Source organism: Notechis scutatus, chromosome 1 (assembly GCF_049901735.1).
Source record: "Notechis scutatus isolate UNSWTSFEM ecotype Mainland chromosome 1, rNotScu1.2, whole genome shotgun sequence".
NCBI lineage: Eukaryota > Metazoa > Chordata > Lepidosauria > Squamata > Elapidae > Notechis > Notechis scutatus.
Window position 1 is genome coordinate 42,343,952 of NC_142009.1, and position 60,948 is coordinate 42,404,899.

A 60,948-nucleotide genomic window follows, 5' to 3' on the forward strand; every position below is an offset into this window, starting at 1 on the left:
TGCTAGGTTTATAGATCTTTGTTTTAAATAGGAGGTCAAATGGAGGGGGCATCTTAATATTCCATCTATTTTTCCCACAAGAAGCTTGTGGGGTAGGTTGATCTGAGTCATCTGATGAGCCTTTATGATTGTTGGTAGACTGAAATCAGTTCTAGTAACTAATATAAAATTCTAGAAATGTAAGAAACGTGTTTTTAATTGCTTTCTATTCTTTTTTTCTATTTTCTTTTCTTTTTTCTTTTCTTTCATTTGTGTGTGTGTTGTTGGTTTGTTTTAATTGTAAAATTAATAAAATTTATATAAAAAAAGAAACTCTGATTTATTTGGAAATCACGATTAAATGAATGAAGCCTGAATGAATAAATGTGTATAATATTGTACTATCTCGCTTGTAAAAAAAAAATAGAAATAAATGTTCATCACTCAATTTTTGGGCATGTAATAAGAGCTTTCAGCTTCAGTTAATATTAGTACTACTTATTTATTTAGAGTAATTAAGCCCTAATAAGGTGCAAATAAGGTCACAAAATGTGTTCACAAGGCCCTGAGATACTGCAACTGGCATAAATACATGCCAGTTGCGAAGTATCCAAATTTTGATCCTGTGATCATGGGGATGCTGCAGTGGTCATAAGTGTGAAAAATGTTACATTTCAGTGCTATTGTAACGATCACTAAATAAATGATTGTAAGTCAAGGACTATCTGTGCAATTCCAGTGCTCTGGGAAGAGCGCTTTAGTGTGTATTCCTGCACTAACAAAGACTTTTGACTCTTAAGGAATTACACGCATAAGTGACCACCATCAATGTTGTCTTTTTTTATAGGTGGTCCACAACATACAACCATTTAACTGTTTTGAAGTTACAATGACACTGAAAAATGTTACTTGCAACCCATTGTCACTTTTAAATTCCTCACAGCATTCCTACTGTTGCATGATTACAATTTAGCCACTTGGCAACCAGCACATATTTATGACAGTTGCAAAGTCCTGGGTCATGCAATTGCCATTTGTGATCTTCCCAGCTGGCTTAAAGGGGAGGATGTCAGATTCACTTAATGACCACATCAATCAATTACCAACCTGTTCTGACCCAAACCTTGTTCCAAGGAAACAAACATGAAACAGAGGTAACAGCAAAACCTTTTAATGATTCTTTATGAATTCCGTTCCTTCACGGTTAAAAAGCTGTTTCAAACTAATTGTCTCTGATAAGAACGAGCCTTGCCAAGGTTGTGCAAGGCTGCCAAGAATACTAAAGTTACTAAGAAATATTTCAAACACAAAGAGTCTCCAAATACCAACCAAGATACTCCGAACGTTCACAAGGCTTGAGTGCAAAAACTTATTTGCTTCCTGCAAAGAAGTCGTTTCTCAGCTGGCTTTTATCTCTTAAGGGAGGGGCAGCCTTACTCCCGAGTTACCCCTGCTGCTGCAGCTGCTCTTTTCCTTCCAGTAGCCCTGCGTGCATGTGCACTGGGCACAGGCTCCTCAGGAACCTCTTCATCACTGCTGCCAGCTTCCACAATCTCTGAAGGCAGCATTCCACTCCCTGATGGTCCTGGCCCCATCCCTGCATCACACACAGGCCCCTCATCCGAGTCCTCGCTCTCGGAGACCTCAGCCATCTGCACCTGCTGCCAGCAAACCACAACACAACCATGGCAAAAAGAATTCGGATGAGATTCATTTAAGAACCATCTTGCTTAGCAACAGGAATTCTGGCCCCAATTGTGGTCGAATTGATGTGTATGGGTAAGTTGAAGACTACCCATATACATCAATCTATATTGTGTGTTTGGGTTTCGTGGCAATACAGGGCATGAAGTATTGGAATGTGGAGTTATACAGCACAATCCAGGTTTTATATAGTTCCTACTTCAATTTAGCTGATGTTGTGCAATTGTGGTTGGTGCTCTGGAGGCCTTAAAGAAAGTTCCAAGACTGCCCATTCTTCTAGGTTTAATTATTGCTTTAACAGCAGTTTGTGGTTTCATATCCCAGTAGGACATGTGGCAAATGTCATAGTAAAATATAGACATAAGGTCTTCCATGAACGAAGTCTTCCATCTGATTTTTGAAACCTTCCAGTTGTAGTCTTTAACAGTTGTGAAGGGGGCATGCGCCCGCTCACATTTTTGGCGAACCGGTTGTTAAAGTACATGCAGCCCACCTCTGCCCAGATGGAAAGATAAACCATTTAGCAAATACTCTTTTTGAATATTGACAGAACATAGAAAGGACACTGCCTATGTTACTATATTACTATATTTTGCATTACATTTGAGCAATCTGAGACTTTGGAAATTGATATGGAAATATTTCAGACAGTGAGTAGAGCTCCTTTGGTGTCTGCATTTCTCCCACTGGCGATTCAAAACTATTAACCATCACTTTTGTGTGTATGTTGTTTGTTACAATTAGACATGATTAAATGCCATTGGCCAAAGAATGCTGCACTGCATGGATCTGATATTTTACTTCCAGGTGGTCTATTGTTCAAGTTTATCACCAAGACGTGTTTTTTTGCAAACAAATTTTATTTACAAAAGTAGATGTATTAATTTGCACTGGCATGTCAGCCATCCAACAATATATAAACTTCTCTTGATCGCTCTGAAAACATAAAAAGGGAATGGAAAAATGTGTTAGATGTAAGTTTGTGAACTTGAAAGCAAAGCTGTATCTTTGCTATGTATCTTTCATTGCATCTCAAATACCACATTGGTACTGTGTTTGGTGTCTCAGATAAGTCAATCTTGTGTAATTGCTTTCACAAAGTCATTGCCTGTGGATTTCCCAGCAAAAGAGGCGCAAGCCTCAGCAGTGCACGAACTGGCATCTTCAGTGGTTTGAATTTCAAGAGGAGCTCAGAAAAATTTGTACTACCTAGAAAATATTTTGAGAGAAAACAATTTTCCAGTTGTAAGAACATACATACAAAAATGCTGCGTTTAGAAACAAAAACAGGTAGTCCTCGACCTACAACAGTTTGTTTAGTGATCGAAGTTATAACGGTACTGAAAAAAGTGACATATGACTGTTTTTCACATGGCCTTTGCTGCACCCCATGATCACATGATAAAAATTCAGACGCTTGGCAACTGACTCATATTTATGATGGTTGCAGTTTCCTGGAATCATGCAATCACCATTTGCAACTTTCTGACAAGCTAAGTCACTGACAAGGCCAGATTCACTTAACAACCGTGTTACTTAATAACTGTGGTGATTCACTTTAAGGATTGTGCAGAAAAGGTCATAAAATGGCGCAAAACACAGGCACCCAATAGGCACATTTTGACAGAGTTCAAATAGATCTGACTATGACTTAATACATTTAGTGTACGGATAATCACATCACCATGCTTTAAAAATTATGCTTTATGCCTTCTCTAGCCTATTGGGTTTTATTCATCCAACAATATTAAATGGTGACAACGAATCTAGCCTTCATCTGGTAAATTCATTCTCTCTCTTGCAAGAGGTGAGGTATGCTTCAGAATGCAATGAAATTCTACAATAGTTATTTAATCAGGGGTGGGATTCAAATTTCTTAACAACCAATTCTGTGGGCGCAGCCTAATTTGTGGGTGTGGATTGGTGGTCATGTGACTGGGTAGACATGGCTTGTATGTAAATATTATAAATATTTATGTAAATATTGAATTTTTTATTAAAAAAGAGCAACTTTTACCCAAAATCAGGCAAAGCAGGCAGGCAGATTGAGTTGCTCACAGAATCACAGATTCACTCAGAGATCTATCTTTCTGCCATCTGCTGAGTGTCACATAAATTTTCTTGCAAGCAAACTCACAAAATTAACTCACAACACACCAACTTTGTAAATATTGAATTTTTTATTTTAAAAAAAGAGCAACTTTTACCCAAAATCAGGCAAAGCAGGCAGGCAGATTGAGTTGCTCACAGAATCACAGATTCACTTAGAGATCTATCTTTCTGCCATCTGCTACCTGAGTCTACACTGAAAAATAGAAACTTCAGTCCTAAGGAAGGTTCAGCTCTGCTTTTAGATTAGCTAGAAAGCAAGAAATCCAACTATTTCCTGCTTTCTAGCTAATCTAAATCTCCCAGCACAGCAGAAGAGCTGATGGTCGGAGGGGGGGGGGGAGGAAAAATAGCAACTTACCAAACTGCAGGCAAGTTTGATGGTGCGCATGCCAGCTAAGGAGGGAGTGGGTGGGGAGGGGAGGGGCCAGCCAGTGGCGCTATTTGCCAGTTCTCCGAACTGTGCAGAATCATAACAACTGTTTCTATAGAACTCTTTGGACCAGGTAGAATTTACCAGAAATGCTAAGACCTTCATCTGAAAGCTGAGACAGCCACTGAGCTAAAGGGATAGAAAGTCTAAAGTAATACAAATCAGTAGAATTGGAAACTGTTCCAAATAATATGAGTTTCCTTAGTGTTAAAATATTTTTAAAAGAACCAAAATGGCAAATTTACCTTCCAAGCCTCCAGCTAACAGTTGTCCTGGAATTGGGACTGAATGATATGTAAGGAAACACGCCAACATACTTAATTGAGATTCATCAATAAGTTGTCCATTTAAATAGGAATGTAAACAAATATCACCGCCAGCTGAAATACACACAAGGGAGATATTTTAAGGGATAAAAATGGAATCTGCACCAAATACTGGAAAATAGAGTTGTGTTCAAAATTCTAGCAAACCAGCTAACTCTGTGATATTTCATACCATTCACTATCATTTTCTCTTTCTTCTCTCAATTATCAGTTAAAAAGTATTAATTATGGATTCCACATCATTAATAGAGGAGCACCTCTTATTTTTTTCCAAAGTGTGTTTTTTCCTTTGGCTAATCTTGGAACTGCCTTGTACTACTGATACTTCCCTCATATGCCTATGCCTCCATCTTTACTATAAACCAATAGAAAACTGAGTTTGTTATTATCACGTTAATTTTCTTCATTTCTAGGATAAAAGTCAAAATTAAGGTAGAAACCATTTTCATTTTAAAGAACTTATTGTAGCCTTCTACCAAAATAAATAATGAAAGCTTTACCTTGCAGCCACTGATCCAAGGTATTATCTATAGAACATTTCATCACAGGTAAAAATTCTGAATTCATGAAAAGACCTGCATGTGGATTTTTCCTTATTCTTTCCTGATGACTTCTGGAATTAAAAAACTCTAGAACCAATTTTATCTGCCACAAATCAAATGTCTCAGACATTTCCTTTTTTTCTAATCTTCTCACGGCCTAGCACAAAAGGAAATGAAGATGGAATTAAATTAATACAGTAGGGGCAAAGGAGTTACGTGTAAGATAATCATCAGAAGGTAATAATGTTTTGCTGAATTTGATTTTCCTCAGATATATGTTTGTTATATATAATAATGGAAACTTGCTGAATTCTAGAAGGCATAAAAATAAAGTGTGACAATAAACGTAGATTGCAAATGCACTTAATGTTTGTTTTCTTTAAACTAGAAAATAAACATATGCATGAATAAGAATACATGCTGAGGAGGAAAAAATACCTGGTCAATTGCTATATAAGCTGGCAACATCTCTGGATTCTCCTGAGTAACACACTCGTACAGAATCGATGAAAAGAGGTCAAAAACTTTCTGTTTCTGAAACAAGAAAAACGTATTTTACAAAGCATGTCAACTAGTTTTAAACATTTGTGCTTTTTTCTAATTAGTCCAATTCAAAAACATATTTGGAGACCTTTCCAAAATTTCTGCACAACAGAAAAGTATTTTATGTTTTATACTGTACATAGAACACAGCATTCAGTTCAATTATTTTCCATCTATAGACTTGAATTATGTGTTCTTCTTGGATCCCAATATCAGAAAGCTGAAATTAAATGCAAAATAATGAGTCCCTTATTCATTTATTTAAAATGCAATGTGTGTATAGATATTAACTATTTCATCATGGTTGTGAACTATTTTAGGAGAAACCAATTCCCTTGTCATTTTCACAGCTTCGGTGATGAAGTCATTGGTGACTTGGCAATCACATAGATCAGGAGTGTCAAACTCGCATCATCACAGCGTTGTTAAGTGATGCATCACGACTTTTTTCCCCTTTACTAAACCAGACATGGGCGTGGCCAACGGGTGGTGCATCTGGCCCGCAGGCCGTGAGTTTAACAGCCCTGACATAGACATTCTCCATTATGTCCCTAACCTGGTCTTTTAAGTCTTCCAATTATGCTCTCATCACCATTGTAATTAAATCTATTCACTTTACTGCTGATCATCCTCGTTACTCCCTATGTCTTTGACTACAGTTCCCATAATTTCTGGTCAGCATATCCTCTGGCTGCCAATTATGAAAACTGTGGCCCAATACAGCTGGGAAATCCAGGTTGGATAAGGATGATCTATGTCATTAGATACTTCAGAATTTTTGACCAATATAACCAGTTCCCTTACACACCCTCCCCCATTTTCCCAGCTAGGTTTACACCTGACAACGTACTTGCCCCATAGCTGCAGCTGGCTTGCAAAAATACTCTGCAAATGAAAGCAGCGCTGGATCAGATGTGAAAGCAGAAATAGCTTCTGGCTAAAAATAAAACGATATTTGAAATTAGAAGATTTCCCTTTTTTGGTTGCAAACTATACTTTATGAGAAAGTACATTTTACACCCGCCGCACCATCAGTGTCTTGGTAAGAACTTCTTGAAAAATACTCATGCTTTCATCTCCACATGTTTAAACTAGTAGAGTACACTCTGTGTGGTGCTACAGTCAGTACAGATTACAGTGATCTGGCTGCTGATGCCCAAGATGCACTTTGACAACATAGCACCTCTTTTTAAGCCATTGCATTAGTAATCTATAAACTTCCAAGCCCAATTCAGAATAGTAGTTATTACATATAAAGGTCTACATAGTACTATGTTGGACATGATATATTCAAAATTATTATTCCTGTCCCATGAGATCATGAGACACTACTTAGAGTCTAACCTTTCAAGAGCAGGGCTCAGGGGTGGGGTTTTCCTGTGGCAGTTCCAATCCTCCATAATTCTCACCATCAGAGTTATCTCTGCCCTCCCACTCAAGCATTCCACTTCTGTTCTCTAGGTGCAATTCAAGGTGCTGATTATTAAACCCTATATGACTCACTCAGGCCCTTGGGATCATAGAGATAACCTCTAACAAATTAACAGAGTTGGAAGGGACCTTGTAGGTCATCTAGTCTAACCCCGCCGCCAAGCAAATGCTACCCTCTTTACCAGTGAAAAGGTAATGCCTGCCGAAGGTCCCCTCTGGTTTTTGAGTTTTAGGCTATTTTGTCTTTCCTGTTCTGCTCTTTTACTTATTTGTTTATTTGTAGTGATAAATTCAACATAAATTCAACCTTGTCAGCGATTCCAAAGCCATCCTGGAATAAAAAGACTTTTAGAATTCACCTGAACTCAATACTGGGAAAAACAATTGGCAACATACTGTTCCTACGGAAACTGTATGAATGGGTCATGATTTCAGTAGAATTGAATTTGACTGAAAGGGGGGAGGGGAGGGAGAAACACACATTCTCTAGGAATATTGCTAAAGGACAAAATAAAGCTGACATTTTGTACTGCTTTAGAGATAAGACAAAAATTTAAGCCAGATAATGTATTTGGAGGGACAGACTTTGAAGATGGAAATCAGAACAGATCACTGAGGTCCTACGTGTTTAGTCAAAAAATCATTACAAAATTTGGCCATTTTGCCAATAATTAAGGATTTGGGGTTATGGATTGCTAATTCCTGCTGTGACTGTACATTACTCAGAACAGTTATTAGTTTAAACTGATCTAGACAGATACAAATAATAAAGTTACATAATAAAAACAGGGATGTGACACAGGGCAATAGAAATTTCTGCTTGGATGCCAGGGCACAATACAAGCATTCCTCAGAAATACTGCAGATTTGGATCCAGACCACCACAATAAAGCAAGTATCACAATAAAGCAAGTCACACAATCTTCAGGTTTCCCAATGCATGTCAAAGTTACGTTTGCACTATATTGTGGTTTGCTAGGTGTGCAATAGCATTATGACTACATACCTTAATTAAAAAATTAAAATTATTACTAAAAATGCTAATCATCATTTCAGCCTTCAGCAAGGAATCTTTTTGCTAGTACAGGCTCTTGTAAAACAAATCTGCAAATATCAATATCTTCCAAAGAGCAATAAAACAAGGCATGCCTGTACTTTGCAGATACTATTAATCTTCTGGCAACTGCCTTTCTTTCTACCATATCTCTGAATTCATTTTCCATTTCCAACATCTTTTTGTTAATAAATTCTTTCAAAATGGAAAACGTGTCATCTAGCGCAGGGATCCCCAACCTTTTCGACGCCGCGGCCCGGTTCCGACATCAGCTGGGCACCGCGGCCCGGTACAAGCGTCAACTGGGCGCCGCCATCTTTTATGACGAAAAGGCGCTTCCGGTGACGTCACCGAGGCAGCTGTTTCATAAAAGATGGCGGCGCAGCGCTTCTGGTGAGCTTTTTCGGTAGAAATGGCTTTCTACCCGGAAAGCTCACCGAGCGCTGGCGCCGCCATCTTTTATGACGAAACAGCGCTTCCGGTGAGCTTTCACCCGGAAAAGCTCACCAGAAGCGCTTTTTACCAAAAAAGATGGCGGCGCCCAGCAACCAGCGGCCCGGTAAGGCTTGTTCCGCGTTCGGTACCGTCCGCGGACCGGCGGTTGGGGACCCCTGATCTAGCGTTATCGCTGGTATGATTAGATGGCAGCGCATTGCATGATAATTTCAAACCAGGAAAAGAGCTACCTTTACTGCATAGGCATCTGCCTTTCGGTGAGTTACAGTCTGTGCCAGTAAGCTTCGCCAGCCCATGGGATCTTCTTTGTATGAAAGCTGCCCAGCTCTCAGTTTTACATAGAGGACACCATCCCTTGAAAGAATTGATCTGGGAGGGGAAAAGAGGGAACTATTGCGTTGAACTATTTTATTTATCCTTTTTGTACAAACAGTGCAAGAAGGTATGCCCTATAATTTAAGAATGGGTGGTACAGTACAAATATTTCTGTATACTAAGTATACTTCAATATAATACTAAATACTTCAGTATACTAAATACTTCAGTATATACAATAAAAGTCGGCTAGGGCAGCAGGGACCATGAAGCACAGAGGGCCAACAAGGCATACAAGGGAGAAGATAGTGGCTGGAGGGAATTAAAGTGCCCCTGTGGTCCTAAGCGTACACACTAAGTGCCTGAACTCTTATCATGTGACTGCGAGGGTGTCACAATAGTTGTAACTTTAAGGAACAACAATAAGTCTTGAGGGAATGGCAATAAGTTGAGTACTATCTGTAGCGTGCTTAAAAAGCAAACAGCTGTACTCCCCAAAGGTGCTTTTTCAAGAGGCACTTTCTGATTGACTGGATGACTGAGAATCTCCATAGACAAACAGCCATTTATATTTGGGTGCCAACATTTCCCCAGAGCCAGTAAAATTGCAAGACAGCATGCAACTATTCAGAATATTCACCATGACACTTACTTTAAATGATGAACCCCTTTGCTTAAATCAATCAGCAGTTCCCAATATCGGGGACCTTTTACTCTGATCTGGAAGCATAACAAATTGAAATTATAGGTATTGATAAGATTACAAAAAAAACTTCAAGTTCCTTATTTTAGAGGAAGTCCCCATACTTTCTAAAGAATCCCTCCTCCTGGCAAAGTCAAGGGAGTCTGATATAATGACGTATTGTCCTTGAAGAAAATATCTTCTTCTTAAACATGCATTCTCAGAAATGCTGGGGGGGGGGGGGGGTTAGGAGCTACAGCTACATCTCAATCACTTTGCAAAACAGACTTGTCTTGCATACCTGCTTCAGTAAATGAAGTTCAGGGAGAAGGGTAGGTGCCATAAGTTCCTCAGATGTTTGTTCATACCACTGAGTTCCCTTTGAAATACAAAATCAATTAGTCAAAAATTATGATACGTAGAAGTAGAAAACATTCACAAACCCCATAAGCTTAGATGGAATGTATAGAGCCCCCATCTCAAATTACTACTTTTCTCATTACAGGCATGAAAGATGTTTCTCTAAATAGCATGAGATGGAACAATCAGGTTTCAAGAAAGCAGACGGATTACATGGAAAAATCTTCTAATTTTAAGATTTCCTGTCATGGGATATTTCTGCCATATAAGATTCTAGGGACAATGCTTTAATCTGTCCTCAGTACTACAAAATAACGAGCTGATCCTGCAGATATCCTCTATTCTTCAGAATCATATCCTTCATTTCATGTATTTATCTTACCAAATTATGTATGGAGTGTGGCTGTTCCTTTAAGTCAACCTTTCTTAACAAGATCTGGAGGACCCTAGAATACCACAAGAGATCAGAAGTGATCCTTTGAGAGATTCTGACTGGGAAAAAAGTCCCATTTTTAAAACTTTGCACTTTGACAATTATTATTGGATGATTACATCCACTACTTAACGATCACATTAATGTACTGTAAACTGTAGATATTTTTTTTATGCAGGATTTCCGTCAGATCTGGAAATTATTTCAAAGGTTATTCCAGGGTAAAAAGATTGAGCAGTCTGCTCCCTGGGATTAAGTTTTAGTGATGGATAGTGATTTAAATTGTACCAGCTACATAACAATTTTTGATAGTCTAATGTTTTACATTACATCAACAAGATATGTAATAACTGTAATGTTTTACAAAGATATTACATAACTTGGATTATTTATAGAAACATCCTTTTTCGTTTTGAGAAAGTTTTGATTTCCCAACTCAAAACAGCAATTGTGAATTACCATCCTTTCAAAGAATAGCTAGATAGCTTGGCTTTCTCCAGGTCAGCCAGCACTGTGCAGTAATTTCACCTGCCCTAACAAGTGTGAGCAACTGTGGAAGAGTTATCTTTCTCCACCCGCAATTCAGAGAATAAGACTTTTTTTTCTCCATGTGTCACAAAAGTTATATACCTGATAGGTAACCTCCAGCAAAGCATAGCAAGGGGTATCTGTATCTACATCCACAGGGACAAGGAGTCTGGGTTCAGCTGCCAGGACATATAGATGCCTCAGGGCTTGAAGGTGATACCTGTGCAGAAAAGAAATAATCTAGGCTTTGTCTCTTTCTGTACGAATCCATCCATCTCTCATTAATAGCCAAAGATCCATTTAAATGTCCTTTCCCTCCTATTTTTGGAGCGATGTGGTCTTGAGTCTGTGAATCATCTTTTTCAGAGTGATCCAAATTTCATAGTTATTGAGAAAAGGATTATGCTCTGGAGAGCCTTGAGAAGTTATCAAAGATAAATTCAGAATTAAAACTTCTGAAATTAGAATTTGTAGATTTGTATGGGTACAGGGCAGGCATATATGCACACCATAAACATTTCTGAGTTGTAACTTTTTTTTTTCTATGAGGGAACTAGAGAGATCGAGAACACATTTGTTCCTTAGCCAGAGGGCAATTGTGCTGGCATGGAGACTGATAGGTATTAGACCTTCAGTTTCATTTAACTGAAATAAAATATATGCTTCATTCAATTACCTAGAAAGATTCATTTTTAAAAACCTATAAAGCTTTTCACAAAACTGTTGTGGTTTTAGTGCATTAGTATTTATAGACTGCAGAGGCTGGGTATTTACCCAGAGTCATCTTGTGATAAGATGTGTAGACAGACAGACAGACAAATTTAATTAAATTTTAGAGTTGGTGAATATCATTGGCCAGTCTGGCACACAGAAGTTCAATGGGACTATTCCGACAGTAGAACTTTAATGTCATCAGTTTAGATTCTGTCTCTCTTTGCATGTTGCATATGGGAAAAAATAAAAAATAAGTTGTTTCTAGTTCCATGATGTTTTACAGCTTTTACAGCTTTGTCCTCTTCCTTCCACAATCTGTCCCAGGTCTTCTTTACACATTATGAAAATTATTCTGTTTATTATACAATATTAAATAAATATGGAATTCGGCAGCCAATAAATTTAAATAAATAATTGAAGACCTAGCAGAGATATCAAAATGTTAGGCTTTCTCTAGACCTTTGCAATTACTACATTAAAATTTCAACATTGCTTTGTTTTTAACAAGTTTGTATGCACTAGACATTACAAGTTGAAACCCTGTTTGCCAAATGACAAACGTATCACACCAAACCACTTGAGATTTTAAATGTATTTCCCAATCAGGTCCCTTTACCTGTTATCAGTACTGTGAACTGGGAAATGAGGGTAGAGTGCACAAAGAAGAGCTGCAATTGATGAATTTGAAGTGCTAAGTGAATATCTGGAAAGAAATAGTATTTTCCCATGAGTCAGTAAAAAGCATTTCCTTGTCAAGCCAAAATATGATCCCAACTTACAATGACCATAATATCACTTCTATGCCAATGAAAAGCTATAAAGAGCTACAAGATTATTCAGTCATCTTGCCCAGTTAATTTAACGGGCATCACAGAAAAAAGTTTTGTCAGCCCTATTAGCCAACAGCTTTTAAATGGAAATGACAGGGATTTCATTCAAAATTTGCAAGCAAAATATGCTTTCTTTACATGGACAGATGCAAGAATAGTTCAATCCCGATTGGCTTATTTTTTTAAATTTATTATATTGTCAGCTTTGTTCGGGTATTTTCCCATGTCATTATAGTTGTGCTTTTAAAGTTGTAGCAACGTTTCGGCAGAATCTCATCTGCCATCATCAGGCTTCTGTATTCAATACAGAATATTCAATATATATGTTTATATATATTTGTTTTCGTAGATTTTCACGGGTACAGGTATGTAGGTCTAGGTGTGTTCAGGTCTTTTCCCGTGTAAGATTAAGAGTATCTTGGCGACGTTTCGGCGGTCCCACTCGCCATCCTCAGGCTGGTGCTTTCGGCTTCGTGCCAGTGCAAGCAGTGTGTGATCGGAGCTGCCGTCTCTCTATAAATACTGGTGGTGGGGGCTGGTGTGCTGGGCTAGTTGGCTGCACTGCTGCCTCTGGACTGGTTGATGGAGTTGATGTTGGTATAATGGCCTTGTGAGTTTTGTTGTGGAGATCTCCTGGATCTTGTGCTGTAATCTCCTGGGTCGTTTGTTTTGTAGTGATCTTTTTTCCATTAGCCTCTCATGTTTTAACGGCTTGGGTAATGGGTTGTGTGATGGGCTTGCAAGTTCTTTTGTTGTGGTATCCTGGGTCCTGCGTTGTAATCTCCTGGGTCGTTTGTGTTTTGATCTCTTTTCCATTAGCCTCCTATGTAACAACGGCTTGGGTAATGGGTTGTGTGATGACCTTGTGAGACTTATTGCTGTGGTATCCTTGGTCTTGTGCTGTGATATCATGGGTCATTTGCTGTGTTGCAACTTATTGGGTTCTTGTGGTGTAATTTCCTGAGTTTTCTGATGTGATATCCTGAGCGGGTGGCTGTGATGTAGCATTCTGGGTTTTAGTCTGGCTTCAAGTTTGGGGTCTGGGCGTTCTTGGCGTGTGTCAGCTTGTTTGGTTTTGGGGTCGAGGGGTGTGACAGCTGGCGAGGCAGCCGTGGTCTGTTTTCTGGATGGTGGTTGTCCTTTGTTTATAGGATGGGCTTGGGCCTGGGTCTGATGAGGGGGATTGGCGGTGGTGTCCCGTATTGTTTCGGGTCTGGTGTTGGTTTTCGTGGCTGGGACTCGTTCGTTGGTGAGGGCTAGCCTCCAGATGTCTGGTAGGCGGGAGATATCGTCCCATCTATTCATGTTATGGGGGTGTTTCTCTATCTCGATGGTTTCCCTGATTATTCTCTTGCTGGAGTGTTTTCTTCTCTTCTGACTGCGTTTTTGTGTTCTATGATGCGTGCATTTATTCTCCTGTTGGTTTGTCCAATGTATGTGGCTGGGCAATTGTTGCGTGGTCTTTCATAAACTCCTTGGTTTTCTAGCTGGATCTTGTCTTTGGGGTTTCTTGTACATTGGACAAACCAACAGGAGAATAAATGCATGCATCGCAGAACACAAAAACACAGTTAGAAGAGAAGAAAATACTTCCTCCCTCTTCCAGCACCTTAAAGCCACAGGACATGAAATTAATTTTGAAGGAACTAAATTAATATCCAACACTGAACACTCCAGCAAGAGAATAATCAGGGAAGCCAACGCATCCTAAAAAGAACAGAATTGGCCCTAATTAGAAATGAACTTCACACAAAAAGATTCCTCCTAGACCAAATCAACAAAGATCTCCTCACACTTCACCTCAGACTCAGCAACAAGATTCACCCCGCACTTTGGGACAATCCAAACAACTCGCTGTCTGGAGAGCCGAAACACAGACCACCCTCAAGACAGACACACACACCAACAAACACAGAAAACTACAACAACGCCAGAAACAAACTCCTCCCCCCTCACAGCCACACATGAAACAAACAGTGTACAACATCTCAGACAAGATCCTCACCGAAACCAATGTCCTTTCGAAAGGATTCAACTTTGCTGTCGCTCCCAAACACCCCCCCACAGAAACCATTATATGCGGAGTTGAAACCAGCCTGACCAAAACCAACCCTGATGATGCTAACAGAATCAGACTCGAAATCACCAACATCCTCTGCACCAGCAAACCACCCAAAAGCAACTTATCCAAAGAAGAACAAACTGTACTACTTAACCTGAAAGAAGACACCAGCATGATAATCCTACCAGCAGACAAGGGCAACGCGACAGTGGTTATGAACACATCTGGCTACCAAACCAAGTTAACCAACCTACTCCAAGACACCACATACAAACCCTAAACACAGATCCCACCACCTATCTAGAAAAAAACCACCAGATCCAAAATAAAAGCCTCCCCCATTAGCGAAGAAATCCAGCAAAGAATCATACCCAGAGAGAAATCATCCAGATGCCCTAAGCTTTATGGTCTCCCCAAGATACACAAAGAAGGAACCCCACTTAGACCAATAGTCAGCTCCATAGGCTCACCTCTACAAAACCTAGCCAAATTTCTCACCAAACAACTACAGCCCTATGCAGAATCCATCAACTCACACGTAAGAAACTCATTCCAGTTCATTGAGATCATAAAGAAACAAAACTTACAGCCCAGCGACCTACAAGTGAGCTTCGATGTCATATCCCTCTTCACCCAAGTGCCTATAAAAGAAGCCTTGACAGCCATCCAAAACAAATACAACCAAGCACATCCTAGATCTGACCAACCACTTCCTATCCAATACATACTTCACCTACAACGGACAAAAATACAAACAAATAGAAGGAGCACCCATGAGATCACCCCTCTCACCTGTCATTGAAAACCTCCACATGGAACACTTTGAAACACAAGTTCTAGAAAAATATGATCACAAACCCAAACTCTGGCTCAGATACGTAGATGACACCTTCATAATCTGGCCACACGGGAAAGAAAAACTGAACAACTTCGTCACACACCTCAACAGCCTACACCCCAAAATACAATTCACCATGGAAACAGAAGCTAACAATCAACTTCCCTTCCTAGATGTCTTAGTACAGTGATCCCCAACCTTTTTGACGCCGCGCCCGGTACCGGCATCAGCTGGGCGCCGCGGCCCGGTACCGGCATCAGCTGGGCGCCGCGGCCCGGTACCGGCATCAACTGGGCGCTGCCATCTTTTTCCGGTGACCTCACCGGAAGCACTTTTCGTCAAAAAGATGGCGGCGCCAGCGCTTCGGTGAGCTTTTTCGGGTAGAAATGGCTTTCTGCCCAGAAAAGCTCACCGGAGCGCTGGCGCCGCCATCTTTTTGATGAAAAGTGCTTCCGATGAGCTTTACCGGAAAAGCTCACGGGAGCTAGCGCCGCCATCTTTTTGATGAAAAGTGCTTCCGGTGAGCTTTCTACCCGGAAAAACTCACCGGAAGCACTTTTTACCAAAAAGATGGCGGCGCCAGCAACCAGCGGCCCGGTAAGACTTGTTCCGCGGACCGGGACCGGTCCGCGGATCGCGGTTGGGGACCCCTGTCTTAGTATACAAAAAATCCAATGGCTCCCTAGGACACACCATCTATCAGAAGAAAACACATACAAACCGCTATCTACACGCACTCTCACACCACCACCCAGCACAGATCAATTCCGTAGCCGAGACACTCATCTCCAGAACAAAATGCTTAGCCGACCTAACAACACCTAAAAACCGAACTACACACTCTCACTAACGTACTAACAGCCAATGGATTCCAAAGAAAGAAGATTACCCACCTAATCCAAAAAGAAACCCCAACCAAGCCCTCCTCCCATATATAAAAGGCACTACAGACAAAATCAGCAAGATCCTCCAAAAACACAACATTAAAACAGCATTCTGCACAAACAGAAAAATATCCACCATCCTAAGAAACCCTAAAGACAGAATCGAGTTAGAAAACCAAGGAGTATACGAAATCCCATGCACCGCCTGTCCCACCACATACATCGGACAAACCAACAGAAGAATAAGTGCACGCATTGAAGAACACAAGAACTCAATCAAAAAAGAAGAACCGATCTCTTCCCTGGTCCAACACCTCAAAGCCACAGGACATGAGATTGACTTTAAAAATACCAGAACTATCACCAAAACTGAACAAACACTTCAACAACAGAATAATCAGAGAAGCCATAGAGATAGAAAAACGCCCACACAGCATGAATAAACGAGATGATACCTCACGCCTACCAGCCATTTGGAAACCCGCCCCTCATTAACAAACGAGTACCTAACATGAAGAATGACACGAGACCCACACACACGAGGGCCACACAAGATGCTACCACCACACTTCCACATAGAAAGCAGACTCACACCCACACAGATGATGAAACACGACCACGGACCAGAAGCCGTACGGCAGCTGCATCACTACCCGCTTCAAACCCCTCTGACCCATACATGAAGCGAACAGACGCCCACCATGAAGATGTGGCACGACCACGAACGCGAAGCCAAACAACAGGATCACAGCTCACCAGCTCAAATCCCCTGGCAACTAAGACTAACCTGAGCACAACCAAGCCCCCACCTGAAGAGAACACACCCCCAGTCAGTCAGAACACAGCCAAACCCCCAACCAATGAGAACACAGCCAAACCCCCAACCAATGAGAACACACCCCCACCCAATCAGAACACAGCCAAGCTCCCACCCAATCAAGTCACACCCCCACTAGCAGTTGAAAGGAAGAAGCAGCTGCAAGCTCACATTACTCCAAGAAGCACAAAGCCGAAGACACAAGCCTGAAGATGACGAATGAGACTTTGTCGAAACGTCGCCAAGATACTTCCATTATATATATATACACAATACAGAAGCCTGATGATGGCAGATGAGATTCTGCCGAAACGTTGCTACAATTTTAAAAGCACAACCACAATGACGTGGGAAAATACCCGAACAAAGCTGAATACCATACATGGTATGGTTTTCTTAAGAAAACATATATAAAATTATATATATATATAATTTATATCCTGTCTTTCTTGTACCTGTACTTATGATTACACAGCATGAGGAAAAACAGTAAAACCAATACAAGGGGACGTGGTTTTTAAAAGTTACCAAGAAGAATTACACCATAAAGGTGAGAAAGTAGAACACATAAATATCAGATAAAATTTATAGACTGTCTGATTAAGTCAAGTCTTAACAAAGCAGTGAAAGACCATCGGGGAAAGTGCCAGTACTGAAAATGCTCTTATGAGATCCCTTTCAATGTTTCCATGTTTTTGTTACTCCTCGAATAAAACAACCAATCTAAAGACTGGTGTTCTCACAATGCTATGATTATCCTAAATTTATATAACTAAACAATACTGTGGATACAAAGATATATATCCTTCCTTGCAGCCTATCTGTATACCAAGGTTAATCGCAAAGAGATCTTAGATTCTTCAGGGTTTGTTTGTATTCTGGATGTTTATATGCATGGAAATATAAAGGATTAAGGAGCAGAAGATTATTTTTCAAATCACAGATTACCTTCCTCCTCCCAGAAAGAGGAGTCCCAGAGCCATATGGTGTGCCATATGAAATCCATAGTTCATTTCTCCACCAGTCTTCTTGTGTAGAAAACGACAGAGCTGAAGGACCTTCAGGTTCCCAGATCCTGCCATCACCATTGCAAGGGAAAGCAATACCACACTCAGACAAGTCTCTAGATTATAGTGTCCAGCCTAAGAAATATGGAAGAGATTGTTTTTTTATACCTACTTTTGCACATTCTAAATATGCTTCTAAGCTGCAAGATTGCAATCTTTAGAGAAACTAATTTTAGCAAATGACAGACTATATAAAGCACACCAACTTCCGCAATACTTACTTTGAAAAAGAAATCATTTATACCAATAATAAGCAACCCACATCCTGTACCTAGGCACCCAAACCCGGTGCCCAGAATCACTCCATCATCATTCAGTGGGAAAATACTGATTTTTAACAGTCAGGTATTTTTTCGTGGATGCAAATCAAGCTTTGTATTAAATGTTAAAGTTCTTCCCCATCACCTAAACACTGAAAGAAACAAGCTGAAAATCTACTCCCCCCCCTCCAATAAAGTTACCCTATTACAGTCATATAACTACAGCCCCTGACCGGTAAACATAATAAAAACACCATTAAGTAATAAAGTAAATGCTCCAACACTGGAAGTTTTTAAGAAGAAATCGGATAACCATTTGTCTGAAATGGTCTAGGGTTTCCTGCCTAAGCAAGAGATTGGACTAGAAGACCTCGAAGGTCCCTTCCAACTCTGTTATTCCATTCTAAGTCCACCAGCTCCCAGCCAACAAAAAATGTCCATCGCAATCTAAGCAGAGCAGCTAAAAGACAAATTGTCTCTACTAGTAATCATCAAGGGATTTGTGCTGCCAATTATTTAAGACTAGAAATATTAGTAGTTATAAAATTAACTACTAAAATTAAGAACCGTTGGGGGAGTGGGGGGAGAATGAATGGATATTATTTTTGAGAGGAGTATGAATTCCTACCAGCCTGATAAATCTCAAATGCTGTCCAGTCTCTTCTTAAAAACCTCCAGTGATGAAGCACCCACAACCTCTTGAAGGCTAACAGTCCCACCGGTTAATTGTCGTCACTGTTAGGAAATTTCTCGTTAATTCCAGGTTGCTTCTCTCTTTGATTAGTTTCCATCCATTGTATCTTGTCCTGCCCTCTGGTGCTTTGGAGAATACGCTGACCCCCCTCTTCTTTGTGGCAGCCCCTCAAATTCTGAAATACTGCTATCATGTCACACCTCGTCCTTCTTTCCTCTAGTCTAGACTAACTATACCCAGTTCTTGCAACTGTTCTTCATGTTTTCGTTTCCAGGCGTTTAATTGTCCTAGTTGCTAATAATAATGCATCCTAAATGCATTATTTTCATTTCTCCTGCCTCTTACCCCCCCAACTAGGAGTTGCTTTATATGGCATCTGGTTCTACTGTATGTCTAGTAGATCTCAACATTTCTTTACTATGATTATCCTGTATAACAAGGCTTTCCTAATAATTTGATAGAATCCCCAAAGTTATTTTCCCTACTAAAATGGAGGAACGGTGTTATTAATAATGTTAAGACACAAAATTCTCTCTTTCGTAGTATATGGCTTACACCGTATCTAATTTAAAAATCTGATTCTTTCCAGAAAGAATATATGGTTTTTTGCATTCATATTACTGAAGCAACTTGTGTAGTTTATTATTACTAGTATTTTAAGTATGTATGCATGGACATGGAAAGATAAGGCAACATAGAATTTTCTGTGAGCTAGTTTGATGATCTAATAAACCACAATCAATTTAAACAAGAATGCTAGTATAAAACTTCACTTTTACTAATACCATAATGAATTTTTTAAAACTTACAATAGAAGCTGTAGCTGACGATAAACACTTCATGAAGTCTTTTGCAAATGCAAACTAGAAAGAGAAATTCAAGATGAGCAAATATATTATGGCAATGAAAAAAACAAAAGCATAGAATGGAAAGAGAACTGAGAGATTCCAGTCATGCAAACTAGACCTTCTGCTACAGTGCTACCCATAAGGAATTTCCCCTCTTTCATAGAATCAGTGTTAAATATATTTGAGGTTCATCTAGCTAAGGCAAGAATCTCTATCAGGCAAATGAAGAATGTCTTCTCATTTATGGTCCCAGTCTCATGAAATTCTCTAAAATACAAACATTCAGCTGCACAATATTGTATGCTACATTTTGTAGTGTTGTGTTTTTAAATACACTGAAAGATAAGCATTGTCATTTCTACTCCATTTAAATTGTTGTCTGATAGTTAAGGAACAGATTATTATGTTAGCTAGCTGTCCAGCAGTACAGCTAGTTAAAATACTAATTCCACCTTCCCCAACTCAGTGTTGTCCAGAAGTTCTGGCTTGGAATTTCCACTATCCCTAGACAGCAACAAGAATTTGACTGGGGAAAAGTGAAATAACTGATCATTGGGGAAAGACTCTGGGGAGAGTCAAAGAGAGAAGAGTTTAAAAGAAGGCAACTGTATTGCTATAGAATAATGCTATGTATTAAGAAAAACAGATGTGCACAGTATCTTTTTATCTAAGTTAACTAGCAAAAACTCAGGGATCAAAAGTTGATGAAAAATCAAGCAAATTAATACTAGAAATATTTCCTTAAGAAAACCCTCAAACTTTTCTTGAAAAGAGTTACATATAGATTTATTTGCTGTGACTTTTAAAAATATTGTTTCAAATAAGCTAAAAATATCAGTGAGCATTTGTCCCAGTCATGAGACGCCCAAAACACTACCATTACTTTAGTCATGAGCTAAAAGAGGGCTCCCTTGTTCTACTCTCTTCAACTTTCATGCATGCTGACATTAGATTTCCACAGGTATCCTTGCATTCATGAAGCCTGACATGGCTCATTTGTCTTTCAACCAAATGGAAACAGGGTTTTTCGAATCATAGTAAGGTACTCTGAACTTGCAAAATGTCCCAGCTGCACAGATCACATCAAACACTAATTAGCTATTAATCTACTTACCAAACAGTTAAATGCGGCCAGATTTTCTGAACCAGCAAATCGAAAACCCAGGGACAAACAGGAACCAGCAATGATATAGACATGAGCCTGCCTAGAAAGAAACACTTAATATAAATGTTTTTGAAATATTCTGAAGGATAAATTATAGTGCCCTGCATTTCCTCAATTGTTAAAAAAGAGAGGGGAAACAGCAATGGCTCCAGATCCTTCTGCAGTAGGTAAGCTGCATTCTCTTAAATTCTGGAGCGGCATACTTAAGGCATGAATTAAGTCTCTGAGGAAATGCCTTGAAATAACTTAGCTTAGTGACTATTGAATCAGACAAGATCTTCCATTATGCCTTTTTTTATATAGTTAATAGCAATAGCACTTAGCAATATACTGCTTTAATAGTGCTTTACAGCCCTCTCTAAGCGGTTTACAGAGTCAGCATATTGCCCCCAACAACCTGGGTCCTCATTTTACCCACCTCGGAAGGATGGAAGGCTGAGTCAACCTGGAGCTTGGTGGGATTTGAACTGCCAAATTGTAGGCAGCTGGCTGCAGACATAGCTTGCAGTACTGCACTCTAACCACTGCACCACAGAGGCTCCAATCCTGGTTTTCCAAAGAAGGAGAAATGGAATGAAGACTGGTCCAGGAAGAAAACAACAAAATGAAATATTGAGAGCCATCTAGCTCCCTTTTCATTACTCTATGAGTCTTCCTGGACCAACTGCATTAATTTCATCTAATGCAAATTTAGAAACAGAGGTCCTAAACAAAGAGGTTGAAAAATATTTCCTACTACTGCAAAGAATCACTTAAGAGATGTATCCACTTTCTCTACACCTCCTTCTTGTTTACTACTTACTGCAGTTCTGTTTGCTTAGAAAGTAGCTGAGTCATACACAGACTGTTGTTTCCAAAGATATGAATCTGATTTGTTTTAAAAGCCATCTTCAAACAGATTCATTGAAATACTAGATTAATGGCCACCGGCCACCTCTCTTTTTAACAGGTTTGGATTTTACAAATCCCATCAGGTCCCAAAGTACCAATCTACCCTCATCTTCAAATTAAATGCATTCTATTAAATGATATGCAATCTACTAGGTTTCTTATGAACCGGTTTGTTGCATCCAATGAGAAATGTGAAAGTAAACAAGCAATTTGGGGATTCACACAAGTCGTCGTCTCAATTATCAGATGTACTGCAGAAACCTCCGATTTGAACTGGGAGACCTTTCCAGCTGTATTATGAGACGAAGCCAGAAATCAGCATTTTTCTCTACTCAGTAATAACATTTGAAAAGTATCATAATAATTTAATACTTGAAAAGTATAATGATTACAATGTAGGAGAAGGAGTGGCGAAGCCTGAGGGTGTGTTAAAAGAGGAATTAGCCTAGAGTCTCTATGTTGCCACAAGCAGGGGAGATGTCCTTGGGATATGCATTGATAGTTGATATAGCTAACATCAACAGATGGGAAAGCCTAATGTAGGGCAAAATGCCAACTCCATGTATTATTCTCTTCCAGAAATTCAACAAACAGAAATACCTGTATATAATCATCTCCAAAGGTACCTCCTCATATTATATTTGCAATATAATAAGTGCTGCCCTCTATTTCATCCACATGGCATCACTAGTCCGATTTCAAAAACAGGACTAGTATATATTTTCAAGTTTCTGGCATTTACAGTCACTTTGTAGCAATTTTTACATAGAAATGAATGTGTATAGAGCCGTAGTGGCACAGTAGTTAGAATGCAATATTGCAGGTTGACTCTACCCACTGCCAGGAGTTCAATCCTACCCAGTTCAAGGTTGACTCAGCCTTCCATCCTACTGAAGTCAGTAAAATGAGGACCCAGATTGTTGGGAGAATTAGACTGATTCTGTAAACCACTTAGAATGTGCTGTGACGCACTATGAAGTGGTATATATGTCTTATTGCTATTATTATAAGCCTGAGAGCTGTCCTTTATTTCAGATGCTTAAGGATTCTACAAGAGTGAGCACGATGACTTACGCCAAGGTCTCCAAATTAAGATCTTCCGATGATGGCATCTCAGTTGCATGAAGGGAGACACTGTTCTCTCTCACAATCTGTGGAAATGTAATAACTGCAATTGGTGACTCAATTTTACAAAAGGCATCCGCAGTCTTAAATTAATCTTTTATTACAAAGGACACAATCGACCAGCCTTCTGTGGCTGGGAGAGATGGTACATATTGCAATGCAATATATTGGGAAGTTACCAGATTGTCAAGGGCAAGGGTGGAAGCAATTTTCACAGATTCACTCTTTCCTGTCCTACCACAGAACATCCTCTACAAGAAAGGTTCTCTGAACCTAAAAATCACATTCTCTCATTGCTGCCACCTTGAGTTCCGTTTAGGAAGGGTTCTGGATAATGCAAGCAACATAGCCTGGGACTTGTTATTTCCAACTAAATTATTAAGCTACAGGGGGGAAAAAGATGGGCAGGTTTCTCAGATTTCTAGAAGTTTGACTTCTGAAAGAACCACACACATTTTATTCAATTTATGAACTGTTTATCAAGATGGGAATAAAGTGAGATTCTCAGCATCTTGCAAGTCTACATTATAGAGTCACAATCACAATAGGATCTTATGTACAATCCTGCCTAACTGACTCCATATAAGAAAAGTGACTTTCAGTCTACGCTGAAAGAAATTCTGGTGTTTCTTGGGAGATTAATAGACACTGTACAATTGTTGCCCAGATAAGTTTGTCCGCTTGCTAGCTTTATATCCAGTCATTTATTCAGTACCCCAAGGCAACACATAAAGCTCTCCATCCTCTCATTTTATTCATAAAAACTTTCTTGGGTAGATTTGGCCAGGAGAGATTGACTTAAAGTGACCTAGACACCTTCCCTGGTTGAGAATTGACCAGAAGCTGTGTCTCCGAAATACCCATCACACATTTTAATTATTTCACCACACTGTTACTCTAAATATTCTGCAAGGGACAGCCACATAGGCTTTTCTAAAATGCACTTTAGTATATGCATACAGTATATTCAGCTAAGACCTAAAGAAGCTGAATATCTTTTCACACAAACTAACTAAATGCCATGGAATATTCCTACCCTCCTATTCATTTGTTAGTGCCACATGCTAAATAAAAAAATTCATTTGTAATAGATTGAGGTTCAGAAGTAGCTAGTCATGATCTAGGGACACAAGTGGACAAAGTGTTCTTGGAAGGCAGAATATGTTGATTATATGTAACAAGCATATTGAAAAGCAGCAACTTACTTGTGGCACATTGCTGTCAATCCACTTTGAACTGGGCATTATATCATCCCACAAAATCAAGCATCGAGCAAGTGTCTTCAAGCAAGAAAAATGACAATCAAGAGGGTTAAAAATTAAGTTATGATAATGAGGTCAGAAACTAAAGTGATTTAAGAAATCAGAAAAAAAAATCTATTAGAATGATATATACAATCCACCTATCCTTGAGCTCTCGGAGCAGATTACAGGTGTTACATTCTGTCATGTTCCCATGTACAGAGTGTTACATTATTTTCAGACTCACACATATATACACCTTGGAACAGGGAGAAATACCTCTTAATTTTGCACAGTGTATATCCTATTTGCTGTTTTCAGTTACATCGACCACTAGGAGACAAGCATTACATAATCAGTTTTTGTCCTATTTGGGATTTATTAGATATAAGAAGCCAAATGTTATTCTTTCGACTTCAATTCTCTACTGGAAAACTGAACCCATGAATTCCAAGCAGTACAAAACCAGTAACATGATATCTGTCTCCTGGTGGTCAATGTAACTGAAGAAATCAACATGTAATCAACTCGTTGAAAAGTGAGAGAATACTCATTTTATATTTATAAATGAAAAATGCCTCTTTGAACATATGCTATTTTAGTGTTTCATTTTGTAAATTACAGAGAGTCATGTTAATCTACGGTAGTCCCAAATCAGGAGTCATCTGATAACATCTTTCTAGGCTCACACACTTAATTAAAAGGCATACATTTTTGTGAAATATACCTTGGATCCCAAAAGTTTATGACATTTAATAAGTTAGTTTAAAACTATGTTACCACATTTCTGAATTTTATGGATTGATCATTTTTAATTAGCAAATGTGAGTTGTTATTCTATTTCTACCAAATCATAATCAGGTTTTTTAGTCAAAAATGATACAAGATACGTCTGGCTAAATTTAATCCTTTATTAGAATAAATTGATTTCTGTGCTTCTTTTCTCACTGTGGGGAAATATCAAACTGTCAGGAATTATCTAGCAATATTTGGAAGAAAATAATTAAGATAAAATTGCCAACATCTTTGTGGGGAGGCTTTTTTTAAATGTTTATGGTTAAAAAATTTTTAGACACACTTCTGTCATTGCCAGCATAAAAATTTAAAACCAGCAATGAGCCCTTCTTAAGTTTAATTTAAGTATATCTCAAATTTGAGCATAAACCTCACAGAAAGAACAGTGGGGGATGCCAATCACAGCCTAATGGTGTTTGTAGTGACACAGATGGATCCATCGTAATTTTGCCAAGCAGATTAGGTCATAGAAATACGTTTTGCATTTTGGAGTACAATATACACGATGCTTTATTTTTCAGGCAACAGCTTTCTTAGATTCAACTAAGCCGTGCGATTCTATCAGATTTAAATTTATGTTGCTGAAAAACTTAAAGGGATGATTTCATAAATGGTATGAACTGTACTGAGTCACATGGACTATGAATATAAAATATTGCAGACTTGTGGTACTTTGCTGCCTATTACCTCTGTTAGCCATAGCAAGTCTTGCATGTAAAACACAAAATGAGCTGAACTGTGGCAGGATGGAACTCTGTGCTTTTAATTACATCATCAGTAAAAAGCCTACAGAGGAACACTGGAATGAGTGATTGAACTACCTGGCAAGATAATCTATAGCACATTTAAACAGATTTGATATAACAGTGCACACTAACTTTGTTTTGAGCTGCTTCCTTTCCTAATAGAATAAAGGCAAACTATAAACATACCCTCAGTAAAAGGAATTCTGGTTTTACAAAGTCCAACAAATACATTGTGTCTGGAGCACAAAGCCAATCAGCAATCGACCTAACAAAATATAAGATAAAAGCAGAATTGTAAATTAAAGTAGCTTGCCTAATGAAGCATGGGAAAATGCTTCAATGCATCTTAAGTGGAAGCATCTTAAGTGGCTGAGTTTGCTATGGCTATATGGTATATATTTTTCCTTTATCTCCCAGATCCACTACCCAGCTACTACAGTCCTTGCACATTAAGAAAGATACAATGGGGTCAATGCTTCTTGCTCAGCCTGAATTGCAAATTTTTCTTATATTTACTAAATGCTAAAGCCTCAAGGGCCCACGCGCCCGGCCGGGCAGCTGGGCCGCGTTCCGGTAGTGGGCCGCATCTTTAAAACCCACATCCGGTTCAGGGCGCTAGCGCTGAGCTTTGGCAGTGGCTTTCACCCGAAGCCAAGGCCGCCTCTTTTGAAAATTGTTTTAGAAAGGGGGCGCCAGCAACCAGCGGCCTAAGGTTGTTCAGTCTGGCCGGCGGGGTTGGGACCTCTAACATATCCCAGAGAGAACTCTCTGAAGGGGGAACTACCCTTAAGCATTAAGCATTCATACTTTAAATTACCATTTTAACGAAAATGTAAGTGCTTCAAAATGCTAATTTGATACTAGTATACAGTAAACAATGGAAATGCTGTATAAAGGAACGCTTTAGGCAAATCCTGTACTGCACTCTTTCACCATCTACAGCTTTCACACAATCCCAGGGAAAAAAAGATTGCTACTTTAAAAAGTTGCTTGAGCAATAGCATGCTCTGAAGCAGAGCTGTGAAATTGAATCTAACCAATGCAGTTAACCATTCATGCTTAAAGGTAACTAGGATAGGAACAAATAGACTTGGGAAGAGTAACATGACTATTTTTTCCTAAGACCTAAAAGTTTGTACTATTGTAGTTTGCTATAATCTAAACACAAGACTACCCTCTGATCCTAAGTGTGCCATACATTGTATTTAACCATATCTCCTAGCCTCATACCTGTTGTTGGTCTTGAGATAGATCATAGCTAATGCCAAAGTTGCACCTGGGCAAGTTACATCCACGTTTATAGTATCTCCTTCCTGTTAATAAAACATACATTCAGTTTAAATCCTATACTGATGGATGGATACTGCAAATATCTATGGATGAGGGATACTTTCATTTAGTGTGCTATGAACAAATTTACATTTCCTAATTCAATATGAGAACCATATTCTTTACTTTTCCATGAAGTCTATGAAGCAGTTCTCAAGTCAAAACTGCATACTGTAATTAGGTGTTTGCAAAAAATGTGTGTGATGTAATACTGCATTGAAAATTAAATGTGCAACATGTTTATAGGATTACAGGAACAGAATCTTGCAATTTTACATGTGCCTTCCCACTCTCTGCTTTTATCCTAAAGAGAACTAGGGAAGAAGAGTCACTTTTTCAAGCTTTATTCTTGCTTTGGACTCAGGTTTCTCTTATCTGGAGGTTGCTGTTGTTGCAACTCTTTCTCCTATTCTTCGAGATTATTCTCAGTGTCAATTACAGGAAGAATCTACCAAAGCTTAAAAAGCAAGGAAGATACTTGAGAAAGTTCCGTATTAAATATGGAACTGAGCTTTATAAGTAGTAATGTGGATGATCCAATGAAACTGTTTTGTGACATGTGCAAATAAATAAAGGCTCTAACTAACAAAAAGCAGAAATGGACAAAAAATTTATGTTGCCCATACTGCATATTCTCTGTAGTGTTAATGTCAGGTGATGTAGATATTACTTAGGTAAATAGATTTGATTCTCTGTAAGATACAATGTTGGAAAAATAAAAACAGTACCTTAATTTGATAGCTTGGAGATTTGTGTTTTTCACGGTGCACACCAGCCTGAAAACGCCGGTGGCCACCAACCATATATTGATAAAGCTGCTCCGGCACATTCAGATCAGACATGCCTATCAAATTGCTGCCATGCTGAGGAAGAAACTTGTGTTATTTACTTTCTGTACTCGGAAAAAATGTGATCCAATTCAACTCACGTATTTGCAGGGAAACTGAAATATGCAACTTGGTCAGCAAATTGGCATTTGCAGTTTCTGAAGGAAAATACAGCAAACAATTTGACATGACATAAAAAAGCACACTTACCCCAAGACAAACCATGCCCAAAGCTAAACCAGCAGCCAGTGAATAGGACTCTCTGTCAGTGCAATATTCCATTTCAGGACCTGGAGGACGCCCTGAATAAATATATACATAAATCCAACTATTAATCAACTTTTAAAATGAGTAAACTAACATTCCATTTTTATTCAATATATCTGAACTAAAAAGCTTAGACACAACTAATGGTCCTCAGATGTTGAGACCATTTTTTACATTTCAACTCATTTTGTAAGATAACTGGAACTAGCCAACATCTCTTTCAAAATCCTGGTAAAATGGGGAATCTTGAGTGTTTTATGCAAAGTACTTTGCCCCATATTAAGAACAAGAAACAATGATTACAAATAAATTAAGAACAAGCAAGGAAAACTACCAAGAACTAACGATGAGGGAAGAAAAATAGTGGAAATGGAAAAAGCAGCTAGGATGGAGCAAGGGATTTATATTTGGTAAGTCCCAGGAGGTGTGCTTTTGCTGCCGTGGCACCCACCTGATGGAATATCTCCCCCCCCCCCCACACACACACACACCAAGATTGGGTTAGCTTCATTCCTCTTGATATTCCAGAAGCTCCTCAAGAGCCCCTCAGCAGGCTTGGGGGTCCCAGGGAACCTGAGATATGTTTGGCTTCACTATGGAGGTGGATAATACACTCATTCTTTCACCGCCTGGGATTTGTGCACTTTTATTAACTTCTATTTTTAATGTTGACTTTTTATACATTTAAGCTGCTTTATGCCTGGTTTTATTAGATCCAGGCATGATATTGCCTGAAAAAAAGGGGCCGCCAGGGGGGTTGGGGGTGGGGGGGGGGGGGGGTTAACTTCTGTTTTGATGCGGCCCACCTTTTGTGGCCGCCCTTACTTTTAATGCTTGCCTTTATGAATGTTTTTTATTAGATCGTTGCACACATTCAGAGTCACTTCTCATGAGATAAGCAGCTACATATATTTGATTGATTGATAATTTAGTTAAGCATTCACCTCAGCCACTTTTTAAGAGTTTCCCTTGTCTTAGCTTAAGTTGTCACCTTTAGTAAGATAGCAGCACGTAAATCATTCAGACCATGGTTGCCTTGTGTAGAATACAGATCTAATCCCAACTGGCTTCCTCCTTACCTATTTCTGACAAGAGAACTTCAGCAGTATGCCTATGAGCTGTCCCTTGGTACACCAAGCCTATTCCTATCACAGCCGCCACTTGGACATTATGTGGAACATCCAGCTCGGTGGAAGTCGGAGGCAAAAGAGCCGGTATGTGGATACTGAGCAGCCGGGTGATAGACATATCCATTGTGCCCAACTTGGCAGCAGAAACGCCTAGCAACAGCCCAATGCTCATCATTTCATGACCCTGCCATTAGGGGGGAAAAAACATCTTGATCAGAAGCATGAATGAATTCAAAGCAATGCAGGCAGTCTTCGTTTAACATCTGCCTCGTTTATTGCTCGTTCACAGTTACATCGGTAAACTTTACAACCAATTATTGCATTTATAACATTTGCAGTAAAGCAAAGCTGATATAAGATCCTAAGCATAGTCATGATTTTACTCAGTGACTGCTTTGCTTAACAACTAACTTCCCAGTCCCAATTGTGGTTGCTAAATGAGGTCTATCTGTACACAAAAGCACACATACTGTGCATCATATACTCAAAATTAAAACTAACTGCAAAATGTTCTAAGCTTTTGAACATTTATATATCCTTGGGAGCAATGGGGATTCTTTGGTTCATGGGAAACATGCTCATGTATGGTGAAATAATCTCCACCAAAGAACTGTAGTTCTTTTGGCTGGAGAGATTTCTGATGGGGAAAGGCCACAATGGAAAGGAGGAGATCCACAAAAATCAGATATTGAAGAGATGTACTTTTACTATTACAAGCTACAACTGGAAACAACCTAAGAGCTTATTTTATGGGTTAGTGACATGGTTCTTAAACTGCACTGCAATTTATATTAACATTAATGATATATTAATAGTAGCTTACTACAACATCTGCTACAAATATAAAAACTGCTGTCAAAATTGCAGCATAGATAATTCTGTAAAAATTCATAAAAGCATTAATATTCAGTGTAATATATTTGTGAAGCTTGCATTAGGAACCATCATGTTACCATCAATACAAGAAAACTACCCACAGTACAGATTTGGCATTATAACTAATAATATAATTAAAACTGTATGACTAATGCAATGTCCATACCAATCACTACAGTGAATTAAATCATTAGGAAATCAACTATTCTGTTAATCAGTGGCCCTGTTCAGTTGTGAAGTGGCTTTTAGTGTGATAATCCTATCTATCTCAATATAAAGATGATAACATATATATTGACCCAAAGAAAACATTGTCTACCTCTTACTTTTGAATTATGGCCTCACCTTTGTTAAGTAGTCATGGATATTGAGAGTTGCAAGTTTTGTGAGATGGCCATTCAAACCCAGAGCCATGAGAAAGCCTGCGTATTCATTGGCAAGTTCAGCATTTTTGGGTTTGTTATAGACAATCCATGCAGAGTCTATTTGGGAAGCTGGAGCGATCTTCAACCCAGCAGCCACACCATTGTGAAAGTTTGCCCAGCAAGCCATATTAGGAGGCACATCAATGTTCCCACTGTTGAGATCCACTGTGGTATTCCTAGGGGGAGCCCGGCCTACATAGGAGGATTAAAAACAATTATTATTTTTTAAACAAGTGTAAAACAACAAAACAAGTTTTATAATTCTGTTGTTTTTTTTAGTACAATAGGGCTTCCAAAACGCTGATAGCAGCCCTTTACAAATTACTTTGAGAAATTCTGTTGAACACGAGGAGCTTCAGTGCTTCAAAAAATGCACTCCAAAACAAAGAAAATAATCCAAAGATTATTTAATACAAAGGGGAAATAAAAAGGAAAATCACAATTACAAATGCAAGATAGGAGAATGAAGGAATGTTAGATTAACTTTGAATAACAAAACAGGTTTGGATACAGGTTTTTTTCCCCATCCTACACATGCATAGTTCAGGAAGAGGCAGCATAAGAAGTACATCCTCCATGCATCACAAGATACAGTGTGGATATACAAGGGAGAACCTCCCAATTCTATAGGACAGCGGTGGCTAACCTTTTTGGGCTCCTGTGCCAAAAATTGTGCGTGCGCTTGCATGCTTGCACTCACGTGCCGGCACCCAGAAGACAATGCGCCCCCCCACACACACCCCCTACGCGCGCGCGCAATCCCACCCACCTACCCTCCACTGCCCCTTTACCTGCACTGTGCCTCACAGTTGATTTTCAGCCGGTTTGAGGCCTTTTTTGGCCTCCCAAAGGCTTGAGGAAGGCTTCTGCAGGCTTCTGCAAGCTTTGTAGGCAGAAAACTAGCCCCGTTTTGTCACTTCCTGATTTTCCGAAAATATTGGAAATGATGAAACGGGGTTAGTTTTCAGCCTACAAAGCTTGAAAAAGCCTGCAGAAACTTTCCTCAAGCCTTTGGGAGGCCGAAAAAGGCCTCAAACCAGCCGAAAATCAGCTGTGAGTCGCGCACATGCGCAGTGAGGTAAGTTTGCCTGCAGCTCGCATGCCGGCACAAATGGCTCTACGTGCCACCTGTGGCACGCATGTCATAGGTTCGCCATCACGGCTATAGGATATGAAACACCTCTCAGGTCCCAAAAGCAAGTAAACCATACGTAAACAAAATAGTTTTAGCAATTGATGTGGTGGTTGCTGTACCTGTCTTGGCTGGCACTCTCCCTCACAATGCATTCATCAGTTTAACATCTAAAGATCCTGGTTCATAAATACCCCTTTCCCCAAATGTACTGAAGGCTTAGGATGGACAAATGTGTGATAGCTAGTGGCTGCACTTAACATGGGGCTGGAGGCGGAGGGAGGCTAGCACTACAAAGTAAACAAAGCTGGAATTTGGGGTGTCCTTTAATAGGAAAATGCCTATTTTAGGCATCACGCTACAATTATCATTCCCTAACTAGCATGGTAAAATACTGTTGATAAAACACAATTTCAGCATAAGTAATTTCATGTCTTAACCCAAGCATGCATCAAACCTATGCATCACACTGCTGAATATACCTGTCAGGTTCAATTTGGGAATAGGCAACGGCTCCGTTGGAACTGGGTGGTAAGAAAACAAAGTAAACATCCCCCTTCCCAAAGGGAGAGCCATAGTTCTTTGACATAATTGTAGAAGCCTGTAACAGAAAAGAGGGTGTAAGCAACAATATTTAAAACAAATGGAAATATTTTAAGGACCAATTAATAACTATGGTGCAGGGCTGGGGGAGGGAGGTTGTGCTCTTAAGTTAGTGTTGACTCCTAGCAACTTCTCTGATGAGTCCCTGCAGTTTTCTTGGCAAAACAATTTCAGAAGTGGTTAGTCATCACCTGCTTCCTGGGATGTGAGAGTAACTGGCCCAAAGTCACTCAGGGGGCTTCATGCCTAAGGCAGGATTAGTCTCACAGTTTCCATCCTGATACTTTAATCACTACACCAAACTGGCTCTCAATAAATATGTTTCACAACGTATATAGGAACCAAAGTTCTTCCATTTAAAAATGCCTATTTTGTGAGCTGCTTTGGGAAAGTTGTTTTATAAATGGGAAAAGCAGCATATATATTTCTTTAAAAATTCAACAAATATGAATGAATAACAAGAGAATATAGTACAACTGTAAAAGAAGTTATTGGCTTAATTCAAATTATAACTGAGGTGCATCCAGTACTAAGCTTCATAAAAATATATATAGTCAGGAAATACTAATTTCATGACTATATGTTTATATTTTTATGAAACTGTTTCATGTTTCATTTTTACATTAAGGCCTTGAATAACTCTCCAAATATTTGCTAAAAGCTCAGTAGCATCTTCATTGGTTACCTCTATATATCTGAAAATATTCCAAATTCTATTCATTGATACCAACTGCTGCTTTCAATAGTGACTACCACTGATACATTATGGAAAGATGCTTATTTCAAAATCCCATTTTCAAGACCAAATTTTAAGAGTAATTTTTTTTAGTTTGTCAAATATCTTAAAAACATCAAATGACAACAAAGTTAGTGGAGTTTTAATCTACTGCATTTAGCATGTTTATATTATGCTCTGTTACATTATCCCACAACATGCTAGGCTAAAACAGGTTAATTTGGGATTCATTGTGCTGTGTGAACACTACTGGTGTCACTTCAGTGTATTTTTTATCTTCGTACATTAAAAGATGCTGTGACCTCAAGTTCACCCATTTCCTTCCTCAGACAAACTTTGGCAGTGGCCAAAATCATGTAGACAACCAAATCTCCCTGGGATAACAATTTACCCCATGCATAGGCAACACATTAACAAGGGAAGGAACACCTATGATCAGTCCTCCCAAGTCTGATTGGGAAGCTATCTGTTCCTTCTCCCTCTGCTTTCTGTCCCTCAAGATGCCCCCCCCCCCCATGTAAAAGCTATCATGAGTAGTAGTGGAAGTGGTTCAGCCACCATCCATCTCTTTCTTCACATTTTCTTATATCCCTGCAAGGATATAAGCCATAAAAAAAAACCCCAGAGAGCCTGAGCTTCCTAGGGTATCCCCATTATTCTGCTCTCATTGCATGTCACTGTTTCTGTTTTGGCAACAGGGAGGAAATGTAGATTGCCAGTCAGTGATGGCAATTTGAGAAGATAAGATTGCATAGTTTCCTTCCATTAATGGCAACAAAAACAGAGGTCTATTTTTTTGCCAATTAGTGGACTCTGTTGTCTTAAGCAGCCAAGGGAAAAAGTGGGAAGAACTACCTAACACTGCAAGGGCTGTAATTGCCATAGTGGAGGCATTTATGCAGTATCTTAGATAGGATGATGATTTACTCTGGCAAAAGTATGAGAACCAGTACTTCCCAGTATAATGTTCTGTAATGCAACAAAATACAGATCTTTGTACTTTGTATAAAGTATAGAAAATTTAAGGGGCAAATTTTTTTTTACCGGTTTTCTTTTTCTTCAATATATTCATGGTCACTGACTTCTGGCATCTGAACTACATTCACACGAACTGGATGGGCACTTTGTAGAAGCCTGCGCACCTCTTGCACTCTCAGGTCTTCGCTCCATATCAGTGACATCACTTCCTGGTTCATATCATTCATCCCATCATCTTCCTCCTCTGACTCCACGGTGGCAGGCATATCAGATGACAACATTTGCGGGTCAGACTGTGGAAAAGAAAGATTGTGTCATTCCCACTAGATGGACATGACCAAGGAATCAATTCCACAAAAAAGCTTACATCTACTTTTACTGAGATGAGCTATTACAACAGAAACTTGCAAATTTGATCACGATGTACCTCCTCATTCTTATTGTTCAGTGAATTAGGGAGACATCTGTCAGTTGCTTCCCAATATTATCTGGTTGTTCTGAACTTAAAAATAGCTACAGCCCTTTTTGCCTAGGCAATAGCTCCTGCATTACTCCATCAAGGTCATCTTATTTTCTAGAGATATGCACTTTGACTCTATCTTTGACTACAAGGATGCACAGTCAAATATTTGTGTGATCTTCTTTCCGGGAAAATTTAAGATTTATTTAAATGACAAAAAAACCTCTAAACAACATCATCAAATTATAGAACGCGGTACTTGAAAATGATTTTCTTGGTTTTGCTTTTTTGAAATTCAAGTACTTACTGCTTTACATTTTGGAAGGTTTCCCTCACGAGCCTGTTTGGAAAGATCTTGACGACCAATCAGAAGGCAGACTGCTTCCGGCCAATCAGAGGCAGGCTGTTGTCGACAGTGATAGATTGCGTCTCTGATAGGAAGAGCAACTCCAAAAGGCAAAGACTCCAGGTCTCTTAAAGTGAATCCTTTTTAGAGAGAGAATGGGAATCATTTCACATTCTGTAAATTCATATTTACAGAATATTCTATAAGTCCATTTAAAGCCCCAGGAACAAAGAGAGAAAATTTCCCACAGAACAGATCTGCAAAGGCTATTCTTAAGCTGGACATGCATATTTCTTGTATCCCATTATTGTCCCGTACCAAATTGGAATAACTAAACTATAAACTCTATTTTGGTCTATGACAACAATAGGCTATTTTACAAGCAGCAGTCTACCATTCAAACTGCCACTGGTTCACTAAAGCTACTGCCTGTTTCTAGCTTTATATATTAGCCATTTAAAAATGAAGTTTCCAGTCTCCAAATATATTTAGGAAGTCTAACATTGCATGTCAAACCTATTCAAATGTCTTTGGTTTGATGTACAAACTCCTTACTCTCTTACAAAACAAAACAAAACAGAAAAATAGAAGATCTCCTTACCTGCATTTGCCATCCAGACAACTAGTTTTTCTGCAAGACTAGAAGCAGATGGACTGTTCTTCATACTGCATGTGCTAACAAGGAAATAAATATAACTGATTCTTTTGACACCCAAAGATATATCTGCTGCACCCTCTCCCAACATGTTGCGCCTTCAAAAGGACCTCAATTCCCTACTTCTACTGTATTCTTGCCAGGTATTACTGAAGTCATAAAACAACATGTCTGGAATAAATAAAGTTCCCAGAAATTTACAAATGAGAAATAAGGGAAAGGCAAGTCAGGATGCTTGAAGAGAAAATGTTTACAAAAATTTCCAAGCACTTACAACTACTCTATGAATCTCCAGACATTGATAACTATGAAATCTGTGCTGCTGAAGAGAGCAGAAGGCAGATTTCTTCTAGCTTTGCTACTGTTATATAATAGATAGCTGATAAGAAGGGCTGTAACTACATGTCAGAATACACGATTTCAAGAAACCTTGAGTCCCAACACTTTTATTTAAAATTGCCTGAAAGGGGAGGGGGAACTTCCACAGGGATGGAGTCCTGCAAGCCAATCTAGAAAAATAAGGGCAAGATCCCTCTTCTTAGCAGTATACGTGAGTCTCAGTCTTTCTGTTCACCCTAACTCCTTCATTTTGCAGCCTTGCAGGGAAAAGAAGTACAGCATACAAAAATAGTGAAGGAAAGGGTGCAAAAATACAAGGGAGCCCCTTAAATATCCTTAGAGCTACATTCTTATGTTATTCATGAGAGCTAACAAATGGCAACACTCTTTCCTCCACCAAATAACATACCTAGATTCTTCCTGTTCAGTCTGCTGCTTTCGCTGTGCTAAAAGAGAAAAGGAGAAGCCATGGAAACGCAAGCACTCCTGTCTTTTTATAGCAAGGGGTGTTGCAACCGTAATAAGCAAAAACATCCATTTCAGAAACTGTGTAGCTCTGAAATTGTATTACCTGAAGTTATCCTGGACAAATAGTTGGAGGCTTCATTTGAAACAGCACTTTCATCACCAAGTATATACAATACAACGCTCTGCTCGGGAGAAAGTAATGCTGCATTACATAAGAGTCAGCAAATTCATCTTAGCAGGAAAAGAGATGAGCCAATAGTTGAGCTTAAAAGAATCTGGACATCTTTACTAAATATACATGAGGATGCACTTCTATATTCAAGGCCAAATTAGCCAGACTCAGTGGCAAATTTACACGAAGATATGAAGCAGCATTATTTAGATTCAGACTATTAATCTATTAAAATCAATATTATTTATAAGCAGTAACCATTCAGGACCTTAGAGTCTTTCTAATTCTGCATCTTCAGATCATTTCAGCTGGTAGTGCCAAGAGTATTATATGAAATCTGTACGTAAAACAAATGTTGCCAAAGGCAGGAGACACACTGTTGGGGAGTCGCATCCTGTTGCCATGGCATCAACTTCACAGCTCACATAATAGTGCTATAATTTAGGAAGGGTATCCATGCTAATACCTAAATTATGCTTCCAGAATTTTGGCTTCAGCACAACTGATGTAATGTTACTACTCAAAATCCTACTTCAAACAAATATACGTACAACTTTTTTGTTTGTTTTGTTAAGGAAAACAGGTGCATTTCTATATTAGGCATCAAAATTTAATAAATAAAATACATATTGAAATTCCAAATTCCAATATGTTATTCTCTCTCAAAGAATATAAAAAAAAACTATTTAAAGGTACATTATACTGTTTCCTAGTATGATTTGATTGCTTAATGTACCCTATGACTACTATTAAGTGTTGTACCTTATGATTCTTGACTCTTGATGGATGTATATTTTCTTTTATGTACACTGAGAGCATATGCACCAAGACAAATTCCTTGTGTGTCCAATCACACTTAGCCAATAAAGAATTCTATTCTATTCTATTCTATTCTATTCTATTCTATTCTATTCTGAATCTGTTCAATTGTAATAAATCTTTGTGTAGAAAGAATCCAGAGTTAAATAGGGAGGAAGAATATGTCCTTTTCTATATTAAGTAATACCCAAGGTATTTTCTGGCAGAAACAAACTAATATAAGTGGCACCTGCCTAGATTTTTCTTTAAAAAAAGCCTCCAACAGTTCACTGATATCACAATAATTTTGTGCATAAACATATAATCTGAAAGCACATGCTGAGTAGCTGTCTTTAGTCAAACATATCTGAGTAGTTTATACAAACAAATATATTTACTCCATTATTTGAAGCAGAATTACAGCCTAACAGCAATTGATTGTTGAGTAATTAGTTCCTAACAAATCAATTCTCTGTGAATTCAGCCAGTCTTCCTTCCTTCCTTCAATCTGTTTTTTTTTCTCGTATCCAGAAAATTCTAGGTGGCCTGCAGCTGAAAACTTTTTTTCATTTCTTAATCATTTGAATTCATACTCAATGTATCATAACACTTCTCTAGATTGTTAGTTTAATACATACCAACACTACCAGCTTGCTCCTTTCACAAATTCCAGGCAAATAAGGATAGGGTGGCACACTTTCTCCCTTTAAGCAAGAGCACAGCCATTGAAAGATACTTGGTGGCTCAGCCGAAAAAAAGGAAGGATGTTGCATAAAGCCTGTTTGGGCTTAAACATACAGAACAGGAGTCATTCATGTACCATTTTAAAGATTATATCAAAGCTGCCTTACTGCCTGTAAAAATAGAGAATGAAGCTACTTTTTCTGGGCATTAGACTTTCTATATATAAACCCAGCATTTATCAAAGGAGGCAACTTTAAGATGTCTGAACTTCAACTCCCAGAATTCCCCAGCCATCATGGGAGTTAAAATGTACCGACTCTATTCTGGGAGTTGAAGTTCACACAAAGATGCCAACTTTGAAAAGCACTGATATCAATTGACATTGGTGATACCCAAGTCTTTCTTGAATGAAAAAAAGTCAATTGTTTCTGAACATAATAATGACATTCTGTTTCTTTTTCTTGGGCGACACCTATCATACACAGCATGGGCACATTCTTAAATTATAATAAAACTTATATCATCTGTGGTAAGATGGGTTATTTTACTGACAGAGGTTAAAAAGACTGAACTTTCTCCCATTTACTCAGAAGGCAAAACAGTATCGCCCCCCAAAAAACTCCTCAGGATTCTCTTCATTTCCAAAAATTCAGGTTTATGAAATAAACATTGAGAGCAGCAGCTATTTTTAAGCAGAAGAAAAAACCTGTTATGTGTGTGTATATGTTTAGAAGAAATATAATAATTGTTTATGATGGGTTATAATAACCATAAAACATTATATATTTCTTGTTCAACTTCACACTAAACTAAAACAATGTTACTAGATTTCCCACAAAAGTCAGGAAGAAAGCTCACATCAGCTGAGATTTGATTACTTTAATACCTCTATGATAAACATGGGGGGGAAATCAAATATTTTTATTAAAATTATTAATAATGCACACTATCTTCTGTCAAGAATTCTAATTATTTTCTGGATACTTACTGGGATCAATTATGCAAGTTTGCTTAGAATCCTTGACAAGCATGGGATAATCTCTGTAATAATAATCAAGATATGCTTCCAGTTTTAAATCCCTAAAAGAATATAAAAATTGAATGATGAATACAAAAAATATAAGACATGTATTTACTTATTTATTATATTTCTAATTTATCTGATACTTCCCTTGTTAGGGTACCTATTTGTTAAAAACATGCAACATATAAACTGTGGTTTACAATAAAAATGCCAGCATTATATAGATCAAAACAAAAGTAGTGATTACAACAGTAATAAAACAATACACAGCAGCAAAAAATACAGTAAAACTGGAACAAAACAATTATTCTAAACTGTTGTTTTTTTTAAATTTGGGGGTAAACAAAAAATATTTTTGGTGCCAGACAGACCATAATGAACGCATCAGATGAGGTTCTCTAGGACATTGCTGACATAGCTTTTTCTTTTGTAGAGGGAAATTGTTTCACTGGAGGAAGCATTTGGAAAAAAATGTTTGTTGAAGTTCTCAACAATGAAGAGGCAAACAAAAATGAACCCAGCAAAAGAAGACTTATCTCCTTTCTCTCTGAAGCTCTTATATTTACTCTGCTGATTGAAATGTAGCAGGTAAAACTCTGGGTAAGTTATACCTGTTTACATGTTTATTTCCAAGCTGACTTAATTGTTGCCAAAGAATACAACTAGCCCAAATTTTTTTCAAGGAGATCGCACCTTGCTAGTTGTACCAGAAGGACAACAAGAGAACGAATTCCTTCACTCATCAAGCAGTTCAGCTTGAGTTCCTCATAGATTAAATGCAGCACACAGAAGATTACAGGGATGTGGGGGAAGAGAATAGTGGTGGAATCCAAGCAGTGGTTGTGTGAAGGATTATCCTTAGGGAATTTGGCTTCCAATGGATCCAGTCGCAGAGCTTTAGCCAAAGGGTGAGACTCAATATTTTTATGGTAGTCTGAGTTTAGTAAATATTCCCAGTCCTGGTAAAACAAAAATAACAAGTAATAGAGTACTTCATACTGGATTGTTATGTTTGTTAGCATTTTGACACAATAACAACTGAAGTCAGAAATAGCAAAGGTAATGTTTAAAATGTACATATTAGTATCAAATGCTGGAATCCTAAAAAGTTGAGGCATCTTAAATATATTTAGCTAATATTTATTATATGGATATTTTAACGTTTGATCTTATTGCTTTTATTTGGTTGTAAGCTGCCTAGAATAACTTATAAGTGACATGGGCAGCATATAAATTTAATAGATAAATAAATATAATTAGTATCCTGCAGCATGGTACTTCATTGGGAATAATAATTACAATAATTTTTTTTAATTTATATGCTGTCTGACCTCCAGCAATATTGGGTGGTTAATAAATTATTAAAAACATTTAAAAGGAGGAACAAAAACAAATACAAAAACATAAGAACAACAGGAAAGAACAGATGGCAGAGAAAATAAATTCAGAAGGGAACACTGGCATCTCCTGCTTGGACTAGTGCAATGCACTCTACACGTGGGGCTACCTTTGAAGAATATCTGGAAGCTACAGCTGCCACAGAATGCAGCCACAAGGCCAGTTCTTGGGATTCCTAAGGCAGCCTATGTTACATTGCTGTTCCACAAACTACTCTGATTGCCGGTTTATTTCTAGGTCCAATTCAAGGTGTTGGTTATCACAGCATGAGTCCAACTTAACTGAGGAACTGTCTCACCATGACGGAATTTGCCCATCCCACTCATGCCTGCAGAAAGGCCATACTGTAGACACAGTAAAGTCAAGGAATTCCAGCTGGTGGGGTCCAGGAAAAGAGCCTTTTCTGCCAAGGCTTCTGCCTTTTGAAACATTGTGCCCCCCCCCCCCCAAGTGAGATCTGCATCCACCCTTTTGACATTCCAAAAAGGCCTGAGGACCTGGCTCTGCCAACTTGGCCTGAGATCCCAATAGGGATGCAATGTTCTGGAGGTGGTTAATGGACTAAATTAAGATCCCACCTGCCCTCATGTGCATCTTACTCCCTTCATCCCATCTTGTTATTTTTAAATTAATTTAATGTTATTATATACTGTTTCAATGTTTTTATTGGTTTTAATAAGGTGAGATGGGGGTACAGTATATAAGTTGAATAATAAATAAATAAATAACACAGAAAAGGAAGAAAAGGCGTGTCAATTATCCTCGTCAAAGGCCTGGGCAAAGAACTACACATTCAGGGCCTTCAAAATACCAATAAGGTGGGGACCATATACATCTCTGGGAGAAAACTCTTCTAAACATCAGGTATTACTACAGAGAAGATACTTTTCCACGGTCCTGATAGGTGGCATCCTTTAATCAATGGAACCCAAAGTACACCAACCTTGCCAAATGAAACCGGCTGGGCACACACTATGGGAGACAAGTGATCCTTCAGGTAACTAGGCCTTATGCCATATAGGGCTTTATAGGTAGCAACCAGCACCTTGAATCACACCCAAAAACAAACTGGCATCAGTTCATAAAGCATAGGTGTTACCTGGGCAGACTCCGACATTTCCATCACTGCCTGCACTGCCGCATTCTGGACCAGTTGAGACTTTCAGATGGTCTTCAAGGGCAGCTCATGTAGAGTGCATTGCAGTAATCAATTACTCCCACTGCCACTTTTAACTGCCTGATCAATCAAGATGGCTCCTTCTTAACTTTCTTCTTCTGAGCCTTAAGCCACTGGGGGTTCCCACCTTTCGAGTCTGATCATTTCCTAGGCAGCATCTCTTCCTCTCATCTCGCAAAGTCACTCTCATGTAACATTACATTTACTGACTCAAATGGCGGAGATGGAGGAGCTGGTCCTATGTGTCTGCAAGATGGTGGGGAACCATATCCCTGTAATGGTCATTCATTTAACTTCAAACACTTATGATGTGAGGGGGGCTGTATAAATTTGATCAATGAATCAAAATAAAACATTTCTCCTGAAATGCCTGGATTTCAAATAGATTTTTGCAAGGACTCCCTAATATTTGATAGAGCTCCCCATTATAAGGGAACTTAGTCAGAGTAAAACCTGCTTGGCTAGGTAGACTATGGCCTGATTAGGTACGTTACGTACATACATACATTGATAATTAGAGATATGCATACTATTTACTGTTTTGAATAACTCATCTGATTTTACTGTAAGCATTCCTACAGTAGTTCAAAACAGTTATTTATTTAAAGCTTGTACCATTTTTCAGTAAGGTCAGAACAACATGAGAACATTTGTGTGTTAATTGAAAAAGTGTTAGAAAACTTCCTATAAGGTGTGTGGGGGAGGGTTTGTACATGCATACGTATGCCTTCAAGTCAGTCCTGATTCCTGGCAATTGCCTGGCAGTCCATGCAGTTCTTCGTGCTCAGAGTGACTAGATTAGCCATCCAGCTGGCTTTATGCCAAAGGCAGGACTAGAACTCATTATCTCTCAGTTTCTAACATGGCACCTTTAACCACTGTACCAAACTGGTCTCAAGGTCAGCATAGCTTATTTCAAACTCAAAATAATTGTTTTGCACATCTCTATTCGTAAATGATGTCAATTTCCTTCAGTAACAGATGGAACCTCTCTGAAGATTAAAAATAAAGTTGTTACTCATTAAATCATTAATCAACAAATTATATTAGCCTTCAGACAAAAACAAGTCTCTTTTTGCTGTGCATATATATGATCCATTAAACAAATTCCTGAATAATATGAATTCAGACATTTTTAACCTGTCTGGAATGATTAACTAAATAATTCTTCTCTTACTTCATCTGATCCTGTCTCTGAAGGCCGAGCTTTTTTGGGAGCAATGACTGGCGAAAGAGATCCTTCAAAATCAAACTAAAGTGAACAGAAAGAAACAATCACACAGAAATTCAGGATATCACAGGAATATTTGGAGCCATTTGTGATGAAATTCAAAAGTTCCACATACAATTTGCCATTATTCCTTTACATGTGTTCTACTACAACTAATTTCAAAGAATGAATATATTACTGTATTTCCTAGTCCACAAATTATGGATGCAAGGATTCAATACATCAATTGATGATTGCAACTCTGTTTGAAAACTAAACACCCCCAACTTTGAAATAAAAAAGCTGGACCCAATGAGCTAAGGAGAAGCAATCAGATGTAACCATCTTAACTGGTTGGTGAATTGCCTCCAGATAACAATTTACTACTGTGTTTCTCATATAATAAGGCCGGGTCTTATTTTTTTTTGAGCCCTGAAAAAATGGCTAGGGCGTCTTTTCGGGGGTGACTTAATTCCCCCCCCTTGCATCTTTGGGTGGGTGGGCGGCGACGGCTTGGATGTTGACCTCGGCGTTGGTGGGGCACTTCGTATTGGGGTCAACGCAGGCAGCACCATATCCAGGTGTGCAACAAAAGTACTTCCTAATGGCAAGCCCCCCCACCATTCCCCCCCATTTCGCATGTTTTAATATACGCCTTAATTTGGGGGGAGGGGCTTAATTTCATTTCATGCCTATAAAACATGCTGGGACTTCCTATTGGGGGAGGCCGTATTGTTGGAGAAACAGGGTACATTGTCCTTGACCACAAAGGATGCAGCAAAAATGGACACACAATTATTCATGTAAAAAAAAGGAAGTTTATGAATTGTTTTCATGTATCATTTTTTGGTACTGTAACACAAATTTAGTGTGAATGGTTAGGACAGTAAGAGAAGAATTTCTAATAAGATTAACATGCTAATGTATTTAAGGAATAGCCACTGGGAGATTGCAGATGAGATCTGACCTCTGACAAAAACAGCAAGCTCACATCAAGTTGTAGACTGTTGCTGGTGTTGTTTATAAAAAACATCTTCTTATGTTTCACTCACAAGAAAAATATTTGTAAATTGTAAAACATAAAGAATTCATATTTCAATGTTACACTTACATTAAATTCAAAATAATGAATAGTAACGCTAGAGATTTATCGATTACTTCTATTCATGCACAAAAAATCATTATGAGCAAATGTTCCTGTAATAAAAATTAATATGTGTCCAATATACATAAGATCCATGTAATACCAAATAATACATAAGATCCATGTAATACCAAATAATACTGTGTATTCAGTCAAATAAAAAGCACTAGAATATTTCTGTAAAATATAGGACTTGAAAGTAAAACATGGGGAAAAGATGAAACGAGAAGAAGAGTGCAACATTATTTCAATAATCTCTTTTATTAATATTAGCAAGGCAAGTACTATTTTACTGAGGGTATCTGAAAATAATAAGCACTTATTGAGAATTACTTTTCTTAGCAGGTGACTCAAAGTCAAGAATCACAGAATGGAAGGATTAGAAAGGAACTTAGAGATCAGCCCGCTACTAAGAATCCACTACTAAAGCATTATAGATAAATAGTCATTCGGTCTTTGTTTAAACACCTATAGTAAAGATAAGATCACATTTTCAAGGCAGCTACTATCATTTATAAGATTGCAAGTTTACTTACATTGCGTGTCCATGCCACTCTCTCTGTGTTATAACCCATCATGTTCAACAAACAGGTCACAAATAAGGTCCATTCTGAATAGTAGCTTGGCCCTCCAGGTGCATTGTAGGCATTATACCATCTGACAAGTATTTGGACAGCAATCTCTTTGGGCAAGATACTCTTAATGCCTTGTAAACATGTTCTGACTATTTATGGTAAGGCAGAAAGAACACAAAAAAAAAGAATGTTAGTAAGTCAGTAATCCAGAACCTATTATTTGTAAGCCAAAGACTTGCTCTACGCTTCACTTGGCATATTTGAGGCCAATACAATTATTTCAGCAAAAGAGCAGCTTGCTTATTTCAGTAAAATCAAGATAATTAAGTTTCACATTGCATGTGGAAGAATGTGACAGGTTTCCAATGAAATGAGATGAGATTAACAATAGCATATCTAACATTAGCTGTTTTTGTTTTGTTCTGAACTTAGTTAGACAGAGAAATGAACTGATTCAGATTCCACAGCTGTTCTAATGATGGCTTGCTTTTAATTTGCTCGATTCCACAGCAGTTTTTAATAAAAAAAAAAAGGAGAGTATAGAATTAACATCATACCCAATTCTGAACTTGCAATTTCAGGAATGGTGATTCTAACCATTGAGCCATTATTAAATTCCTAAAAGAAGAAAGATAGATTACATCATCCCACAAGGAATGCATTCAGCATCTGCAATATATATTATTATATAAGCTACAGCAGCTTTAAGGTATCCCAAAAGAAAGCTGTTGTCACCACATTGTGTGGGGTTTTAGTTTGAAAGGATTGTCATCCTCCATTTTAATTGTTCAAGACAGTTAATATGTCAAGCAAACTAACTAAAGCACAAAGAGCCATCTCTTTATAAAATGTAATGATACAGATATTAATTGTAGGATACTTTTATAACTAGTGGGATTAAAAATCAATCAATCCTATAGCAGTAAATCACTCACTACATTATACCATGTTGTAAAATGTAGTTAAATACAGTAAAAGAAACTTGCCTAAGTACCTAAATACTAACATGACAAGGAAACAGACAGGTTTCCTTGGACCAATACTTTCAAATGTTCTGATCTTTCTGTTTCAGATAATCACAGTCAGGGATGGGATCCGACCGGCATAACTACCGGTTCTGTTGCTCTGCGTTATGCACGCATGCATTTACGACCTGCTGAGCTGCCCAGATAGTTGAGCAGCGCTGTGTGCAAGTGCACAGCGGTTGGAAAAGCCCTTGTGTCGCGCAAAGCAGCTGCGGTTGAAAAAGCAGGAAATAAAGGTCAGATAAGAGCCTGGGCGGGCGGGCCAAAACAGCAGCAAACCTAGAACCGGTTCTATGTATGCTCTCTGTTTGCTGCTCGTCAGAGCAACCGGTTCTACAGAAGTGGACAGAACCGGTAGAATCCCACCCCTGATCACAGTAGATATATGCTATGTGTATATAACGTTATGTGTATATTAAAGCAATTTTAGGCTTTACCAGAGTCACTCTGTTCTGAACAGGATCTCTTACAGAATGAATAAAAGTTGAAAGTTGCTGAAAAGTATAATCATCAATATAAGAGGAGTCTTGAAGTTTGGAGGAATCCCTCAACTCTGGAACAGGGGACAGCACACCTTGCTATAAAAGGAGAAAACGTTTTGCAGTTATAAAAACCATTACAGGAAATCATAGTTGGAAAAAATCTGAGATGATGTAGTTCAGCCTTCTCTTAAATTAGCAACTCTGACTGCTATTTGAATCAAACATGAGTTAACATATAGCTCCAGTGAACATTCTGAACTTCAATGGTGAGTAGCAATGGGAACAGCAGTCCACCAACACATTGCCTGAAGACCTAGTTGAGTTTGGCTTCTGATGACTTCCATGTAGTTTTCTTAACCTGTAATCAGGCCTAAATTTACCATTTTTGGACTTTGTAATAAAAGATTATGTACAATCCTCAGTATAAACCAGTGTGTCATGTCCTTGTCGGAATTTGATTCAAAGGGAGAGGCCGAGCAGCTGATAGGGAGTAGAAGTGTGGCTCCGTTGGCTGGGGAAGAAACTGGGGAAGGGCAAAGGCCGGCTGGGCACAGCACGGGAGAGGTAGAGAAAGGGAGAGGGAATTCGGAGGAAGACCCAGGCCCACCCCCTCTTCATCCTAAGGCACTCAGGGAGGAAAGGGCCCTGATTCCCTTCATTAGCTGCAGCTGGGAATACAGTGTTTAAAAAGGGAAGCTGCGCATAGCAAAGTTGTTGGGAGCAAATTGTGAATTATCTGGTATCATCGAGGCTTATCTGGATTCCTGGCATCTTCCCAACTGTGTGTGTTTTGCTGGCCTTTCAAGTCTGCAATTCCTTCTCCTGCCCTGTTGAGTTAATTACTGCAGCATGGTTTGTGTGGATTTTTATTTACAGTTTGTATGTATTTTGTTTTCGGACTGAATTCCTTCCACTTAAAGACTGTTCTTGGTAGAGTTTTTTCTCCAGCCGAAGGTAACTGGGACATTGGAGGCAAAGTTGGAGGTAATAAAATGACACTTCTTGCTTATACATTACATAATGTATACCGTATTTGCCGGCGTATAAGACGACTTTTTGCCCTGAAAAAGATGCCTCCAATTGGGGGTCGTCTTATATGCCGGGTCGTCTTATACGCCGGCAAATAGTAATTGGGAAGCACTGCGGCTGCCCGCGGCTGAGGCACTTTTGCGCACCGTGGAAGCGAATCCTGTGAAGCCGAAAGGAGCAGCCAGCCTTCTCCCAGCTCCCAAGGAAACGAGGCTCGCACCGCCCGAGCTCCGCTGAGGTATCCGGCTGGGGCTGTCAGGAGTTGTTACCGCTGGCGCGGCTCGCGCTCCAGTCCTGCGTTGCCTCGGGAAGGAAAGGCAAAAGCCGCGGCTCTTCCTTTTGCCTTTCCTTCCCGAGGCAACGCGGGACTGGAGCGCGCCATGCGCAACAACTCCTGACAGCCCCAGCCGGATACCTCAGCGGAGCCCGGCGGTGCGAGCCTGCTTCCTTGGGAGCTGGGAGAAGGCTGGCTGCTCCTTTCAGCTTCACGGGATTCGCTTCCACGGTAGACAAAAGTGCCTCAAAAAAAAAAAAAGTGCAAAAGTGGAAGGCGTGCGGAAGAGGGGCGAGTATATAACAAGCTATATTTTGAGTGGAAATGTTGGGGGTCGTCTTATACGCCGGGTCGTCTTATACGCCGGCATATACGGTAACTTGTATACATTAATTACAATCTTGGGTACTGACAAATTGGAAGAGGTGATTTGGCATCTACTGTATGTACAAATAAGTCTGAGTACTGCCGATACAAAGCTACCCTATGGGGAAAAAAGACCACTCAGTAAGGCAAAATTTCTGAACTGCTGCTTTAATATTAATATAGAGAAATGTGGAAAAATAAGCAATGCAAGCCTTGCCATTTAAAGAATTACCATTATTCCTTACCTCATCTAAGGGACCAAGGAGTTTGTTCAAAGGCTTGGAAGGAGTGCTGATACTATCCAGAGGAGTGCTTGGGCGAGGCATTTGATTTGACATTGTCATTGACGGCACTGGTAAACCAGGTATAAATACTTTTCCTACCTTTTAATAGGAAACAAAGCAGACAGTTGTTTCAATATAGGTAGCTTTTAAAGGTAAAATATTCTTAAGACATTAAGCCTAAGTAATTCTTTTTAGAACAATTGAACAGCCCAACATCTTAAAGTTGTCAGATTTGAAGAACACTGATCTAGAATGCTGGAACAAGAGCTATACTTAATGACTATTGTGGTAAACTGAGCATTGAAAAATGTCCAACGTAGAATTGGATAATAATGTCTCCTGTGCGAGAGCAAAAACAAGCAAAATCTGAAGATTTCTGGTTTAACATATACAGGTGCCAATCACTTCTCCCAATGAGAAATTAACAATTATCATTCATTACATGGTAAGGGTGAAAGAAATAACCTGTATATAGAGCTTAAATCTTAAGAACGTTGTTATTAAGAGTTTTCTAATATCTACAATAAAAGTATTTAATCAAGCTGCATTCTTGAATCTCTAGATGCAGATCTTCTAGTTCAAGTCTGAATGAATCCTGACAATATGCAGCCACCTTAGATTTTACCTTAACTACTACTTAACCTATTAGTGTCTACTCAAAGAACTGGCAATGTTTGCACATCCAAGATGTACCAAAATAAATAAATAATGCCCCAAATCTGTCTCCTTTCTTTCTAAGACTATGCAAGAGTATATGTTTATAATGTATGTTTTAAAATCTTACAAAACTTTTGTTTATTCCTTTCATTATTAAGTTGAAAGAAAGAGATATTCTCTACAGTATAACAGGGGATCTAGTTCCTTCAAGTAAATGTTGTTTTCCCTTATCAGCAGTTGATTTAATGAGCAGCTTTTAAATTTCTTGTTCCCCTATTTTAATTTTTTTTCTTTCTTCTGGAGTATTGTCTGTTGGAAATTGCCCTTTTTGTGTTGTTTCCCTGAGCGATATGATTTCTACTATAAAAGGGGGAAAAAAGCTCTCCCAAAGTGGAAAAATTAAAAGGCACTCCCTTTTTTATTGTTCATTGCAGCTTTCATTTGTTATATTCTTGTTTTCAAAAACAAGTGGGAGTAGGAAAGAGGAAGAAACAGACATGACTATCACATGTCTGACCCTATTGCTCATTAAAATAGAGGCAACTGAATACAATAGCACACATCTGAAGAAAACAAGTTTCACAAACGATACAATGAAAGGGATATGGAAAGAAGAACAGAGATGCTATTACACATAGGGGAAACACTACAGAAAAGAGAGGGCACATAAACAGAATAGAAAGGGCTTGCATAAGATGGAAAAAAGGAGAGAAATGTTACAAAAGAGACTATGAATAAAACATACATAAGCTATTAATGAAGAAAAATAATGTACATACTCGAACCACTCCAGTATAGAGCACTAAGTTTCCATTGCCTTCCAGAACCAGCATTGTATCAACGTTCTGTAAATCCATCAAATGAAGAGAATACATTAATCTTCAATTATCTGGGTAAATGCTGTCAATTAATACAACTTACATGTAATTCACATACTCATACTTACATCAACTGCAGCTGCATCCTTTGCCTGGATGTTGGTAATGGCACCAAAGATCAACTGTGACTTGTCATTACTCTGCTGAAACTTTACACACCTAAAAGTGGAGTTGGGGGGAAACAGAGCAATCTTGCATAAAAATGACTGTAACATGATAGGAACAAAATGTCTATCAATGAAATACAATACAATATGCATAAATATTTGACCTAGACTAGAGACTCAAGCCTTTAGCCTTGACAAAAAAAAAAGTTTTCATTTGATTTGGAGCAAATGTCACAATTGGCAGGTTATGCTTTGTTATTATGACTAAGATAATCAGAAATGTGATTTATACATAGGTACATATAACTCATACCCATGAGTTGTTAAGTATAGTTTGGCATAAGTGAATGGTAGAGCAGTGGTGGCTAACCTTTTGGGGCTCCTGTGCCAAAAATTGTGTGTGCGCTTGCATGCTCACATGCCAGCACCCAGAAGGCAATGCGTGCACCCCCATGTCCCCTACGCATGCGCATGCTGTGAGGTAAGTTGGCCTGCAGCTCGCGTGCCGACACAAATGGCTCTGCATGCCACCTGTGGCACACGTGCCATAGGTTCGCCATCATGGGCATAGGGTATTCACTTTAGCTCCAAAAATGAAACTTCTGAGCAGATTCACCCAGACAATTACCAATTAGCAATAGCACTTAGATTTATATATTGCTTTGTAGTGCCTTACAGCACCCTCTAAGCAGTTTACAGAATCAGCTTATGTTGCTCCCAACAATCTGGGTTCTCATTTTACCAACCTTGGAAGGATGGAAGTCTCAGCTGATCTTTGAAAACTTGCAGATTTGCACACAAACCACAAACCACCATGCAGAGCAGAAAGCAGGTTTCAAAGGTTTTTAATGTCAAACAACAAATTTTCCATCCGACAAGAACGGTATCCCAACCGGTTTAGGTTAGCACTGGAAGCTTCTGCCTTACAGTGTTATTTAAAGGTATAAACACACCCACCTAAAGGCTTCTATCTCCTATCCACGCCCCTAATCATTCCCTTCATCACCCCTTATTCCCATCATCCGGTTTACCTAATAAGTCCACTATTTCCTTCCCTATCACCTATCCATCGCTCATGATTCCTATCTCCTCGTGAGTAAACTAAATAGTTAAACTCCCCCTCCCATCGCCTGTTCCTTCATCACAGTTGATTCAACAGCCGCACGGGCTTTGGCAGAATCATCAAATTAAGTCCAACAATCCATCAAACACAGACAGGACTTTCCTTTCAAGTTACAGACGACTGAGGATCCCCTCGCAGGTCACGAGTCTCTGACACTGCAGCTGTCGCAATTACCAGGCAGGGTGCGACAGCTCCTGCAAATGTGTTGACGGGCTCAGATCATCTATCATCCCTAACGGAGCCCAACAGTGAAGGCTGAGTCAACCTTGAGCTGGTTAATAAATGAAATGTGAAAAAAATCCAAACAATATGCATTTCCTATGCATTTGGAAAACTAAACTGTATCTTTAAATGTATACAATAAATAAAAATAATAAATATCAAAACATACTTACCGCAATTGGAGCTGGGATTCCACTAAGTAGCACAAAAACTTTTGCCCACAAAAATCAGTTGTAATAAATACTTTGGAGGCTTGACAATTCTTCTCTCTATAAATATTTATAAGCAAAAAATAATAAATATAGACTTCTTCAAGTAAAAAAATTAAGTATTCGTCCCATCAGTCTAAATGCTAAATATATATTTGTATATATGAACTCAGAAGAAAATCACAGAGTTCAATCAGACTGATGGGTAGCTATACTGTGGATTTAGGTTGTGACTAAGATAATCAGAAATGTGAATTATACATAGGTTATAAGCCATGAGTTGTTAAGTATAGTTTGGCATAACTGAATGGTAGAGCATATTCACTTTAGCTCTAAAATGAAACTTCTGAGCAAATTCACCCAGTTAATTACAAATTAGCAATAGCATTTAGATTCATATATTGCTTCATAATGCTTTACAGCACTCTCTAAGCCAGGGGTGTCAAACTCACGCCCCAAGGGCCAGATGCCACGCCTACTCCCCAGTTTAGCGAAGGAGGAAAGTCATGATACATCACGTGACACCGCGAGTTTGATTACCCCTGCTCTAAGTTTTGGGGGGAAACACTATTAATGCTCTTCACTGTTTCAGTGCAATAACTGTATTTTACTTCACAATAAGCTTATGACCGTGGCTTATTAAATCACAATGTAAAAGTTCACTCGTATGAACTCAATATTGTCCTGTCATTTATACAAGAAAATAAACATATTAGCCAAAGAAAACAGAGATAGTGGTTTAATGCATTCATGGTTGCAAGAGAATTTCAAGTCAGAGGTTGTTATTCCCCCAAATGCTTGGCTTATCATTAGATGCAAAAATATGGCCACATAAAAGTATTCTTCTCTGAAAGTTAAATCATTTAGTTTGAGGAAGTCAGGATTGTGTAAAGACTTCTTTTAGATGGAATAGATTCTTCCAAACCTCAGGGTAGTGAAGGCTTCTGTCCATAGATGCTCTATGCAAAGCTCTGGAACAATGAGTTCAGTTTCTGGGGCAAGAAATGACTCAGTAGCACTGTTTGGAGAATGGCAGACACTGTGCCTCCTAGGTGACTGAACATGACTGGAGAAGTTGAATCTCTGTACTCCTGAGAAAGAATGTACCCCTAAGGCTGGGGAATGAGATCGGCTGCAAAGACAAAGAAATATATTTATTTTCTCTATGAGAATACACGTTCAGTAGCTAACTTCCCTTTCCACTACAGGCCCAAATTCTTACATCTTAGGATTTCAAGCACTACAAACTAAACATAGCATAAGAACATAAGCAATGCCCTCCTGTATTGGAACCCTGTCCTACCTAGTCCAGCAGTCTGTTCTCACACTGGTCAACCAACTACACAAGGGAACCACTAGTCTCTCAACCAATGGAGAGGCAGGAACACTGCCAAATCCCCATGACTTTAATAAATTGGTCTGGTCCAATTCTGAAGCCAACCAAATTAGTAGCCAGTACCATACCTCATGTTAACTACTACTATGGACCAAGGATTCATATATCCCAATAAACTAAATGAAATAAAATACTGTGGGATCCAATCTGGATCGGTCATGGGACCAGAAGTTTAATCTTCCGAGCTTTTGGACTCGTGCTGGAACCCATCCTCATGGAACTTCTTTCTCACCAGAATGTGACATGACTAAACCTCTGGTCCCAGTGACCGACCCAGATTGGATCCTGCAATATTATCCTGGGACATGCATATTTGTCTTTGTTCATGAAATAAAATACTATATGAATTTATGGCAATATGTAAATATAACGGTGACACTGAAATTATTCAGGGTTACTCAAAAACTGAGAAGGAGAAATTAAGAAATCAAGTATTTATGACTACAGCAGGAAATCCTGAACCTCAAAATTTTTGAAATCTCACTTAGTTTCATTGTTTACAAAATAGTCATAAATAAAGGAAATGTAGATCTCAGCAGCATGCCTGATCTCTGTTTATAATTAAAATCCTGAAATAAAAGAAAGTACAAGGGCAAGAAAAGTAAGCAACCTACCTCAAAGCTGCCATGTTGGAAATGGAAGGTGAACGGGAATGGATGCTGGGAGATGATGCCGACCTGCTTTGGCTACAAATAGAGGAATAGTTCTGGAATGGAGAAGCCATAGGTGAGTCACCCTTAGACAGATTCTTAAGATGGACAGTGAAGGAACTGCTGGCAGCTGCATGCTGTGGGGTCCATGCCTGCTCAGGGACCTTCAAGACTGCACTTTGCTCCTACAGATAAAAATGTTTTATGTGATTCAAATAATCATATGCATAACATCACATTTTAAGACACGAATTTTAAAAAGTGAACTTTCAGATGTTCTAAGTATCACTTCCATAAATTTCCAGTAATCCAGCCAATGGTCATTCATTATGAGAGTTATAATCTAAAACCTTAGGAGGCCACTAAGTAGCTGACCTCTGTCCATTCGGGTGACTGTGCAGTGTAACAAACTACAAACAACATCCACTCACAAAATAGGCAATTAATTATCATCTTTTGTTTTCTATACCATGCTCACTTCACCCTTAAATTTTTTTTACCTCTGCTTTTACTCTTCGAAGGGCCCATATGGAATGCAAGCACTGAGAGGCATCATACGTCATGAGAATGGAGGGCTCAGCATTGACGAAAACAATTCTCATGGAATAATCAGCAACATACTGTATTCTGGCAGTGGTAAACAAGGCTGCTAAGTAGAGAGAGGATCAAACTGATTACTTGTCAAGAGACAAGGTTTAAAAACAATTATATGTATACTTTGCCAACTTTTTAAATAGCTTCAGTTATAAATAAAACAAATCAATTTTCAACTTATGCCCCTTTATTTCTTTCACCTTGGTATGTCTGTTATGTCCCTTTTTGTTTTGTAACTAAATTCCACTACTAAAAACAATGGGATAAATGTCAACATTTTTTTTAAAGTGAAGATTAGCCTCCTCCAAGTCTAGCTAGACTTTGGGTGACTTCATGAACATGCCCATGTTTTGGGCAAAAATACAGAAGTGGTCTGCCACTGTCTCTTTCAATATTTTTTCAACTTTCCAACTTAGCGTACAGCCCTATATTCCCTATAGGCCTCCCATCCCAGTATTAATCAAGTATAGTCCTCCTTAGCTTTCAACAAGGTTAGCCAGCTGCTGAGCTGTTTTCTGATAATCCTTTTCCAATTTAATGTCTTCCAGATGTATTGCACTATATTTCTAATCATCTAAGCCACTGAGTACAGTATGGTGACTGAACTTATGGGATTTTGCCAAAATATCTATATGGCACTAGATTGGGGAAATCTAAACAATTCAAGTTTACTGTTCTATGAGTTCAATTTCAAGATAAATATCAAATATGTATATCTGAACACATATTTATAAATAATTCAGTATGTATCCCAGTATCTCATATTTTTAAAAGCTATCAAATGCAGAGCAGTCAACAAAGCTAAGTGTCTCTGATTACAGCTGATCTAAAATTATCTTTGTTTTTGTGCATTACATAATTTACCTCCAGACTTACAAACCATTGGTGTTATTTCATCTAATGGGTGAAGCATGCTGAACATGGTAGGCAAAGGTTCTCTAAAAAAAAATGAACAAAAGTTTTAAATACATCCACAAATGTTCTGATAACAACTTCAAATTGAAGTCATGTCCAAAATTACCATAAGCTCCAATGTGACAATTTGCATATTAGCAATGAACTGTGATTTGATCAGAAATGTTCTAAGTTAGGCATATAAGTTAATGGAAGGAAATATGATGCTATGCACACACACATGAACATTTGCATAATTCCCATCCATTATTCTGAACAATAGCTTGAAAACTAGGAATATGGCAATTATGATATTTTATCTTTATATTTCACTTTTTTTCTGACAGTGCATGTAGCCTATTTGGGAGGGTCTCCTCAATTTATAACAACAATCTTGGGAGATGTGTTGCGATTGACAAGTCCCGCATTTGCTCACTGTTCACACAAATGGGGATGCATGTGTGTGGAACCATCCCCACCATTGGTCCACAAAACTGAAAAGGTTGAGGGACTCTGATCTAAGCAATGAGCCTCTTACTTTACCTGTTTGGATTTAGCGACACTTCATGCGATGAACTACTACGTTCAAATAACAAGCCGTATTTTGTTGGCCAGACATTCGCTACCTATAAAAAGTTACATTAAAAATATTTCATTATAGTGGAAAAATATCTAATTTAATCCAACTAACAGAAATTTCATGTTTTAATTATTTATCCATAATTTCTATTTTACTGAAAAATTGTCCTTTAACCGTGTTCAATTATAAAAAGCATTTTAAAAAATCCAGAATCTACTACAGCTACTTTTCTGGTTAAAAAAGAGGTGAAATAATACTTCGATACAGCTTACCTGAAAGGGTAAAGAAGCAGTGTAATCCTTTCCTTCAATACTGTGGATATTTATGCAAGAGCTCTGTAATATGCAGATACATTTTTCTACTAACTGACAGCTATCTAAATTGGGAGACAAGTGAGATTCAAATTATCTTCCATTCATCTATTTTTGTCACAAAAGGCTGCATTTTCTGCACTGATTTCTGGAGCAGCTTCATATCAACGTGGACAATGCTTTTCCAATTCCAGATCTTAAATCAAATGGTCTAAAAGATTACTTTTACCTTTATTTCTTTCAGATTTTTCCTGGGGTATTGAAAAGTCACACCACAATGCCTAAAATAAAATAAAAATCAGTGAAATAAATAATTTGCTTTGTTTTCTTCTATGTTCTGAAAACAGTCCTATATATTCAAAACTAGTTATCAGCAACTATGGTATTATCATTTTGATTTTCAAATTCTGGCTCAGTATAGCTCCGCTAAAATGGCAACATCCCTACATAATAGTGAGCTATTAGAAGGCAAAACAAAATGAAAAAAATATCCTGAAAAAGAAAAAAAACACCTCTCACCCCACCAAAACATTCTTAATCCATTAACATGGTGCTTTACACAGTTACATCACTCCTACTTTAGAGATGAGTGAAAGAGAAAAAAACGTTGTTCTGAAGCTGCATGCTTTTCTTATGATTCCATTGATTAAGCTTGGAATGCCAACATTCTGTCCTGAAGACTAAGGCTAAATGTGCAGGTTACAGAAAGTTCTCACTTAACAACAGTAATCAGGATTGGAAACTAAGCAATGACTAAGCAACATGGTTGTAAGTGGCAATGTCATATGACTGACTTACAAGTTGCTATTGTTAGGCGATTCCTGGGTGGTCACAGCATCCTGCAGTCATGTAATTCAGAGGTCCCCAACCACCGGGCCCCGGACCGGTACCGGTCCGTGGAACATTTTCTACCGGGCCGCCGGTTTGCTGGGCGCCGCCATTGATGAGAAAGTGCTTCCGGTGAGCTTTTCCGGCTGGAAAGCGGCGTTTGGGTCCTGAAGGAATCCTCGCGCCTTAGTTTCATCGAAGGGGGGGCAGTTTCGAACAAAACTAAGGCGTGAGGATTCTTTCAGCACCCAAGGCAAGGCGAGCCGAGCGACCGTCCCGAAGCCGTCCCGAAGCCCATCGACAAAGGTACAAAGGAGGAGTTGAAGGTGGCGGGGAGAAGCGGGGGACGGCTGGCTGGCCGGTCGCTCAGCTCGCCTTGCCATGCGTGCTGATGCCGGTACCGGGCCGCAGATCATTTTTTGATGCCGTAGCACAAAAAAGGTTGGGGGCCACTGATGTAATTGCCATTTGAGGCCTTCTGCCAGTTTCCCCTTTGACTTTGCTTGTTCCAAGCAAACAGTGAAGGTTGCAAATGGTGAACACATGAGGATGGGATGCTGCAATGTGATAACTGCCAGCCAGTTGCTAAGCACCTGAAGTGCAATCACATGATCATAAGGATGCTGTGACAGCCACACCTGTGAGGACTCACTGTAAGAACTTGTATCTTTGAATGGTTGATGACCTTAAATGAAGATCGGCTGTCTTGCCTGATTTTTTTGAAAAAGCAGAGATGTGGGACATTGAAATTAGGTCAGGACTTTGATTTTATGAGAAATTATAAATCCGTTTCTTTTTCACTATTTTCCTCCTGAAAATCATTTGTATCTCATGCTTTTTTTTTCCAAGTAGAAGAAAGAATGCTCTCATTATTAATAGGACAATAACAATTTCAGGGGGAATTTTTTTAAGCAGTATACAAGCTGAGGAAAAAATCCCTTTTTTAAAGTCATGCAACCTTGTTCTCACATGCCACATTCTTCTGGACAGATACTTTTAAAGCTGAAGTATATAGAAAAATCAGGAAATGAAATTATAGATCATATGAACATTAAGCAGTTTGTGCTAATGAAGCTTTTTCTCCATTCTCTGGTTGTTATTTTCAAAACAAATTTGAAACAAATTTTAAACATAAAGCACAAAGGCAAGCATGACCTTAACTTTCCTTGGCAATGTAGCTAAACAATTTCTATACTGTACCACTTTTCGTACCTGCAGAACAGTACTGTCAACAGTAAATGCTTTATAAACTGCTGAAGATTGGTTTTTACTTCCTCTGCTCCAAATGACCATATTACCAGCCACATACAGTTCTTCATCATACTCTACTTCTTCCCCAACCTCACTGATGCCCTTCCTTAACTTCCAACTTTCCTAAAAGGAAAAAAAAAAGAATATCACTATTATTGTGCAGTAATGCTCATTTAGATCATAAGTGTGGTTTGAAAAAAATGATGATACACTGCATAACTTATTTTAGTGGTTCTGGTGATTGTTGAAGATCAGTAGACTTAGCTTTCTAAAAAGACTAATGCAAAAATTATTTTAAAAACTAACCATAAATGTTTAGGTTTTTTCTAGCATCAGTTACAAAAGCAATCTGTGTTCAATCAAGTATCACCCTGTTTTCCTGAATTTCTCAACAATTTTTGGTTCTAATACGGTATGCTTATGGATAAAATACATTTGATGGGTAAGACAGCACAATTACAGAAATAATCTATAGTAATCTGATAAAAAAAAATCTGACAAAAAACTCAGAATATTTCTTTCAGAACAGAACTGTTGTTATAGTCAAAAATAGAATGCAGAAGATACAAAACATTTATTCTATTTATTTTTATCCTGCCGTTATTATTTTTTATAAACAGTTAAAGGCAATGAACAGTCCTTCCTCCTCCTATTTTACTCACAACAACCCTGAGAGGTGGGTTAGGCTGAGAGAAAGTGAGTAGCCCAAAGTCATCTAGTCCTAAGCAGTACTAGAACTCAGTCTCCTAGTTTCTCGTCTGATGTCTTAATCATTATTATCCAAACTGGATAATAGTCTCAATGAAGTCTCTCAACAAATCATTATTGTACTTAATATTTTAATGTTGCTATACTGTTTAATATTTTAGTCCTAACAAAAAAAAGTGATAGCCTTCTTCTAAAGATTTATACATGAATGCTCTGGGCCAGCTCTAAATTTTGTTTTGGTAGAAGAGAGTGAACAAAAGAGATTAAAAGTATAGGAGCAATTTGGCAGATAGCAAACATTCCCAAAATAGAGAATTGGTCTTTAGTGCTGTTGTTTATCTGTTGATTAAGCTCTCTAAGCTCTACAAACCTACTATTTATGTTCTACTTGTGTGATCAATGCTTTTATTCACTTTTTAAATCTTGTATCAATTCAGTGTTTACCTATGTATTTCTAAAAACCCAGAAACAGGTTTAACAGAATATATTTCCCCTATCCTATCCACAGTCTTACCACTTTCTCATTCTATGCTAAGTACAAGCTTGCTAAATATAAAATACTGCTTTCAAAAGCATTTCTACCTTGTGTCTCTCATGGATGGTAACTTCCTGAAGTGACCCCACCAAACCAGCTGCTCCATCTGATGACCAAAGTTCTGAGGCTGGTTGCAGCTGCCGTAGTTGCAGGTTCAGCGCATTAGGATGATGTTTGCAGTGGTCACGGCCAAAAGGGACAAACTCCTGCAAATCCCCTGCTGCAATCATTGTTAACCTCTCTTCATAGATGTTCGACATGAGTTCTAAATATCAACATTATTTCTAAAGAAAGTCCAAAACAGAAACCAGATTACACAGGATCCTTCAAAGCATACACAATACTGTGCAATTCTTACAGTTTTTGTTAGCCTCATTGATATCAATATCCCTGAAAATCATAAAGAAGGAACTAAACTAAAACCTCTTAACCCCAAAGTCCATCTTTCATTGCACTGGAAACCATCAACCAAAATATTCTTATAAAAATTCTACCAAATAATTGATGCAAATTGTTCTCTCTAGTGATTTAGCACAAGTATTTGAAATGGATTGCTGAATTCCAAAGATGTTATAGGCCTTTCATTCGACAAAGTATTTGCCATAACACACTCCTTATTATATGTGCAGGACAATCCTTTGGAGATATCATAAAACAATATATGTTGATATTCTAAGACAAGGGTCTTCAAACTTGACAGCTTTAAGACTTGTGGGCTTCAACTCCCAGAATTCCTGACTGGAGGAGGAATTCTGGGAGTTGAAGTCCACAAGTCTTAAAGCTGTCAAGTTTGAAGACCCCTGTTCTAAGATATAATGATCATAAACCATATACAATAATCATAAACCATATACAACACTCAGAAGGATCCAATTAGTTAAAAAAACACTGCAAAATAAATGGCATAAATTATAGAGAAATGCAAAATTGTTACACCATTTTACTGCCTACATTATATTTAAAAATCGTAAGAGTGAGATTCTTCCTCACTTCCTTTCAATACAACTGTTGATATTGTTTCTACTTATGATTTACTCATCTGCAGATTCAAATAAAAATATTGTCACTTTTTCCCCTCTTTGGTACATCCTTTGAAAATTTTGAAAAGCCTGAAAATGCCAACACATGCCAATTCCAAAAGAAGCAAAATAACTACAACTGCCTTGTATATCAGAGCACAAATTTGTCACAACTACTGATGACGAATGAATGAAAGAGTTAGAAACACTCGGAGGAGTCTCTGGGTATGCAACGTGCAAGCCAGCCCTTGATGGACTGGAAAGCTAAAGGAAGGCGGGAACTAACTGTGATAAACTGTGGGAGGCAGAGGGACCCACGGACCTGAGTGACACAGGAAAGGGCGATCGGCTGCGGGCCTAAGCTGCAGCGGCTTCTCCCCGTGTCTCCCCCTCAGATGGCGATTGCAGTTGCAGCAGCAAGTTCTCCCCTCTTCCAGCTTCTTAAACGGGCGCGGCCATCTTGGAATTCCCATCACCCTCCGCGAGAAACGAGGGGCGGGGACTACAGCGGGAATTGATGAGTTTCTCGGGTTGGCGAAAGAGAAAGCCTAGAAAGCGCCTTTCTTCCGTTTCGTCTCATCGGGAACAGGTTGCTGGGTACGAAGAAGCGATCGAAGGAACGGAGTCTTTCGGTTGTTACTATGGTGATAAGAAGGATGATACTGTACCCTCAGCTGTTTCTATGGCAATTGGTTGCCTGCTGTAGGGAAGGACGATGCGGTTGGTTATAGCACGGTCCAATCTCCGCTTAGTGATAACTCAGAAACGGCCTCCCGCCTGTTATTTGACATGCAAATGGTGATACGTGCAAACTGTTGAAATATTGGCCTGAGATAATAGAATAAACTGATAAAGGAGAATACTTGTAGCTCAGGGTTGACATGAGGGGTCCTTGGTGCTC

At 38.7% G+C, this 60,948-nt stretch overlaps 1 protein-coding gene across 3 annotated transcripts; it reads right to left on the reverse strand.

Annotated features, from left to right (window-relative positions):
• Nucleotides 1-1,135: 1,135 nt before the first annotated feature.
• Nucleotides 1,136-60,530, reverse strand: ANAPC1 (anaphase promoting complex subunit 1). Of its 3 annotated transcripts, none has more exons than XM_087962068.1 (48): nucleotides 60,370-60,530; nucleotides 59,076-59,312; nucleotides 57,747-57,908; nucleotides 55,936-55,987; nucleotides 55,668-55,771; nucleotides 55,359-55,441; nucleotides 54,798-54,859; nucleotides 53,828-53,973; nucleotides 53,292-53,512; nucleotides 52,207-52,413; nucleotides 51,246-51,341; nucleotides 49,689-49,779; nucleotides 49,522-49,587; nucleotides 48,047-48,184; nucleotides 46,088-46,228; nucleotides 45,183-45,243; nucleotides 44,587-44,774; nucleotides 42,874-42,948; nucleotides 39,815-40,080; nucleotides 39,086-39,177; nucleotides 38,052-38,200; nucleotides 36,547-36,625; nucleotides 36,385-36,421; nucleotides 35,583-35,656; nucleotides 34,943-35,121; nucleotides 34,242-34,468; nucleotides 32,341-32,459; nucleotides 30,647-30,918; nucleotides 29,375-29,609; nucleotides 28,239-28,330; nucleotides 27,930-28,064; nucleotides 27,103-27,185; nucleotides 26,059-26,137; nucleotides 24,296-24,370; nucleotides 23,040-23,116; nucleotides 21,024-21,114; nucleotides 19,871-19,924; nucleotides 17,989-18,182; nucleotides 12,226-12,312; nucleotides 10,998-11,115; nucleotides 9,876-9,953; nucleotides 9,545-9,612; nucleotides 8,808-8,946; nucleotides 6,487-6,573; nucleotides 5,532-5,627; nucleotides 5,052-5,250; nucleotides 4,471-4,605; nucleotides 1,136-2,892 (listed from the first exon to the last, which is right to left on the reverse strand). In XM_087962068.1, the coding sequence occupies exons 2-48, from the start codon at nucleotides 59,286-59,288 to the stop codon at nucleotides 2,777-2,779; spliced, it is 5,838 nt and encodes a 1,945-aa protein (XP_087818194.1). In that variant the 5' UTR covers nucleotides 59,289-59,312; nucleotides 60,370-60,530; the 3' UTR covers nucleotides 1,136-2,776. The 3 variants fall into 3 exon arrangements, with proteins under 3 accessions (XP_087818194.1, XP_087818192.1, XP_087818187.1); XM_087962066.1 differs by having other exon boundaries at nucleotides 54,786-54,859; XM_087962061.1 differs by having other exon boundaries at nucleotides 53,828-53,976; nucleotides 54,786-54,859.
• Nucleotides 60,531-60,948: the final 418 nt, after the last annotated feature.

Excerpts from the sequence above, each read along its gene's own strand:
- ANAPC1 (XM_087962061.1), bottom strand. The coding sequence starts at position 59,288 with ATGTCGAACATCTATGAAGAGAGGTTAACAATGATTGCAGCAGGGGAT. Across the intron at positions 49,588-49,688 it reads AGGATGCAGCTGCAGTTGAT|AACGTTGATACAATGCTGGT; the intron begins GTAAGTATGAGT and ends ATGGATTTACAG. Across the intron at positions 42,949-44,586 it reads GAGTGGCATGGACACGCAAT|TTTGATTTTGAAGGATCTCT; the intron begins GTAAGTAAACTT and ends TGTTCACTTTAG.